We start from the raw sequence: 69,532 nt of genomic DNA, 5'->3' as shown, positions 1-69,532 counted from the left end.
CCTAACCCCAAAGGATGTAAAGCTGGACCCATCCCTTGACCGAAGGGAGCCGCCTGCTTTGGCTTAAGCAAGAGGGATAACGCCCACAGGAATTGAACCCCGACGAGGCCCGTTCCAACTACACTGTCTGTGTCAATATCAGGTTAGAAATGCTATATTTTCAAAACAGATGATATCACTAAAATAACCTTTCTTTTTTTAGACCGTATCATGTCATATGCACCTCTGACGAATTATGTGACTTGATGCCATTCATCTAAGAGATGAACGGCAACCCAAACACCATTATTTTTTCTTATTCTTCAGCCGTTCATTTTTTGTGCTTTAGATGCCTTTCATCTACGAGATGAATGGTTCTGAAAATTTTTGTGGGACACATACGAAAGGTAAATTAAGCAACCATGGATGAATGGCATCCAAAGCACCTCTGATCTGATCCTGTTTCCTTTTTTTTCTGCAATATTAGCATTTGTAAACATCACGATGAAATCATGATATCTTCAAAATATGGGCAACATTGGTGACTATGCTTTTCTTAGAATAGCATTTTTACTGACCCCATTCCTCGTCGTAAAAAAAAATGTAGATTTTTTAATACTTTCCATGTGCATGCACATACACAATCAATTAAAATGCTTTTGATCTGACATCTCACTCATTTAAGTTGAATATTATTTCCATTCGTTGAGGAACATGTTAAAGTTGTTACAATTTGGATCTTATAGTCGAAACATCTTTGCTACTACTTATGGTGTGAGCAGGCTCGTTCAAAATATATTTGTTGTTGATGAAAAAATGTCACCGGGGCACGCCATTTTAGCTGCGTGTCTCTATTGACATGATCGGACACACTGACACGTATGACATTATTTTAATATTTTTTTAAATTATATTATTATATATTATTATTTTTTTCAATAAAAATAATTTTTTAATGTCAAAGTATTCAAAAAATAGTTTTTTTTTATTGGTTAAAAATTAAAAACTCCTATTCGTGTCCCAATTTTGAAAAAAACAAATTGAAATTTTGAGTAGAATCTGAATCCGGGTCCTTGAGACCAATCATTGTGACATAGGTGAAAATTTACCAAATGATAAAGTGTGAGTGAATGGTTGGCCCGTCATTTTTAGAATTCTCATCATTTTCTAATATTCAGGGCTATAAGACACATCTCCTTGAGAAAAGTAAAAGATTAAGGGTGTTTTCATTCCTATTTAAAAATGAGGCATGCATTAATATTATATCCTGATTTTAAGGGATCGAAACTGGTGTAAAATTCTTATTTTCGACAGCTCATATCTAACTTACTACATGTAAAATAGTAACTTTTTTTTTGGATGAAAGGTGATTGCTTCCTTCTTTGATATGAACCCTCTATTTATTTAGGCAATTTTGGCTTAGTAATCAAGGTTTATATTTAATGGAAAATTGACTATATTGTATGCCAAAAATAATGTGTTTTTCAGAATGGCTTACAAATTTCAAAATTCCACATGTTTAAATTCACAAAATTCTGATTGTAAAAGGATCCTTTTACCTTCGCACGAGTAAATTTTCTTTAGATATGTGAACCTCCTCTCAAATATCCAAATATGTGAATTTTCTCTCAAATATAAGAAAATATGAATTTTCTTCTAAATATGTAAATTTTATTATAAAGACATTAGTGAAAGTGCCAAAGTAAAAAAAAACTTTAGCAACACTTTTGCAAATTCCAGGCTGGAGGGTTTTTGACTGACATTCACAAATACAGTATGACATTCACAACGTTGAAGAAGTGTGAAACTTGATTTCTACCTTGATATAAATTCTTAATTTTTGCAAAAATTTTGGAAGGTATTTATTTAAAAAAGATGCACTTATTTTAGGGACCTTTGGAACTCATGGTTGTGAAAGTCATCAAAATGCATGAGTCTTATTTTAAAAAAATCACATAAGAGGCATAGACATGAGGACATTCACAAACGTGTGAAAGAAAAATTATATATTTATGAGAAATTTCACATATTTGAGAAAAAAATCTCATATTTAGATATTTAGGAGAGAAAATCTACTTGTGTGAAGGGTAAAGATATCTTTTTATAACCGAAAATTTAAGAATTTGGACATCAAGTGGTTTTCAAAAAATTGAAGGCATTTTAAGAAATGCATCATTTTTGTCACACATTACAGTTATTTTTTGTATATTTAATACAGCTGATTGTAAGTAGAATCTAGTTAAAATCTCATGATACAAGTTCTTTTTTACTCAGCAAAATCGAAATCGACCTTTGAATCATGTTTTCTTTTATGAAAAAAAACATGTTTTTATGAATAAAAAAAATTCAGTACATTCATAGTGTTTCCTTGCAACTTATATTGTAAAGTTGCATCTAGCGTCTGTTTTGCTTTTGTTGAGTCTGATGTAAGCTACCCGGTTCAGGTGAATCAATACCTCAAAGGGGCAGTGTAACGCCCCAACTTTTTATAGTAAAAATTTGGAGTAATTTTTTTTTTAAATAGCGAAAGTGTGAAAACAAGAGTTTGGTGCATTGCAGGGTAAAACAGAGAAGTACTAAAAGCATACCATTCATTAATTAAAGCATTAATGTCATTAATTACATCTCATAACAGAAATGTAAATCTACTAATCAGAGTTCAAATATAAAAATACTGAATTAAATGAGATCTCTTGGCTATATCCATAACGACACCCTGATGCTCTGATTAGTTGCTACCTGAAAAACATTTAAAGCAGAAGGGTCAGACTCCCCTGTCTGCGTAAGAAGCATTATATTTATATGTGGTGCTCAGTGTCCTGTGTACAAATATGTGCAAATATCTAGAGTTACATCTAGCAGGTAATTTGCATTATTCTAAGAAAATAAACATGCTTTCTATTTCATGATACAGTATGAGCGATAACTGGATTGAACGTACATTTAGTCGTACAAGCATAAATTGTAGTTTTACAAGTTCTACAAATGTCATATCAATAATTCACAATTCTTAAAAAATAAGCTTACAGTCAACTTAAGTTATTTAATGTTTATCTTACTCTTACCATGTGGGTACACACATGCATAGACCTCGTAGCGGACCGAGACCATACGAGGGTCTATTATTTAATAACCCATATGACTAGCCGTACGGATATCCAAAGGGGACGGTTCATGACCGAGAGAAAACTCCCCAGTGGCTAAAACAAAAAAATAGGATGCACCCTTGACACTTCTGCAGAAGACTTTGATCTATCACCTAGGATACACTGGTAGTCCTGGTCCCCTAACTTCGTAGACCGGGGACTTTGTGAGACGCCTAGCTCTCACAAAAATACAAGAACGTCTACGAAACTTGTACCACCTACCCTCTCCAAAGTAGATCATGGGTCCAGTAACATATATTGTCTTTCAGGTATACCTAGAGCCCGAAGAATACGGTAACATATATTGTCTTTCAGCTATACCCAGAATCTCGAAGGTTTTATTTTTTTTGTTTATTTATCCATTTTTTTTATAATCACGTGAGAACTATCGCACGACTAGGGGTCCATTTTGTTTCATTCCGGATTTCATAAAAAAAATAATGTTTTTTCCACTTCTACGTAGGCGCTCCGGGGGTTTTAAACTTGGGTTGTGGTTCCACACAATCGTGCGTCCTACCACTACACCACACCATCACTTGGTGTTTACTTTTGCAAGAAAATGCTTTTTATGTCATATTGGAATGTTTTTCCTTGTTGATGGATTTCTTCCGTTTTCATGTGGATTTTTCTTCTGTTTGTTCTAAACTTGCACTCTCTTACCTTAAATGTGTTTCGGATCTCATGCTATTATCCCAAAACCTTTGGATTTTACCACTGGGTCTCATGAACCGGGTCAGATCATCAGATCTTGCCAAGATCCGGATCCAAATACCACTTTTGAGAGTTTGTTACCGGTTTCATTCTAGAAACCTCAAGACATCAAAATTGTATTGCATTATATAAAATCTTACTATTTCACATAAATGCTTCACTTTTATTCGTTTAGAATTCCATAAATTTCATGGGTTTTACAGGCAGCCTGTATACTTGAACTGTAAATGCCCTTAGGCAAAATTGTGAATAAATTAAATGCGTTGAGCTTTCTTTTGTTCACCCTCATTGTGATTGCTTCTGGTGATTGCAATTCTTCTTCCTTTATTCTCTCTTGCTCTCTTGCACTATGATTACAAGCTTTCGCGACTGGCAAGTGAGCTGACAAGTAGGCTTGTAGCGGTAAAGAAGAATCGTCGTGCCGCACCGGCCCATTGAAGGAAATAGGCTCGTGACAAGTGGTACCAGAGCCCGTTCTCGTATTGGGGAAGAAACTTCGGAGTCGTTGTTGACAGACACGTCGACAGGCTATGATTTGTGAACAAAACATCATGACGCCTTATCAAAACTTGCGTAACACCAAAGACAAGGCAGTTGCCGAAGCTAAGGAGATGAGTTCACCTCGGGGTCAAGAGGAGTTGGCTGCAACTGTCAACAGGCTGATGAAAGATGTGACTTCGCACAAGAAAGCAATTTCACGCGCAGTTGAATCATTCAGTGGATTGAATGATGTGTTGGCAAGTCTGCAAGAGCAGGTGAACTCACTAATGGGGTAGGTCACTTCGTTGACAACTACAATGACCAACTTTCAAACTAAAGTAGGGGAGCTTCAATTGAAGAACCACACATTATAGCGATCAGTAACCCTAAATGACAGAAATGGTGAGAGACCATCAATGATTGATGTGCCAAGACCCACAAAGTTCAATGATTCTCGAGACAGCAAGGCCATTGAGAATTTTTTGTTTCAAGTAGAAGACTACTTGGATATTCCAAATGTGACGCTTGACGATCTCTGGATTAAGGCTGCAACAACGTTATTGGATGAGAATGCTATCGCTTGGTGGAGGCGGAAGCGCAACGACATGGAGAGGGGTCAATGCATGATAGACACCTTTGACGACTTCAAAATAGAGCTGTGCAACTACTTTATGTCGAAAAATGCGCAAAGGTAGGCATACTGGATAGTTCGTGAGCTTAAACATACTGGTTTGTTACAAGACTATGTCAGAACGTTCTAGAAGCTTATGCTGGAGTTGCCTAACATGCTAGAAGAGGATAAGCTCAATTGATTCATTGTGAGACTTCAGTCATGGGCAAAAACTAAAGTGGAAAGCTGCAACCCTTGTATTTTTGAAGATGCATATGTGGCAGCCGAGCGCTTAGTTGACACTCAGCGCAAGCCTTTCACCCTATCAACCAAAGTCGGGAAGAAATCTGACTACGAAGGAAAGAAGGACAAGCGGTGTGACAACAAAGGTGAGACGTCAACACACCATTAATTCGATAAGAAACAAAACTATACAAAATATAACAACAACAACAACAAGGGTACAATTGTGATATGTTGATTCTATGGCGATAGGCATATCGCTAGACAGTGCTCCAAGCGCCTCGTAAAGGACAACGAGCAAGCCAATACAATGTAGAAAGAATGCAGTGACACTAAGACCATGCAACCAAGGATGGGGGCCATGCGATCGATTAATGCAGTTAAAAGTTACACAGCTAAAAACATGCAGGTAAGTAAGAAACTTATGTACTTGGAAGTCATTATGAATGAAAAGTCTACTTTAGCAATGATAGACTCCGGGGCCACACACAATCTTGTCTTGCAAAAAGAGGTAGAGCGGTTGGGCTTGAAGCTCGGGCCAAAGCAGAGGACCATCAAAACGGTAAACTCTGATGCCAAGCCCATCTTTGGTGAAGCGAGAGATGTAGCTATTCAAGTGGGGAGTTGGGCCGGTAAAGCCAATTTCTCTGTGGTGCCCCTGGACGATTTTAAGATGATTTTGGGTATGAAGTTTTTGTGGAGCCTGAATGTTATGCTGCTGCCAAGGTTTAACACGTTGATGATCATGGGGCTAGACCTGTCTCACACAGTGCAGTGCCTTACACAGAAAGGCAAGTCTTCAGTGTTATCGACGATACAACTGAAGAAGGGTATAAGCATGAAGAGCAGACATTCTTAGTTGTCGTGCACACAGAAGAAGGGAAGGTAGAAACAACAGTGCCGCCGACCCTAGCCCCACTGTTAGAAGAGTTTCAGGGGGTGATGCCTTAGGAATTGCTGAAACCTCTTCCGCCAAGATGCGAGATTGACCATAAGATTGAGTTGACTCTGGGAGCGAAGCCTCTAGCAATGGTTTCATACCGTATGTGGCCAGTTGAGCTAAAAGAACTACGCAGACAGCTAGACAAGATGTTGGACGCAAGTATCGTTTATCCATCGAAAGCCCCATTTGGCGCCCAGTCCTATTTCAGGTGAAACATGACAGCTTCAAATGGTTATGTATGAATTATCGTGCTTTGAACAAGGTCATAGTGAAGAACAAATATACATTGCCACTGATAGCGGACTTGTTCAATCAGCTAGGCAGTGCCTGTATCTTTTCCAAGCTAGATCTGCGATCGGGTTACTGACAGGTGAGGATTGCTGAAGGTAATGAGCTGAAGACAACTTGTGTCACCCGCTATGGTGTTTACGAATTCTTAGTAATGGCATTCGGGTTGACAAATGCTTCAGCCATATTCACGACTTTAATGAACTAGATCTTCTACCCTTACTTAGACAAGTTCATGGCAGTCTACCTGGATGATATCATGATCTACAACAATATGGAAAAACATGTCAGGCACTTGCGAACAGTGTTTCAGGTGCTGAAGAAGAATGACCTCTGTGTTAAACGAGAGAAGTATCTCTTCAGGTAAAAGGATATCAGCTTCATTGGCAACGTTGTGGAGCGTGGTGTGCTGCGTATGGATGGGCAAAAGATAAGGGTCATCTAGGAATGAGTTCCGCCAAGCAAAGTTTCAGAGTTGCGGTCATTCTTTAGTTTAGCAAACTACTATCGACATTTCATCAAAAGTTATTCTCTCATTGTTGCGCCCCTCACTGATTTATTAAAAAAGAATCGGATTATGACTCTATACAGAAGCATGCCAAGATGCCTTCGACGGCTTAAAGAAAGCCTTGGTGAGGGAGCCAGTGCTGCGACTGCCTGATCACTCAAAACCCTTTGAGGTTCACACAGACGCCTCAAACTTTGTCATCGATGGAGTTATTATGCATGAGGGTCATCCAATTGCATATGAGAGTCGCAAGTTAAAGGATGCAGAAAGACGTTATATGGTGCATGAATTAGAGATGACCGCCATTGTGTATTGCCTCAGGACCTGGCGACACTACCTTTTGGGTGCCCAGTTCGTCGTCAAGACGGACAATGTGACCACGAGTTATTTTCAGACACAGAAGAAACTGACGCCTAAGCAAGCTCAATGGCAAATGTTTTTGGCTGAGTTTGACTTTGCCTTAGAGTACAAGGCTGAAAAGACCAATGTTGTGGTGAATGCTCTGAGCCACAGGGCGCAACTGACAGCTGCGCGCATGAAGCCTTTTGAAGTGCATTTAGAAGGCGCATTGTTGAGCCGCATCCGCGAAGGGATGCAGCAGGATCTGACAACACAACACCTTGTTTCTCTGGTGTAGGCAGGAAAGACTCAACGATTTTAGCTACAAGACGACCTCCTCGTGACAAAAGGGGGACGCATATTCATATCGCGGTGGGGAAGCCTCCGCCGAGACCTGCTTAAGGAGTGTCGTGATACACTATGAGCCGACCATCCTAGTCAAGAGTGAACCTTAGCACTCCTTGAGTGCGGTTACTATTGGCCGCAAATGAGGGACAACGTGGAGGGGTATGTGCGAACATGCCTCATCTGCCAACAAGATAAGGGGACAAACCCGAAGACTGCCGGTCTCCTTGAGCCTCTACCAATTTCAGAACGTCCTTAGGATAGCATCTCTCTGGACTTCAATGTTAGTATGCTAAAGGTAGAGGGCCTCGGTTCCATCCTGGTTGTGGTGGATCGTTTCTCAAAGTATATCACATTCATCCCAGCTTCAAAGGAGTGCTCTGCAGAGTTGTTTGTAAAGCATGTGGTGAAGCACTGGGGCATACCAAATAGCATTGTGAGTAATCGCGATGCTCGCTTCATAGGAAAGTTTTGACGTGAAGTATTTTGGCTACTTGACTCCGATTTGTTGTTTTCAACAAGCTTCCATCTGCAGACAGATTGGCAAACATAGCACATCAATGAGATACTTGAGCAGTACCTTAGGCACTTTATTAGTGCCAATCAGAAAAAATTGGGTGAAACTCCTTGATGTGACACAATTATGTTATAATCTGCACAAGAGCGAGTCTTCAGGCCATAACCCGTTTGAGATAGTTACGGGACAACAACCACTGACCCTGCATACTATTGCCGCACAAGAAAATGGAAGGCCATCCTTCGCCTATCAGTTTGTTCGCGACTGACACGAGCAGAATGAGTTGGTAAAGGCATTCTTATACAAGACAACAAAGAGAATGAAGAAGTGAGCAGATAAGTATCGTCGATCCGCTGGGTTTCAAGTTGGGGACCAAGTGTTGGTGAAATTATATCCAGGTCGCACATGTATCTTCCGCGGGCGGCACTGCAGACTGCTTAGAAAGCATAAAGGACCCTTCACCATCACAAAGAAGATGTGCAAGCTGGCGTACAAGCTGGAGTTTCCCCCAACCTTCAAGGTGCACCCGATGTTTCACATATGCAACCGCAAGCAGTCCCATCCAGACGATGGAGATTCAGAACGTAGTGTGCCACAACGTGCTCTCATCATGCAGAGGGCCCCGACAGCACAACGGGCCGAGAAACACCTCAGTAAGATCCTTCGTCACAAGGTTAACTACTTGGGCAAAGCAAAGACCTGGTGCAGTGGGAGAAAACAATAGAACCTACGTGAGAGCCAGATTTCTGGATGAACAACCACTACACGACTGAAGTCAGGGCTTACCATGAAACAAATGGCGCCAAGGACGACACATGATTTGAAGGGGTGAGCATGTTCCCTTGCGACTTACATTGTAAAGTTGCATCTAGCGTCTGTTTTGCTTTTGTTGAGTCTGATGTAAGCTGCCCGGTTCAGGTGAATCAATACCTTGAAGGGGCAACCCATATACTTGAACTGTAAATGCCCTCGGGCAAAATTATGAATGAATTAAATGCGTTGAACTTTCTTTTGTTCACCCTCGTTGTGATTACTTCTTGTGATTGCAATTCTTCTTTCTCTATTCTCTCTTGCTTTCTTGCACTCTGATTACAAGCTTCCGCGACTGGCAAGCGAGTTGACAAGTAGGCTTGCGGCAGTAAGGAATGAACGCCTCGTTGACCTGGCCCATTGAACAAAATAGACCCGTAACACATAGCATCGATTGTTGAATCACCAGATGACCCGTATACCAATAATACGATCTGTTGATTTTTGAATGACCACATAGCCTGTATCAGTGATACAAAAGTCGATTCTTAAATATCACATTCATGGAGTCATTTGAAGGAAAAAAGTTTGTTATTGCACTTAAAAAAAAAAAGGATTGTACCAAACTTTAACCCTAGTAATCATATTAAAAAACTTACATCCATGCGTGCATGGTTGCAAAAGGACACAAGGACGAAAAGGTCACACCACCTTATTCGGTCATAGTACTGCTGGAAGTGACCACCATTGGTAATAAGATATTTTGAGGGATAGGTTAGATACTTCAAAGGCACAATAAAATGCCATGATCCACACAACAAACCAATTGTGTCTACTGAGGTCCAGTTGAGACACAAGCCCTTTTCTCCAAATGAACCAAATCTACTCCATCACATGGGCCACTCACCACTGACGACATTAACTTTTCATGTGAAAGTTGCCCCACTTTGTTGGGTGATCAGTGGAGCTAGTACACCACCACCCAGAGAATAAGCATATCAACCAATTGATCTGCCCCAATCTTATCTCTTTCACATACCAAGCTGGTAGAGGCTTTGATCGGGACTAGAGGTTGTTGAAGTTTTTTGCAATATTGGTGCGAATTTTCTTACCTTTTCTCAGCAGTAGATCCAAGTTGCAACATAGTTTGCCATTTTGCCCTCTTGCTTGCCAAACTATTTTTTTTTGTTTTGTTTTCTTAATGATATGTGGATTTACTAAAGCCTACATTATCACTGTTACATGGAGATATAAAAACCTTTGTTTACTAAATCAATCCCAACTTAGCCAACAAGGGCAGCGCTTTCTTGGCTAGGGATGACCAAAGCCCATGCGCAGTGTCCCTTGTCTCAAGGTCTAAGCTAGGTGCACTACCAGATGTGTAGGACCTCAAAGGTTTTTTTTTTTTTAAGGCAAGCTGGGGTTAGGCAGACCCCCACCAGTTATTATTCAAGATATCACTGGGTTTTGAACCTGCAATGTCCCACCACAAGGAGACGTGCACTGACAGCTCCTGCCAACCATGCGGAACACCTCTAAGATTTTACTCATAGCTAGCAGAAAACAAAATGATTATGAGAAGCAGTGCATGAAGAGGAAGTGAAGTAGCGAGGGCTAAAAGGTAGTATGAAACAGAAAGTGAGATATAGTTGTGGAGCAGTTGTGATGTAGGAGCAGAAGATAATAAAAGAAGGCATGAAAGCAAGTAGAAAGCGATATGAAGTCTACATTCAGACTTGTTATAAGAAATTATTATTTTTTAATATAAGATAATAGGAAGTGAGGAAAAAGTTAATAAGTGACAAAAAGCGGGAGGAAGACACTAAGAAAGTGAAGGAAAATCTATTTGGGTAGCTAGTTTCCTTCTAAAGAAAGCATGTTTTTCATATTTGAAAAGCCAATTTTATAAATCTTTCTCTTATTTTAAAGAACTGAGGGATTTTCCATTCTTGAAGCACACATTTAAGAAAACCAGTTTTTCTATGTAGCAAGAAGTTTTCAGTACCAATAATTTTACCAACCAGAGGCAAGCTAATATATGGCCAGTGATCTTTCAGGAGGTTACCTCAGCCTAGCCAAAAATACTTGTTTAGTGTCAAAATGTGCGGTTAAGAGAAGTGCAAAAAGTGTGGGATCAATAAATTAGGACTTGACTTATCGCCAAGCTCGTCCATGTCACACAAGTGTGGCATGCAATTCAACATAAAAGTTGAAGCAGAAAACGATATGTAGGTATAAAATAATGTGCTCCAAGTAGGGTTGGCGTAGTGGGGTGGGGTCTTTGCTGCTAGACGGGCAGTCAAGGTTCAATTCTCATGGGTGTCACCCCTCTGGTCAAGCCAATTAGTATGTCAGGCTGAGCCGGTGCTACCAGATATTCAGGTGTGGTTTCTTTGAGTAATAAATTCAAAAAAAATATAAAACAATGTACTGACATGTAAGGCCTAAGAATATATATATATATATATATATATATATATATATATATATATATATATATATATATATATATATATATATATATATATATATATATATATATATATATATTTTGAAAGGCAAGTTGGGGTTAGGCTGACCGGACCCCTACCAAAACCACAGCCGCCCCATGTGGCAGAGGGATTCGATCCTAAGCCTTCAGGACCCCGCTTACCACATGGGATACCACCTCGGTGGTAAGGCCTAATAATTATTTACTACCACCTGTGAAGTTTGACAGAGTTTTACCCTTAAAGTCTCTTATCACAAGCAACAGTACAACATTGTAGCTTGAATTTTAGGCTCTACCTTCAACCGCTTTGTTCAAGCACCATATAATTGTTTCATGCTTTCTTGACTCCATGAACTTGACCTAATTTCCCACCTAATCTACATGTACGATTGAATATCATAACGTGAATATTCTAAGCAATTCTGAGCTGAGTCGCAAGCTGTTCGGTATATTTATCAGCCCTAGGTGAATATGCACCTTATAATGATTTACTTATCATGCATTGGGATCTATGGTTAACAAGGTAAATGTGAATTATTAATGGAGTGAATTGTAAATTCATGTGACTGCATAAGAAGAGTAAAAAGTAATGAACAATGTAAGTTTCACCAATTATAATTACCATAACTACAGATGGTATTTTAAATTAGGGTTTGGTCTTTGGTTAGGATATGTGCACCACAAAGCTCACATCGAAAACTCATTACTCCATGCATTATTAAGCAATTCTGACAGTAAGCATTGATTTTATCATGGTTCATTTACTTTTATAAAGTGTGTTGATTAATAAACTTAAATAGTTAAGTACATTTAACTGAATTTTCAAAATATCGCGAGATATTTCCTGGTGGCTAAGTTTTTTGGAGGAGGTTTGTGACAGTCATCCCCAAACACCGGACTGCTAATCAACTGTGGCCATGTGCACCAGTCCGCTTACCCCGTTGATGCTTACGTGAGAATGTCCACGATGTGAACCGTCGTCTTCCGCGAAAGAAAGAAATTCCAGCTCAGTTCTCCATTTCCTTTATACACTGGCCGGTCGATCTCTAAATTCGACGATCCAGATTGATCTTCATCCCACGTGCTTCAAAAGGGTAATCTGGTAATTTTACTAGTCATTAGAGCCATCACGCGAACCCCCACAAAACGGAGTAATCACTCATCCCACTTCTTAGTCGAACTTTAATCAATTAAACCCTCAATTAGAACAGCTTTAATCTCTCTTCTCGTGTGAACCTTTTTTTATAAAAAGCATGCTGATGTTAGGCAGACCACTATCGAAACAACAGCCGCCCAATGTGACAGAAGGATTCGATCCTGGGCCTTCAGCTTGACACAGGACACCGCTTACCACATGGGATACCACCTCAGTGGTCTCGTGAACCTTTTTCGCCGCTGCGCACACTGACGCTCTTTTTCCCCTTGTACTATGTCATTAATCTATTTGGGATTAAATTAATATTGATTAACCCTTTACCTTCCTCAAAAAAATTAACCCTATACATTTTTTTAACCTTTTTGTTTTTTGTTTTTTTTCGGCCTGTAGCTCTTTTATGTTAGGCAAAGCTTGTACTGTGAAAACTGCTCGCGGTAGTACGATCTTTTTTTTTTCTTTTTCATTTGTACATATTCGGTCTTTTTGTTTGTTTGTTTTTTAATTTCATTTTCTTCTTGCGTTTCTCTCTTTTCTTTTTATTTGTTCTCTCTTTTTCGGTTTCTATTTCCATTTTTTTTTTGGGTTGTTGAAATTTATATGAGGGTGGTAGGGTAAGGGGGATGTGGGTGGTTCTACTGTGGATTCATGGGTTTGAGTGCGTCTTGTTCCTCCACTTTTGGGGTCGCAGCGACGCCGATTAGAGGGAATTAGGATTAGGGTTTTGTTTTGTTTTTTTTTTCAATTTCTGTATGGGTTTGGGGATCGGAGGAGGTAGGATTTGTTGTTTCAGTATTGATAGGCGTTAGGGGATTTTTTGGCGGGTTTCTGGTGGCGAATTTTACGGATGGAGGCCGAAATCGGTGGCGAGAGACGCCGGTTCTACGCCGGAATCGTTCCGGGGCTTTTGATGAAGGGGAAGGGTTTGATGCAGAGCCGAGAATGGGGGGTGGGCGATTGGAGGTGGGATGGGGATCTGTTCGTTGCTAGCCCTTTGAACGGAGCTCCGGCCAGTCGGCAATTTTTGCCGTTGGCGGGCGGGGAGGGCTCTTCGTCCGGTTCGGATGAGGGTAAGGGAGAGGCGGAGAAGCGGCGGCGAGTTCTGGCTGAGGAGGAGATGGAGGAGGCGGAGGGCGGTGGGCTTCTGGCATTGAAGCTCGGGGAGCATGTTTATCCGGTGGTGGAGGCGAATGGAGTGGAGGGAAGGAACTGCAAGAGGTCGAAGGTGCAGGGGCGGGGACCGGGGACGGGACCGTCTTCTTCGACGGGGCGGTCGATCTGTCAGGTGGAGGATTGCAGGGCGGATCTCAGCAACTCGAAGGACTACTATCGGCGTCATAAGGTCTGTGAGGCGCATTCCAAGGCGATCATGGTAATGGTTGACGGGATCATGCGGAGGTTTTGCCAGCAGTGTAGCAGGTGAGCTTGCTCAATTATTCTTTTTGGTTTTCATTGATTCGGGATTTTACTGAAACTGAGAAAGAAAAGAGCAAGGAAATTTTGTGTTATAGAATGCGTGCTTTTCTTTCTTTCTTTCTTTTTTTTCTCTTCCCCTCGTATTTCATGTTTGGTGCGGTGAATTTGTAGCATTGGCTTGTTCAATTCTGTAGAGAACAAACTTTGACTACCGGGCATGGGAGAAGTTTTGGAAACGATATTGATTTAACTATGAAGTATAACGTATCAGAGGACCATCAACGATTTAAATGTTGACATGTTATTAGAATTCATTGATATTTGTGCTTCAAAAAAGTGGTACTGCCCATATTTTGAGTTTTACTAACCGTGAATGTCAGAGATCAATTCTGGAATGGTGGGGTTTCGAAAATGCTATAGATTCATGTGTTTAATTAGGCAAACACTTGTATGAAAGTTTTAGATCTGAAGTTATTTTTCTCTAGTGCTTTTCACCTTATTTTCAGTGTTGGTGACCTGATTCAAATTTGGTCAAGTTGATAGGTTATCTAGATTTTGTATAGAAGGATGATTTGTATGCCGTTGTATTGGTATGATTGCCGGATTTCTATCATCCATTGTTGCTTTTTCTGTGACGCTCTAACCAAATTGGAGGTTGCAATCGTTGTTGGGTTTTGATTTTAGTTTCTTCTTGTAACTAACCTTTTTGTTTAAGATTTTATTTTTTATTTTTTTGTTCATGGCTCCTTTCATGGATTGGCTTCGTGCTTTTCTAAGAATGGTATAGAATAGTTCAGCGTGTTTTGTGGAGGTCTTAAAATGTTCTAAGATGAAAGGGTGTTAATATAGATCAAATGTGTGCTTCTCAGTCATAAGGAGGGATCTGGCGATATCATGCTGCAGACACATTGTGAGTGGTGCTTGGTGGATGATGTCCTTCCCCTACAGCTTGTTCTAGTGTTTCATAAGTGGATCTACGGTTCCTTACTAAACTATAGTGTGAAGAGAGGTAGAAGAGCTTAACACCCTTTCTTGATCCGGAAAGGGAGGTAAGGCGCTTGCGGCTGTTCAACAGCAAAGATAGTTCTTCCCTCATTCTGTTTTGGTCCAATCTTCCTATCAAACGTTTTCAGGACCTATTATGCGACATACAATGCATTACAGACATATGATCAATACACTTCAACTGGGTTATTCTATTCCACCTCTTATAGAGAAAAGAACTTAAATAAAAAAATGCTTAATAACATGGTGATACATTTATACAAAACTTCACCAAGCTTTGCTTGATGGTAGAGGCCTTCAAACCCCTTTTCAATGATGTTGGGACAAGACAAGCCAAAGGAAAGCCTAGGTTGGCTCCCAACTCCATCTCTGCTGGCATCCAGCTCTCGAGGGGGTGGGGTCTTGGAGCGAAATACTCATTTTCTGTGTTGCCCCAACCCAAGGGCATTTGGTGAGTAGGTCTGGTGGAAGCCACTTCGAGGAGGCAACTGGATTGGAGTGCTTTCTTTCATCAAATGAACGTATGGATTGAAAATCCAATGTGCAATTTGGGCGAGATAAAGAGATTGTTCCCTATGTCACATAGGTGCGGGTGTGGATACGGGTGTGAATGTGGTGATGCGGCACTTTAAAAAAACTTGGGTGGGAAGGGTTTATATTTTTTAACAGTTTAAAGTTAACACTACGTGTATGTGTGTTCCTTTATGTATTTATTTATATAATATAGATAAAACCAGACTTGGTTAGGGTTAACTCAATCTACTTTTAGACGGAAATGGACCTCAATGTGGTTGACTTCACCTGACAAAGGAAGCCATGTCCAAGTGTCGCACCCGCATGGGTGTGGGTGCGATGCGGGTGCGGTGCCCTGTTAGAAGAGTCCGTGTTACATAGATTGTCCCCATTCCTATTAGTAATTTAGCTTCCCTTGCCTGATGATAAATGTGAAATAAGAATCCTTCCACCGGGAATTAGATCCTGCTCCACTTATTTCGACACAACTTAGAGTAAAACAAGTCATACTCCAAACCTTTTTGAATTATCTTTACTAGATAATACACACAAAGAGGGTCATTGCATATTGTTTTGTAAATCTGAAAGAACTTCTGGTTAAGAACATCAACCATGTGCTTATTATTTTCTCAAACCATGTCATGTTTCCTCATATAGCCGAGAGGAGCCAAGGAAAGAGTGATCTTCCATAGATGTTGTTAGAGTGCCTCATGCCATCACCTAGCTCCGAATAACTATTGTTTACTACCTTTCTTTTTTTTCTTTGATTGATGCTATCATGCTAGATGAAGTGAAGGATGAACCTTTTGTGTTTTTTTTTCCTCATCTATCCTGAAGATTCTTTATGAGAGGCGGACTTGGTTTGCATTTTATGCAGCAGCCATGCATATCTTATATTCTTTTGAATTCTAGCCATCGTGATATTTGATATGCAAGCTGTCATGCATCAGATATAACTTAGGGTTTTTTTGCAAATTAGTCACTGCCTTATGACTGATTTGCAAAATGTTACCTGCCTTATGTAGTTTTGCAAATCCGTCCCTTTTACGTTAGCCTTGCAAAGTGGCCCTTAGGGTTAATAGTTGTCCTCATTCTCTTACTGCAGCCGTTAGATGCCGATGAAGTTACCATTCTACCTTCATTGAAGGATGTTTAGTGAGGGGCGATTTTGCAAATATAATTGACACCTCAGACTAATAAATGATGATTTTGTAAACAGATCGAGAACATAAGAATATGTGATGCCTGGGTCAATATGCAAGAACAAATCGCATAAAACACTCAATCAAGAAAAAAAGTGCATCAAACATTAAAAAAACACAAAAAATAGGATACAGTAACCAAAAAACAGAGGCAAAAAATTGATGCTTTCGTCTTCAATGAGGAGTTCGTAGACCTTAGAAGGATTATCTAGCAACTAAGGGTGAGATTCTTGCTTTCTTTTTTGGCACTTTTGACATATGAGAGAGAGAGAGTTGGTGGGGAGAGAGAGATGCTGGTGTGTCGTTGATAGGGATTTAAAGAGAATAGAGGTTACTGGTTAGTCATCGAGAAAAGAGGGGAGTTGGGTGACAGGGAAAGAAAGGGATATTTTGGTCATTTTCTTGACCAGCTAACTATGGTTAGCTTTTAACCATGGTTAAATTAACAGCCGTTTGACAGAAGGGACACTTTGCAATAACTGCAAAAAACGGAAGGACGAATTTGCAAAATGATATGAGGCAGGGACCATTTTGCAAATGAAACATAAGGCAGGGACTAATTTGCAAAAAAAAACTTATAACTTAATCACATTTAGCCAGGAAATCAGATATTAGTTTTACACTTTGTAGTTAAAAGCTAACTTTTTGACTTTTCTAATGCATTTTTTCCTGCTTTACAAAATTATTAACCATATCTGCTGAGTGCTGTTCACCATCCACAAGCTAACATGTGCCTGAATGTTGCATTCTCTGTGTGATCATGTAGATGGCAGTGACATTTGTTTGTTGTTGGCAATTGAAATTTCTAGTGACATCTTGCTTGATATTTGTGCCTTATTCCCTTGATGTTTTTTCTCCTTTTTCTCTTGTCAGTTGTTAGTTAAATAATTTTCATGACCCATGGATAGGTTTCATGTTCTTGAAGAATTTGATGAAGGGAAGCGAAGCTGTAGGAAGCGTTTGGCAGGTCATAATATACGGAGAAGGAAAACACAGCCTGAGACTGTGGTTGCTGGGAATTCATTGAATGATGATTGTGCCACAAGCTACGTCTTGATAAGTCTCTTCAAAATACTATCAAATTTACATTGTAAATTTCTAAGCCTTCTTATTATGACATTTTCTGTTTATCAATGTGTAATTATTCATTGACCTTTTTCTCTTCCTCTTTCTTCCTTTCCTTGAACGTGTCATAGTTTATTTGAGAATTTCTGAGCCATGCTTGTTTCATAAGAAAAATGCGTTAGAACTTTTTTTTTTATCAGTTCTTTTTCTTGAGAAAACAGTCATAATGTACTTGAAGCAGTGTTGTGAAAAGAGGCGTAGCGAGGCACTCCACCAAAAACTGAGGCGAGGCGTAAAGCGTAAGCCTCAAATTTTTTTGAAAACTTTAAAAAATTATAAAAAATATCTAAAAATATAAATCAATAAAGAAATGCTTTATTGATGAAGTAACAACCAATAAGAAATAGAAAATCTCAAATAAGTACTAAAAAATATGAGATTAACATATAAAAGTAACTAAGAAACTGATTACATAACTGGAAAACTAATTATATAATTGAAAAATATAATGTCGTATAAAGCAACAACCAATAAGCAATAGAAAATCTCAAATAAGTACTAAAAAATATGAGATTAACCTATAAAAGTTAAAACATATGAGATTAACATATAAAAAGTAAAGAAACTAGTTCAAAATCTTCTTCTTCTTCTATAAAAGTTAAAACATATGAGATTAACATATAAAAAGTAAAGTAAAGCTTTGTTCATTTGTTACCTACTAGGCTACTACTTTAGTGTTTGTTTATCTGTTTATCATGTGATTGGTTTGGATATAGATGATTTTTGGTGGTTGCTTTGTTGCTTTTAGTGGAAGGATGTTGAGCATGCACATGGTTCTGTCCTTTTCATGAACATGAATGCTTGCCATCTTCTTCTTCTTCTTCTTCTTTGGAGAATTTGTTCATTTGTTACCTACTAGGCTACTACTTTAGTGTTAGTTTATCTGTTTATCATGTGATTGGTTTGGATATAGATGATTTTGTGGTGGTTGCTTTGTTGCTTTTAGTGGAAGAATGTTGAGCATGCACATGGTTCTGTCCTTTTCATGAACATGAATGCTTGCCATCGAGAATGATTTCATCTCCCATGTTTGAAGTTATCTTTTTGGACAACTATTCTTGCAGTCGGTTAGTCCTACATTGTGGCTGATTCCCCTCAAGTACCTGTAGTAGAAATAAAGAAATAGAGAAGAGTCATGGAGAGAAGGGAGATCGAATCAGCTAATGGAGGGTTTGAGATAGGAATAGTTCAGTTGTGTCATTGACTTCCAAAATGAGAGCATATATTACCTATGAAGTGTTAATATATATATATATATATATATGTTTTTTGCATGTAATATAAAATACCATCAAGGGTATTTTAGTCCTTTTCTATTTGTAATAAGGTCAGCCTAGTAGGGGCTATTTCTGTAATGTTGTTTTTCTTTTCTGTTTTTAATTTTTTGTATTTTTTATATTATATGACTGTTGGGACAGTCCAACCAGTCGTTGGGCTAGTCCCAGCGGTCATATTTATAACCATTGGGGCTAGTCCATCGACTAGTTGGACTGGCCCCTTTTGCTCTCTTTTGGGTCTATATAGAGGGGACTTCCCCATTGTAAAATATATGCTTTCTTAAGCATTTTGTGAAGTAATACATATTATATTTTTACATTGTTGCTCTCTTGTGATTATATAGTTGTGTATCTCCTTTGTGAGATTGTATTTGGCCCATAAGTGCTCATGTGTAAGCTTTTTGGTGGAAACATCATCAACTTGGATCTTCTTCAACCTCTCTTTTTCATTCTTTTCTTTTTCTTTTTATCCCTCTCTTTCTCTTTTCCCTCTATGGCCGATAAAGAAGTTGTTACAGTTGTTCTCATCAAATTTGATGGGAGCAATTGTAATATGTAGGCCACAATGGTGAAAAGAATCCGTATGAGAAAGGAATTGTGCCAATACAATACTTTGATGGTTCCACTCCGGAGCCTCAACCTATTCTCACAAAGACCACTATTGGAGAAAGATGGACAATCCAAAGAAGAAACTCTTAAGGGAGTGAAAAGAGAAAAAACTTTGTTAGAATACAAAAAAGCTTATGAGTGGGAGGTGGGCCATGCCAAGGTCCTTTCACTTTTTATGGGAAGCATGCATGAAGAACCATGCTCCAATATTCTTTAGTTTGAAAGTGCGGATAAAGTTTGGGAGTTTGTTAGACAAACCTATACAAAAAAAGATGTCACTCATAAGTGGGATCTAAGAGATAGGATTCATAATTGCAAACAAGGTGACAAAACCATGAGAGAATATTATAGTGCTCTTAAGAGACTTTGGGATCAAATGGCTAAACTTGAGCCAATTTGGGAAACACCAAATGACGCTCTCCAAAGAAAGAAAGAAATTATGGAGGAGCAACTCTTTCAATTCATGAGAGACCTTAGACCCAAGTTGGGGTAAATATCATTTATAAGGAAAAATCCCTTCATTTACATGAAGGCCAAAGTTTGTATGGAAGAGACAAGGTTGAAATCTATGTCCGAATCCAAAGAATTCAAAGATAATGTGTTGGTCGTTTCTAGACCGGGAGCAACACTAATACTTATAAACTGTCTCATTTTTCCAAACCTTACTATAGAAAGACTCACAATGATGATACTAAAAAGAAGATCGTTTGTCACAATTGTGGAGAAGAGGGGCACATCAAACCCTATTACCCAAAATTCAAATGGAGAGAATAAAGAAAAAAAGGTGGCATTCGTGGGATCTTCACAAGATGATAAGAGTGGAACAACTGGGGACTCCAAATCCATTGGAACTAGGGATGGCAGTGGGGCGGGGCGGGGGACAAGGTTTCCACCCCCGCCTCGCCTCAAAATTTTATCCTCCACCCCCGCCCCGCCTCCGCGGCGGGGATGGATTTTATCCTCCACCCCCGCCTCCATCCCCGTTTCATACCCTTCATCCCCGTTTCATACCCTTCATCCCCGGTCCAAACGGGGATGAGGCGGGGCGGGGCGGGGCGGGGATATTGCGGGGAAAAGTGGTCGGGGCGGTGTTGGGGCGGGGATGAGGCGGGGATCGTGGCGGGGCGGGGAAAAGTGCACGTCCACCCCCGCCCCGCCTCCGCGGCGGGGATGGATTTTATCCTCCACCCCCGCCTCCATCCCCGTTTCATACCCTTCATCCCCGGTCCAAACGGGGCGAGGCGGGGCGGGACCCCGCTTTCCCCCGGTCCACTGCCATCCCTAATTGGAACCATGACCTTATCTCAACTCGTGGAGGCTCTTCAACAACTTCTCAAGACTTCTTCTTCCTCCATTTCAGGAGTTGCGTTCTCTACATCATCCCCTCTTGGTAAGGTTTCTTAGCTTTTAGATTCTGGAGCTTTATTTCATATTACCCCAAATAAATCTATACTTTTCGATTGTGGCAGTACTTCAACAAAAAACTCATGTTTTTACCGTCGATGGGTCCTCCCTTGATATAAAATATATTGAAAATTTCAAAAAGTTTTTTAAACTTTTTCATCCCAAAAATTAGATTTGTTTCAAAATTAAATTTAAACCTTCTTTCTGTTTCCCAAATTGTCGACCATGAGTGTAGTGTTGCCTTCTTATCAAATCAATGTTGGGTGTTGGATCTCCAGTCCGTGAAGCGGATTGGGGAAGGCCATAGAGAAGGGTGATCTCTACTACATGGATCAACTTGTCCTTTCAAAAAAAACTTTTTGTTATAATGTACAAAATGTGGACATTGTTTTGTGGCATCAAAGGCTAGGTCATCCTAACATATCCAAATTGTCTTATGCATTACATTTGAACAAATTTTGTAAAAAGAATTTCATTGTATTGGTTGCATTCTTGGCAAAATGAAAGCTCTCCATTTTCTTGATAAGACTTTTTTCTCTTTTAAGCCGTTTGAATTAGTGCACTCGGATGTATGGGTCACACTCCTATTCTTTCTAAAAGTGGTTATGCTTACTATGTGATATTTGTTGATGACTATTCTTAATTTACTTGAATTTATTTTCTTTGGCACAAATATGAAGTCTTTTAAATATTCAAAAAATCTCATAACATAGTCAATTTAAAACTATTATTTTAATCTTCCGTTCCAATTCAAGGGGGGAATTTATGTCAAATGATTTCAAAATTTATCTTGAAACAAATGATATTTTGCATAAAAGATCTTGTGCCTATACATCTCAACAAAATAGTTTGGCTGAAAGAAAACATAGGCACATAGTTGAGACAACTAGGATCCTTTTGATTTCAAAACATGTTCCAAAGGTGTTTTGGGCCTAAGCTTCTTTAACTGTCGTATATCTTATCAATAGACTCCCTTCCACAAAACTCCAAAACATTTCTCTCTATTAACAACTTTTTAAAATCTCTCCTGATTATTCTAGACTAAGGCCTTTTGAATGTAAATTTTTTGTCCTTACCGACAAAAATGACAAACTTTCTCTAAAAGCTATACCTTGCGTATTTCTTGAGTATGGTAAAAACCAAAAAAGTTTTAGATATGATTTTGAAAAATATAAACTTTATGTTTCTCGAAATGTCTATTTTGTAGAAAAAGAAAGTTTTTTTATCAAAGTGTGCCTAAGAAAAATAATAAATATTCTTTCTTGCTTGAGTTATTACCTAAGAGTAATGATTGCATGATTAGTGATGATGAAAATGAAGAATTTCAACCCAATATCCAGGATGGTGCAAATCTTGATCAAACTGAACCTATAGTAATTCAATATAGTAGACATGAAAATAACAAACAACCCACTGCCATGGAAAACTATTTCAACTTTGAAAGTCAACAATTAGGGGAAGTTAGAAGATCTAATAAGGTCTCCTAATTGATTTGTTTCATATGAATCATTCTCCTAAATATAGAGCCTGTCTGGCTAAAATCATGTTCTATTTTGAACAAGCAACCTACAACCAAGCTAAAAAGTATCTTGAATGGATATGAGCCATGAATGATGAATTAGAAGCACTTGAAAAATCCAATACTTGGAAAATAGCATACTTACCTAAAGGTAAGAAAACTATAGGTTGCAGGTGGGTCTATAAGTTTAAAGTAAAAGTGATGGGACCTTAGAAAGGTATAAGATTAGATTAGTTGCAAAGGGCTACTCTCAAGAGCATGGTATTGACTACGACATAGTTACCAAACTCGTGACCCAGATTCGGATCGCCCAAACCTTGACTCGCGAGTTAGCGGGTTGATTCAGTAACTCAGGCGAGTTAGGAATGCATTTCCTAGTGTTAAGATATATAAAAAATCAAAATTCGTATTCTATAATCACTAAATTTAGTATATGACATCAAAGACAGTTATATAAGTATTCAACAATACATAATTGTTAATATTTATGATTTAAAAACATATGATTCTTTATAACAAGTATTCTTTTATGGGCATTATGCATTAAAATCACAAAATGCATGAAAAAACACATAAGAGGCATGCGGATCAGTAGTCTTGAATTGCTGACCTAGTTGGGGTCCGATCTGGGTTGACTCTAGATGAATTATGTTAGGACTCTTATAACTGTAGTTGTTGTCAAGCGTTGGGAAATTTACCAAATGGATGTAAAAAGAATGCCTTCTTGAATGGGAATTTAAAAGAAGAAGTCTATATGGATTCATTCATCTCCTGGATATGAGGTTCCTCCTGGAAATGTACTTCTTTGAGAAAAGCTTTATATGGTTTAAAGCAGGCACCTAATGCTTGGTTAATGAATCTTGCTATTATGACACTGCTATGTTTATTAAGAAATTTGAAATAGGGATAGTCATTCTTCTGCTTTATGTTGATGATATGATCTTGATTGTCTATGGTGGTGCCTAGGCTTCCTAGGCCCAGCCCCACCGCCTGGGCTTTTGGGTTTGGGCAGTGGGACCCTTTTTTACTGTCTAGGTGTTGTCTAGCTCGACTAGGCACCGCCTAGGCTTTAAGCCTGTTTTTGTCTTTTTTTTTACTTGGAAGTGGTCAACCGTGGCAAAGGGGAAGGGCGGTGCCCTTCCCCCTTCTCTCTCTCTCTCTGTTTCGCGCTCTCTTTGTCACTCTCTGTTTCTTTCACTCTCTCTGTTTCTTGCTCTGTCTGTCTCTCGTTTTCTCTCTCAGTTTCTCTCTCGAGTTCTCACTCTCGCTTTCTGCCTCTCTCTCTCTCTCTGTTTTCTTCTTCTCTCTCTCCCCCCCCCCCCCCCCTTTCCTTCTCTTTTATTTTTTCTATTTTTTCTTCCTGTTTTTCGTTCCTTTTTTCTTTTTCTATAGTTTATGTTTTTCAGTTATATATATAACTGATAATCTTGTGTTTCAGGTATATTATATATAAATTATATATTCTGTATTTCAGTTATTATAATATGTATATTATATATATTCTGTGTTTGTGTGTTTCATATATATGTGTCTGTGTAATTCATATATAATCTGTTTGACTGTTTCTGAGTTATATTTCTGATTGACTGTTTTTGAGTTATATTGATTAACTTATTCCACCTTTCTTGATATACAGCTAATCGCTCTGACCAGGCAAAGGATCAGGATCTTTTGTCTCATCTATTAAAGAACCTAGCCAGCTGTGCTGGTAAATGCGATACACCAGGGCTGTTTGGACAACCCTCTCAGGCATTGCAAAATGGTGGATCTCCTCCTGGAGCATCATCAGAGAAGGCTTCTGCATCAGTTCCAACAGCTGTCCCCTGTGTCAAATTTCAAGGTTTTTCTGGGCCTCTAAACTCAATTGCTGGAGCAACTTATTCTAATGGTGTGCAAGATTCCAATGTGAGGGGCACACATCCTTTGACAACTGTGGCATTGTTTGCAAATGATGCGAGACAGAAAATATTTGCAAATAGAAATAATGTCGGTGATGCTCTACAACCAGTTCTGTCTCAGAAACATGAAGGTTTACAACCTGTTCAAGGCAGTACTAAAGGAAAATCGGAGTTTTCCTTCTTATCAATGTCGCAACCGGAGTCTGACATGGAAAGAATTGATTTAAATGATTTTGATTTGAACAGTGTCTATCATGAATCACAGGATTACATGGTAGGGTCTGGCTGTCGTGGGTTATCACCCTCTGCAAAGTGTGGAGCTAGTTCACCTGAATATCGTTCGTGGATGGTGCAGGACTCAAACCAGACAAGTCCACCTCAAATAAGCACTCATTCAGATTCTACATTTACTCAGTCCCCATCAAGTTCTAATGGGGAAGGTCAAGTAAGACTCCTATGTTATATCTTTACTATTTATTTTGTTTGTTTATTTTTTGCTCTGAGTGTTTTGGAAACCTGCATGGCGTTTTCAACTTATACTAGTCTCTATTATTGTGCACTTTCAGGGGACAAATTTTTTAAACTTGTTTGAGGCCTAAAAGGTCTCTTGTAATTATAATAAGTTTTTGGCCTTATAAAAGATAAGATTCGGAACGAGGAGATACGTAAGAAGGTAGGCGTTGCACCCATTGAAAATAAGATGAGAGAGAATCGTTTACGGTGGTTTGGACATATTCGGCGAAGGCCTAATGATGCTCCAGTTAAAATGATGGAGAAATGGGAAAATATATTAGTTAAAAGAGGTCGGGGTAGGCCTAGGAAGACATGGATGAAGGTGATAGGAAAGGATATGAATGCTTTGAACCTCACCGAGGACATGGCATTGGATAGAAATGATTGGAGGAGAAGGATTCATGTGGAAGACCCAGAATGATTTTCTTTTTTGGTTCATATCGCCGACCCCAATTGTTTTGGGATGAAGGCGTAGTTGTTGTTGTTGTAGAATTGCATTTGTGAAGGATCTGATTTCCATAGTTGCTAGACTTGTGAAAACAATGCAGGTATCAGAAGAAGGAATTGACATTTAAATTGTTTGAATAAAGAATTTAATAAAAAAAATCAGGATAAAGGAAAGTGATGTGGGGACCATTTCGGAAGCATTTATGTATCAGTGCCAGGAAGCAAAGGAATCACCAAACAAAAAAGGATATCATAATCTGTAACTGTAAGCTATATTAAGACTTCCCTCAACTGGATTGTCTTCAGGCTTTGTAAGAGATGGTTTAAAGCCTAGCAGTAAAGTCCTGTAGAGTAAAGTCCTGTAGTTTACAGGTCTCTCTTTTTTGTGGCTTTCCAACCATATGGTTTAGCAATGTTTTCATATTGGTGTCATGATGCAATTGTTAAAATATGTGTACTCTTACACATATATGTATGTTGAAATATAATCCTTAAATGTACATATATATATATATATATATAAAGATACGTATACATATATATATGTATACGTATCTCTATTTATATATATATATATATATAAATATATATATTTTCTCTTCCTAAAATACCCTCAAGGGTATTCTTGTAATTTGTCATTTTACGCATATTCCAATTGGAATATGCATTGTAATATTTCTTTTATTTTCTGTTTTTTTATTTTTGTTTTTCGTATTCGTACCATATTGGGGGCCTCCCAATAGAGACGTTGGGAGCCCCCAACGGTCACAAATGTGACCGTTGGGGGCTCTCCAACGTCTCCTTTGGGAGCCCCCAAGGTGGTCCCTTTTTGTGCTTATAAATAGGGTCTTTCTCCTTTGTATTCTTCACTCCAATAAGGAGCTTTTGCTCCATGTAATGGGTGTTACACCCTTATTTTCTTCAATGATATTAACTTATGCCTTATAGGCATTTTTGCCCCTTTGTGGGTTTATGTGTTAGCACATTATGTGCTTGTGTTTTCTCTTTAGTGGGTATATTCACACTTCATGTGCATGTGTATTGGTTCATTATTGAACCCAATATATTCAAAGCCGCTTCTTTACATGGTATCAGAGCAAGGTTACGATGGGGTTGTCTTTTGGTGCAACGGAAAGCGTGGTGCTCAGGAAATGGTGAAGTATTCATTGTTCCTCTCCTTTTTAGAAGTTTTCGGTATGTATCTCTTTTCTTAACATATTATGCATTATGAAACTATTTTTCTTGCACATTTAGTGTTTTTGATAGTTGAATCAGTTCCTTTCACATTTCGCGTGTTCGTATATTTTAAAATATCTCCTTTTAAATTTGGTAAATTTGTTTATTATAATTCTTGGTTATATATTTATCGATTCCTCATCACATATAATAGTAATTTAGGTTTTGCAAAATTGTTTTTCAATTATGTGAGATTTATGATTTTTTCATAAGAATTTCGTGATTAACCTATAAGTTAACTTTTTATATAATTTCTTGCTAAATTAATGATCTTTGCTTAAAAACTCTTGTGTATGGTTTTTAGTGCATTTTTTTGTGATAACTTATATAATTCTTGTATAAGTTAATGATCTTTGCTAAATTTTTTATATAATTCTTGTATGAGAATTTCTCACATCTAAATCTTTGTAGTTTACTTTTTTATGAACCCTAAGTAGTTCTTGTTAATGATAAATATTTATGAACTCCTAAAAGTCTCTCAATGGTTTTGGTTTATTTAAAGAATTTTGAAAAATTATTTATGATAAATATGTTGTATGAACCATTGTGTTCATTAGTAAAGATCTTTTAAAAATCTTATCACACTATATAGAATGCATAGTGTATCTATTGCATCCTTTGGTATAAAAGATTTCATTAATTTTTGATTTTTCTTCTAATGATGCAACTTTATAAACATGTTTGTTTGTATTTTTCACATAAGGTTTCAAAACCTCTTGATTGTATCTCTAAGGATGCCTACATTGGCCATAATATGGTCTTTTTTGTCTTAAATTGCATTTATCAAGCATATAATTGCATAATTAAAGCTTGAGAGACTCAAGCATTTGTTCCTTTTTATGAAATACATGCATTATTGCATGTTTGCCTTTATTACGCCTTTTGCGTATTTTGTTCAAGTGATTGTGAGAGTGTCTTCATACACTTCTTTTATAAAATATTTATGCTTATATGCGTATTGTCTATTCATAGACATTTTCACATGGTACTCTCTTTTCAATAAAGAGATGTTTTTATTGTCTTCTTTAGGGCTTGTGTTTGTTTTTATCCTTTAATGGACTTGTAAGATTGTTTCTTTTATCATTATAAATGCTTCCGCAATATCTTGGTACATGTTGTCCTAAATTTGCACATTTAAGATTATTGCCCTTTTACATCTTGGTATACATATAATTGCAAATTATAAAGGCTTGATTTGTTTCTTGGATTATTCCAATTCCTTTCTCACACATGACATAGCTTAAATATTTCATGTTGTGTTTATTAAGTCTTTTTATATTGATCATGATTGAACATAATTTCGTATATATGCAACATTATTGTTATATGGCATATTGTTGTGATTAATTATGTTGGACCTTTGAGTCGGCCCTCTTTGTAAAATCACATATTTGGAAAATGTTTTCCCTAAGAGTTCATTGCCCTTTTATGGCATTTATCTTCTATCCATCACAAGGTATATGATGCATCAATCCTTTTTTATGGCCCTATTGTTATATTAGAGATAATTGTTAAGGTGAGTTATGGACACCTTGTGTTATGTCATTTTAGATTGTCCACTTGCCATATTATAGATGGTGGTTGAGGTGAGTTATGGGCACCTTGGGACTCTAGAATGATTTGGTATATGATCTCTAATTATGAGTGTGTCACTCGTTTGATTTTGGCCATTGATCTTATGGATGCTCTTATTTATATATGTGATGGAAATATGGTGTTTTGAAACCTTAAATGTTTTAAGGTATATTAAAATCAAGGTTTTAGGGATTATTGCCCAACCTTTTATTGTTTATGAAACTTATGAGTGCATTTGCACATTTGTGATTTCGTGCTTTTGTGCTTTTGTGCACAAGTGTTCTTGGTGTGCGTATGTTCACATATTTATTCTCAAGAATATTGTTCTATCGGTTGTAGTATCTTGTTGAAGATACTTTTACATGGTTTATTCCAAAATATGGGTATTCTTTTTTGAAAAATATTGTTCTATTGATTCAAGGTTTTATTTTTATGTTTGTCATTACAAGTTTTATTGCCTCAAAAGTCTTCTCCTTTTATAACTCATATCTAAGTGTCATCATATATAGACAAGAATTTTAGTACACCTTTGTGTGTTGGTAACCCTTTGTTGGCTTTTGTTCTCTTGGTCTAGTAGCTGAACACACTTGTCTTGAGTGTTATTATATGTAGACAAGGCACGTTGATTCACACCATGGTGTGTGATTTTAGTCCATGTTGGCATTTGTGTCCTTGTTCTAGTCGCTGAGATGTATGCCCATGGTTGACTTCTTTCACTCAATTCAAGTGCCATTTTATGTAGACAAGAGATATATTGTGTTTTTAGCCCATGGTTGGCTTGATACTCTTGTTCTAATAGCTGAACATACTTGGTCTTGAGTGTATTTTTACGTAAACAAGAGATGCTTTTGGTACATGTTGGCGTGTATTCTCTTGTTCTTATCGTTGATGCACTCATTTCAAGTATTATTACATGTAGACAAGAGATTCTTTTGCACACCTTTGTGTGTGTCATTTGGCCTTTAATGACATTATATTTATATTCTTGATCTAGTAGCTTATACACTTGATTTATGGGATTTTGAGGACTAATGAGGTAGTTGCTTGTAGTGGATGAACTATTGTTGAAAGTTATGAAATTACATTCATTTTTTGCTTTCTTTTTACAAGTGAATCATATCTTTGATATGCATATTTTAAAATCAAATCAATATTTTGGCATTTAATCTATATATTAAGTGCTTATGGTTTTTTGGCCACTTTTTGATATGCAAAATGAGTTTTTTTGTCATTTGAGTGAGATTTTTCTAAAAGGGTGAGGTTCTCTACTCAAATAACACATTATTTTGCCTCTTAAATGGATTTAAAATCTTTTTGAAATCTTGTGCTTCATACACTCTTTTTATGCTCTTGAAGCATTTCCCTCTTGAAATCGCTTTCAAAGGAATTGCTAAAATCAATAACCCTTGTCTTTCTATATGTTTGGAGCATGTGATTAATGTTTTTTTTAAGTGTTGATTCATTTCATGATAGTATATGCATATGCTCATTTTGGCCTTTTAGGCCCTCATTCATTGAAGTTTATATAACTTATGCCTCTTCGTAGGCTTCTTGTGGTGTCACTTAGTGGACCATTGTGTTATTCCCCCATTATGGGGTTGTGTTTGTCCAATGTTGGACCTTATGAATGCGTTATGCATTTTTGCAATTTGTTTTCGCCCACTATTTAACATGATATATGATTTTGAAACCTTGGTTTTCTAAATTTTCTTTTCATGCTAAAGTATATATCCTATCCTGTGCTTCAAATTTCTATGCATAAGTTATAATTTTGTACCTTGTTAGGAATGTTCCATTTGAGTAAAGTGCAAAGATATTTTTTACTTGTTCTTTGTTGTTATTCCACAGGATCTTGGAGATAGGATAAAAAGAAGTACCCTGGATGGATCGGGAAATGTGTTCACCATTAGAAGGCAATTGGAGGAAGACATTTTCAAGTTTCAATAGCATCCTTACCAAAGCCTCTTGGAGTCTTGCCCTTTTTTCAATCTTTTCGTTTCCCCGCAAAGATTAAGGGGGGGGGGTGTTAAAATATGTGTACTCGTACACATATATGTATGTTGAAATATAATCCTTAAATGTACATATATATATATATATATATATATATAAAGATACGTATACATATATATATGTATACGTATCTCTATTTATATATATATATATATAAATATATATATTTTCTCTTCCTAAAATACCCTCAAGGGTATTCTTGTAATTTGTCATTTTACGCATATTCCAATTGGAATATGCATTGTAATATTTCTTTTATTTTCTGTTTTTTTATTTTTGTTTTTCGTATTCGTACCATATTGGGGGCCTCCCAATAGAGACGTTGGGAGCCCCCAACGGTCACAAATGTGACCGTTGGGGGCTCTCCAACATCTCCTTTGGGAGCCCCCAAGGTGGTCCCTTTTTGTGCTTATAAATAGGGTCTTTCTCCTTTGTATTCTTCACTCCAATAAGGAGCTTTTGCTTCATGTAATGGGTGTTACACCCTTATTTTCTTCAATGATATTAACTTATGCCTTATAGGCATTTTTGCCCCTTTGTGGGTTTATGTGTTAGCACATTATGTGCTTGTGTTTTCCCTTTAGTGGGTATATTCACACTTCATGTGCATGTGTATTGGTTCATTATTGAACCCAATATATTCAAAGCCGCTTCTTTACAGCAATATAGGTCCCAATTTCTTGTTTATACAATTGTGCTGCATTTGAGAAGACCTAATATCGTAGATCCGTATGTGTTTGTGTATGGTGGACCAAGTCCTAAACCCAGTCCAAGCAAGATAAATAGATTAAATGTACTTGTCGTAAGACCTGGATGTGTGTTGTGCACTGCTTCTCATTGGGAATAACATGTTCCAGAATATTTTGTTATCGTAGCCAAGGTTCTTGCCTTCGTCGGCCTAGCTTGGATCAACCGAGACCCTTGGGAGAGAGCTTTAAATATTATGAACCACACGGGCTTGGTGAGATTGCAGTGATGGACCTTAGATCACGTCTGAGTGGAATTACATGTTTTGACCATTTATTTATTTGGTTTGAACCTCTCAATCTCCTTTCTGGTCATGGTTTCATTAGAGTTTTAATTAAAAAATATATATGTTTTGCCAGGTTTTCAATAACTTTATTATGAATAGTTTTTTAGGTGCGAGTTACATGCAATTATTTTGTTAATATGACTTTTCTCATAAATTCTTTGTTGGCTTTTAATGATAATTACAAATTCAGTTTCACGTCTGGTTGAATCTGTTTTGCATCTTAAAAACTAGTATCTGTATTTCTTGGATCACGAAATAAGCAATCTTACATAATGAGTCTTGCAAGTTATAGCTATTTTGTGTATTCCTCTCACTTTGGTTGTTTTTTAGTTGGTCCCATGAATCTGAAAAGCCAATTCTTTAATGCAACCTTCCTTCTGTCTTTTTGGTGTGCCATCGGTGCTGCATTATTCATGATGGCCTTGCTCTTTCCTGTTGATACCAGAGCTGGACTGATCGCATCATTTTCAAGCTGTTTGATAAAGATCCAAATGATTTGCCTCTTGCTCTAAGAGGGCAGGTATTTGATGACTTTGTCTCTGTTATGAAATACTATTTGTTTCATAAGATCTGGGTACTGCAGACTTTCTCCATATAACATTTCTTCTTGTTCTCTCTATTGACATAACTATCTTCAGATTCTGGAATGGCTGTCACGTAGCCCAACAGACATGGAAAGCTACATAAGGCCTGGTTGCATTGTTTTGACTATATACGTACGGTTAGAGAAATGCATGTGGGAAGAGGTACTTTTGGGTTTTGTTTGCAGCTGTGGAACTTTTCTAGCCACAATTGTTTCCTAAATAACTTATTTCTTTGCTTCCAGCTGTGTAGTAGTTTGAGTTTCTATTTGAAGAGACTTGTGGATGCTTCTGATGGTTCATTTTGGAGAACTGGATGGCTATATGCCAGGGTGCAAAATCGGATAGCATTAATCAACAATGGTATGCTGTAAGTTCATTTGGAATGTTGGTTTTAATTCGTGCAAGTTGCATTGGCCTTTTATTTTGGAGAACATAGTCCAGTACTGCTGAAGCCTTTATTATTTTGTCTTCTTTGTTGCTACAGGTCAAGTATTGCTTGATTTACCCTTTCCTGTGAAAATTTTGAATCGTTCTAAGATCATAACTATTTCCCCTTTTGCTGTTACGGCATCTGACAAAGCAACCTTCACAGTCAAAGGCTTTAATCTGTTGCAACAAACCACAAGGTACTCTCTCTCTCTTCTGTGCCTGCACACAAAAGTGTGCAGGCAAATATACACAGACATAACATGCTTAAAATTGTTATCATTTTGTTTTAGGCTATTTTGTGCATTTGAAGGGAGGTACTTAGTCAAAGAAGCTGCGTGTTTCTCTGCTGATAGCAGTGACAGTTCCAATGGTCAGGAAGGTATCCAGAGCCTCAGCTTCTCCTGCTATCTTCCTGATGCATGTGGGAGAGGCTTTCTTGAGGTACTATCATATACTGGGCTTCTGATTGCTATCGTCTGATGACTAGGTGTTTTATTGAGTAAGCTGACTGATGCTGCATGTTTATCTAGGTTGAAGAGAATGGCCTTAGCAGTTGTTTTTTCCCATTCGTAGTTGCAGAGCAAGATATTTGCTCTGAAATATGTATGTTGGAGGATATATTTAAGGTCACTGATTTTGATGACCAGAAAAGAACTGGCAATTTGAATGACAAGACCGAAGCCATGGAGTTCTTGCATGAAATGGGTTGGCTTCTCAGAAGGCATCAGTTGATTTCTAGACTAGATGATTGCGATTTACATATACATATTTTCACCCATTTACGCTTCAAGTGGCTTTTGGAATTCTCCATAAACCATGACTGGTGTGCTGTAGTCAAGAAGCTTCTGGACATCTTATTTGACGGAAGGGTGGTTGCCGAAGAACAAAGTTCGAAATTTGTGTTGTCTGAATTGTGTCTACTCCATATCGCTGTGAGTCGAAAATGTCGGCCCATGGTTGAGCTTTTATTAAGATATGTTCCACAAAGAACTTCACCTAGAACGGAAGCTCAACATGATCAATATGTCAGCGATGGTCTCAACAGATTTTTATTTAGACCTGACATGGTTGGCCCTGCTGATGTGACTCCCCTTCACAGTGCAGCCTGCACAGATGGTGCAGGGACTATTGTGGATGCATTAACTGATGATCCGGGAATGGTATTTTCTTCACAATCCTCATTTTTTTTAGCATCATCTTTTCCCAGAAAAACAAGATGTTGGTAAAATGTTCCAGTACACTCCTAGGGGTATTAGATTCATTCATTTATAAGAAAAGTCAGAAAAGTTGGAAAATTGCACCAGAGAATGACGAGTTTCCAATTTATGCTGCATTTCTGGATAAGTGGGTTCATGGCTTTTGCTTCTGTTTTAGTTGAAACCTTTGAAAGGTTTCCAACTTCACTCAAAGTTTTATTATGCAAAATATAGAAATAAAAAAAATATATAAAAGGGGAATTTGATTGTTCATTCTAAGCTCTTTATTGATATCCTTCTTTGCATATAAACAGGTGGGGCGTGAAGCTTGGAAGCGCGTTAAAGACAAAGCTGGGCTTACCCCTGAAGATTATGCTTTGTTGAGAGGCTACAATGCTTACAATCAGCTGGTGCAGAAGAAAATTGATAAGAATGGCAAGGCTGCACATGTGGTTCTTGATATTACAAGTGGTTCGTTAGGTCCCAACAAGTCGTTCAAACAAACAGTCTGTCCTGGTGAAGTTTCTTCTGGATCATGTCAAAACCTTGGGAAATTATCAGGAATGCATATTGATAATAACAAGAACAGTCAGTATTGTAAGCTCTGTGCTCAGCAATTTGCATACAGGAACACCAGAATATCGCTAGCATACAGGCCAGTAATGCTTTCGATGGTTGCCATTGCTGCAGTCTGTGTTTGTGTTGCGTTGATATTCAAAGGTCCACCGATTGTATTGGGCTTTCCACCCTTTAGGTGGGAACTGCTGGGTTATGGACCTATCTGAGCAGCTGGGTTGGTTCTTTAGTTTGTTGTAAATTATGAGGCTTGACTTGGGTGATTACACTATCTGCCTGTAGCATATTAATCACTTATTTTATGAATAATGTAATCGTATCCTTTTTTACCCTTCAATTTTTTAGGGTTCTATTTAGTGAACGATTCCGATCACCTAATGGTCATGATATTCAATGCTTGCTGAACTGTTGGTGCTTCCCACCTACAGGTCTAATGGATGTGCAGAGCTCATGAGAAACTGGTGGGAAGTACCCTCGTGTTAATTCGACTCCAGGGTGTGTAGGTGGTTTTCTGCAGAAAGTTTTGGTGCTAATCTAAAGTCTGGTTGACGAGAATTTGATGCTTAGTCCGGAAAAGCAGCAACAAATATTTATGGGTCAGATCAGGAACCAACGTCAGTAATGTTCTTGGTGGAATCACAGATGCCACATTTATCTCGGAATGTAGATGCCCAAAGTGAGCCTTCTGTAATTAGTGGAAGCAGTGGAGAATATGAGAAACAAAGAGAACAGAAACTATAATAAGCCTGTTAAGGTGGTCTTGGCATTAAGGCTAATTCCTTTTGGGTGCCTCCACAAGTGTCCTGAAATTAAACTTCTAAAAAGCGAAGCGCAAGGAGAACATCGAGGAGCTGAGAGCTTTGTTAAGTCACTGCCATGTCATGCGGGTCTTTGTTCCATAACTGGGTTCTTTGCAAAGGATAGAAGATTTAGCATTGAAGGGCAATGCGATCAATGATTTTGGGTCGTGCTATCAACTTGTTATTCTATTATCGCTGCTCCCGATAAATATTTAAAATTCTGGTTTTAGTGTAGCAATTAAACCATGAGAAAAGTGATGCAAGCTCTGTAATAAAAGCATAAGATCCAGATAAAGGTGTGTGAAGGAAAATGACAGGAATCGTGGCAGTGCAGGCCTTGATGGAATTGCTGATCCCAATCCATCATACCCACCCTGTTATTGTCCCATAACTTATTTATGATATGAGAGCTAGATGGTTCTATGACATCCTCGAACTCCTATTATTCCACCATTTTCTCGATTTAACAACCCATCATTTTATTCAAGACTACCCCCATGAACTGCCTCTTTGTTCTCACAATTATGACTTGGGTACGCTGATGGCCCTTTCCATGCCCATCTTCTACCCTCCCTACAGATGCTAGTAGTGAGTGCAAGTCAACCAGACCTAGCAGTGTCTTTAGCATCGATAGAAGACGTACATGCTCAAATTGTGAGATTGCAATCCTCCATGCTATTTGGAGCGGCCAATCCTTTGTGTATCGATTCCTTGCACATCATGTATGCACATTCTTAAGAAGAGCAACTAATATATTTCTATACAGGTTTTTCCAGCAAGCCAAATCCATTGGTGACAGCCTTGCAGCTGCCATCCACCCCCCCCCCCCCCCACCCGAATGCAACGGTGAGGTACATAACAACGCTGATTTTATGTGCGTTCTAGCCCACAAGAATGTGATGCCATGCGTACAGGCTTGTGTGGCACAATGGGCCTTGTGGCCGTGTAGGTGCGCAAACAATTTTAGCATGTTTTGTTGCAAAACTCTTTCTGACTTAATCATAACTTTCGGGTGTCCTTTAGGCTCTGTTTGGGAGCCAGAGATGGGATGGGGGATGGGGATTTAGTAATGGAAAATGACTGTACTGTCCTTTTATAATGATGCGTTCTTTGAAATGTCTCACAAGCTGAAATCCTCCCCATATTCAAAATGTCGGATTCTCAACTTTCTTAGGATATTTTTGCCCCTCGGCAAATATGGTAAGACTGTCGCAAATCATTTTTGCGAATGTCACACAAAAGGTGTTAACCTCCTTTAACTAAACACTCCCAATGTAAGTCCGCAAATATAGTATGACCTTCTTCAATCATTTTTTCAAATGTTACCCAAAATGTGTGAACCTCCCTTAACTATATTTTCCAAAGTACGTTCCTAAATATAGTACGACCTTCACAAATAATTTATGTGAATATCCTCAAACTATACTAACCTCTTTTAACTATATTTTTTGATGTATATCTACAAATATAGTATGATCTTCGCAAATAATTTATGTGAATGTCCCAAAATAGTGTGAACTTCATTTAACTATATTTTCTGAAATATGTTCGCAAATACAATATGACTTTCACAAATCATTTTTGTGAATGTCCCCAAGCTGAGTAAATACTCACATGGTACATCTGCAAATACAATACGACATTCACAAATAATTTAAGCAAATGTCCCAAAAATCTATGAACCTTCTTTAACTAAATACTTATGTCCGCAAATATAGTACGACCTTCGCAAATAATTTATGCAAATGTCTCCAAAACCTGCAAACTTCCTTTAACTAAATACTTACGTCTACAAATATTCTACAACCTTCGCAAATCATTTTTGTGAATGTCCCCAAAATGTGCCAACATTTGTACGCTCAGTAAATGTAATGCTTCGTATGTTTGAAAGGTTTACTTCGTATTTGAGTGTTATTTTTGCATAAAATTAGGGTTTTTTGTGGTTCCCAACTTGTTTCCCCCAACATTATTTTTTGGTGAGTTTTTCAATGATTATTTTCGATGAATCTCTAGCATTATTGCTTTATCTCAGTCACGCAGTGGTGCATCATTGGCAACTTTTTTAGCATCTGGCATATCATCGACGATAAGATATTTTAATAAGTATATGTTTTGCTCCATGTAACAGTTGAATCAATTATTTTTTGAAACATCAGCATGAATAAGTTATTTTATGAAACCATTGCATATGATTCTCAAATTATGTTTACATGTTCAATAGCTTATTTCACTTGCATGATTTTCAAGTTATTTTTGTATTTTCAATAACCTATGTCGTTTATTTCTTGTAATTCGATTTCATGTGAAATAGTATATTTCAATAGCCCATTTTGTTTCTCCTTTGCCCGCTTGTTTACCTCTATCCTCAAATATGTTTTCGTAGAAAAATGTTCATTCATTTATTAGAAAGAGATTGCCACGGAGGCTACAACCCATACACCAACACCTACTAAAGGAACATAACAACAAATAAATTACATACTAGGTGATTCGTCCTTCTATGGAGTACGAAAAAGGTTTGACACATAGAAAGGAAACCCACTATGTGGCCAAGAGTATGAGTGACTGACATATTTCATGAAAAATATAACATTAATATGTAGAGGCTGAGAATGTAGCATTCAAATAAGAAACAACAAACATATTCAATGACAATAAGAAAAGTTGCTTTATGAAAGGTTGAAGTGTGTGTCACAAAATCTTGTCTCCCACCCAGAAAGCATCTAAGGAGAGGAAGCAATCGGGGCGAAGAAGTGTAAGGAGCCATTGACATATGAGTATTCAACAGTTGCTAACCTGCGTGCCCAACTGAAAGAAACAGGAGACAACCATCTATAGTGGTGAGATAGAAAGGGAGAATGTAGACACTGTGAGGGTATAAATAGCGGAGAAACCTCAGTAAGGAAAGGATGCTAAGGTTGAGGTAGAGGAGATTGTGGAGAATATAGAAGAATTGCCTCTAGCAAATAAATAGGTTAATAAGAGGAAAGAGAAGGGACCTCATCAAATGGAGGAGTCGAAGGGTGAGGTGGAGAGTGAGGGTGTGGACGATCAGAAGGTAGAGGAGGATCTTCAACAAAATGAGGAGATTGAGGTGGACAGGGTGAAGGATCTTGAGGGGGCTAAGGTAGTGTAACACCCTAAATTTTAAGTCCCAAAAATGGTGATTTTTTTTAAATGCTTTTAAATTCTTTTATGAAATTACAACAGAAAATCAATGAGTCTAAAACTTGGCACGTTACTTTTCTTTTACATTCACCCAAGCATTTGAACTTAAAATTTAAATGAAATAAACGTTCTCACATGTCCATTAATAATAAAAATTATCAATTTATATATCAAAGTTCTGAGCAACTAATATGCTCTTATTCCAGAACTTCGAAGGTTTGAAATGTATGACTTGGTCCCTGTCGCAATCTACTGCCATCACATGTGAGTTTACACACTTCTTAAAAAATATTATAAATTCATAGGGTCAGACAAAACATGTCTCAGTAAGTTAGAACTATACTAAACATGTAATCTAGAATTCATAAGCAGGAATCTCTTCAGACTTTCATGCATATACCAATTCAAATATGATAAGGTTCAACAAGTATAACAAATATCTCAAGTAAACATGTAATTATCAAAAGTTAACATTTATTCATCAATCATTCAACTTAATCAAGTAAAGATGCATGAACAGTTTAAAAATGTATGAACTTACCAATGCAGAAGCCCTTTATGTGCATGCATCGATCATTATCTTCAATTAACTTTTCTTTCTTATATGATGCATGCGATGCTTATTCAATGCTCATACATTTAGGTTTCACTTCTTAGCCCAGTGGGTACGAACACAAGCATATACTTGGTGAAGGACCATGACACAAAAGTGTTTTCATACAAGAGTGACTTTGGCCTGGTCGAACACCCTTCACCAGTCTGAGTGCAGAACAACAAGAGTGAGAAAAACTCCCAACACTACTAACTCGATGCATCAGATTTCCCTCATGAGTTACATACCTTCTATGTTGCAGTCTTTGCAGAGGTTTCATCCTATCTTCGTGGGTGGAGAAGGAACAACCTTTTATGCTCAAAACATATTTCCACGAAGCCATTAGTACCGCTTCATCCCTCTTTGTATGTCATTGCTTTAGTGTTATGATTTCACTTATATGCATTAATTTCTTACATGCAATACCATAATAGATTTCATGGAAGCTGATTTGGCCACTTTGGGACCAATGAATGCAAGTTTTAAATAAGGCATTTAATCACCTACTCATGCCTCTTATTTAGTAAACATGTTCACATATACATAATTATCATGATAAACTTTCATAGCTTTGCTGGCATAGCATCAATTACAATGAAGAAATCATATATATCACATTGCGCGGTTTCAGAATTTTGCTAACCCAAATTTGAAAAATCCATTGGGAATTTCAAAAACCAAATTGTACTTTATCAATTTTACTGTGAATACACATATGCCTCAGAAAAACAATCCAAGAAATAGAACTTAAAAAGTCATTATAATAAAACCAGAAAAATTCTGGGACTAAACCTTGTTTAAGAAAGATATAAGACAAAATCTATCATCTATAATTTTTTTTTTTAGTGTGGGGAATTTTTCCAGACCTACAGATAAATCTTTTCATAAATTTCTTTTTAAAGGATCATCTTGTATATATAATCCTTCACCCAAATTTTTCCTGATTTATTTTGATCAGTCTTGGTTGGGTCTTTACGACCATCAAAATCGTGGGTTGGAACAGTCCTACAGACGGGGTTAAAAATTTATTCTCTGTTGTAAAGGATGTTTCGACCTCAATACTGATCCAAATAAACTAAAATAAGACTATGAATTCATGCCCTGAATGTATAGAATACTTTAATATTTTTATTTGAATTTATTGGTGTCGTTATTACTAAGATATCGATTTGTTTCTGAAATAGGCCAGGATAAAAAATGAGGACAAAAAAAGCAAGATTCAAGTACATACAAGATTCATCAAGAAAGAACATGATTCAAGGTAAAAACTCATACTATCATGATTTTTGATGCTCTAAACAAGATAACATTATCATATAATGTATACTTGAATAGATTCTTGCTAATTTTTGCTAAAACAAAAGAATACACCATTCAAAAATCACAAATTCATCAAAAATATATCATACATGCTTGCATCTATGCAAGAATCTTACAAAATCCTAAATAATCATGAAACATGAAATTCTTATGCAATGACATGCTATTTGAATCATGCTAAATATGAAATAATCTACCCTGGGTGCTCAGATAATCTTTTTTTAGTAAGAACATTTAAAACTTTACATTCGATGATCGGATCTTAAACCAGTTCCGAATTTACAAAAAGTTCCTCTCTATCCGATTGTTACAGAGGTTGTAAATTTTTTTTTGTTCTATGGATAAAAGTAAAATTTTCTTAGTTTATAGAAAATTTTGTCAGATTTTTAAAGCCACAAACCGTTCGTAAAAACTCATCCGTACGAGGGGGTTATGAACGTTTTGGTACATACCTATACTTTCTCTTTCGACTGTCACAGATCCGTGCTCAATCTATAAAGAGAGCCCAAAATTTCACAGTAAATGAAATTTTTTGTTAGCTTTACAACATAATAAATTGCTCATTAAAACTCCTCTAGATAAGGGAGATATGAGTGATTTACCGATCAAGTGTCATGCCAAAAATACGATACCAAAAAAAATTCTGATAAACTCGAATTTCAAAACATATGATTTCTCATGAAAACAACCATAAAAATTCTTTAAATTTTTATGGAACATTAATATAATCACAATCTACCAATGCAAATCAAAATATTAAGAAAAACAATCAAGTAACACATATATTTTATAGTTTTTATGATTTTATTTTCTAAAGAAATTGGTTTGATAGGAAATAATTTTTAGAAGGGTTTTCTTTTGAAAACCCCTTCTAACCACATGATTCGACAACCCTAAACCAAACCCACGTGTGGGAGGCATGATTTAGGGATTGTATATATGAAAAATCAAAGGAATTCATACCCATGAATTCTGAATTACGTATAGAGTGTAGAACTCCTTACCTTATTGACGAAAATTGATTCTACGACCATAGATGGTTCTCCTTATGCAAACTGACCGTTCCACATGAACATTGGTCTCACTCACAACCTTCCTATGCTTCCTTCGCGTACATGGAAGCCTCCCTTGCTGAGCCAAGGTGAGAAAATCCAACATTTTTGGTGTAGGAAAGAGAGAAAGGGAAGAGAGGTTCTTTGCAGAAGAGAGAGACTTTTGAGAAAAATAAAAAAGGAGAATAGGGGGGGGGGGGGTGAACCCCTCCTCTATTTATCGATTGAGGTTTTTAGATCAAGAGCTGGAATTAATCTTAACCCGTGATCTTGGGTCTATAATTGAGTTTCAAATGCCCTCTCCTTATCTTGTTTGCCAAGTAAGCAAATTGACTAGTCAAATTAGAGTTTTGATTTTTTTTTAGAGTCCTTCCTTCTTGGTCCAACCCATACACTCAAATGGGACTCTCTAGATGGACGTCCCCCCTTTATGGGGTTGTTTTAAAAAAATAAACTTTGAATTTTTTTGGTAACTAATTTTCTAACTTGATTTTAAAGTTTCATATTTTATTTTTGTATCATGTTTTTTTTTAACGTTTATTTTGGAGTGCCACATAGGATGGGACGACCCACCTATGAACTCCTATCAATTTATTAAATCTAATTAATTTATGAGTTTTATTCTATTAAATAAAATTCTTAATTAATTCAAACTAAATGTAAATTTAATTCTTCTCAAATTCAAATATAGAATTACATGAAGTGACAATAAATGAACTTGAATTTAGGCCTTAACTTAATTACATATCACTTACTAAAGTTCAAAAACCCATATATTTATTTAAGTATTCTCTCAGAGGATACTTCAAAAATAATTTTTGCGAAATTCAAATTCAATAGAGTCGACTAGACCCTAGGGCGTGCAATGTATTTTTCTCACACTTAAATCTTTTCTCTAAATCCTACAACTCTATAACACAGTGCCTATCAAATTTTTTTTTAAATTTTGATTGACCAATCCATAGAGAAAATACAAAAAATCAAGAAAATTCTTCAAAAAATTATGGTTATTATAGGTAGAGAGCGCATAGATGGATCCTCAGAAGGCTGAGGTGGAGAAGACCTCCAAGGATCAAGTAGAAAATCATCCCTTGGACGAGAAAGTGCATGCTCCGTCGAAGAGGCCGCAACGACAAACAAGGTCTAGTGCTTGCAAATAAATATTTTTTTAATTTGTTAGTGTATGCAATATGTTTGTAAGATGTTTGCAATCAATTTTAATTTCACATTCAATTATTGATTAAATTATCATATATGTGTGTGTGAAGCATGTTTGTCAGATAACTAGTTTGAATATTGTAATTCAATGATTAAATTATGATATATGTGTGTGAAACATATTTATAAGATAATCATTATGAATATTGCAATTCAATCATTAAATTGTGATATGTGTATGCATGTTTATAAGATAACTAGTTTGAATATTACAATTCAATGATTAAATTATAATATATGTGTGTGTATTTGTGAAGCATGTTTGTAAGATAACTAATTTGAATATTATAATTTAATGATTAAATTAGGATATGTATGTGTTTGTGAAGCATATTTGTAAGATAACCAATTTGAATATTACAAATCAATGATTAAATTATGATATGTATGTATGTAAAACATTTTATAAGATAACCAGTTTGGATGCAATTCATGATCATATATTCAATGCAATAGTGGATTAGTTATCTATTATTGTGTGTAGTCATATGTAGTCTACTAAAATGAATTAATTTGAGTATTATATTCAATAATTAAATTATAATATGTGATTGGATCCACGCAAATTTCACTGTGATTGCAGAATATGCAGCCATAAAGAGCAGAAGATCAAAAAAGCCTTTGTTTCGGTTCAATTGGTTTCAAGCACAAGAGTGATTCTTAACACTATTGGAGGATGTGAGGGTCTAGCTGGATCAAATGCATTTTTGATAATTCTTAGATGTTATACCATGAAACATTCGCCATAATCTCATAAATTTCATGGTGCATTTATGGAATCTGACGCTAAATGTGTTTCAATTATCTGATTTAGAGATGACTATCATCTTGAAAGACGTTGCACACATCACAGGATTGAAGTGCCATAGAGAGCCAGTGAATGCACCTCGCTCTAGAGATTTTAAGTATCAATGCGAAGTTTTATTGGGAGCATCTGGTGATGAATTCAAAGGTGAAAAGTTGAAGTTATCATGGTGGAAAAAAACATATGACAACAATGTGAGGAGAATGAAGGAGAAGATACTATGTGTGGGAGAGAATGCCAGTCATAGGGTAGACAAGGAGTTGAAGGCATTCTTACTCTACTTTTTTGGCACATGTGTATTCATCGATACTGGTAGATTCATACATCATATGTGCAACTGGTGCAAAACCTGAGTCATATTGATGAATATGCATGGGGATCAGCTTCACTTGCGCACCTATATACAAGTTTAAGTCAAGTGAAGCATGAAAGAAAAAAATTCATTAGCATATTGATTTTGTTGGAGGTGCTAATATTGATTGATTAATTTGATTTGACTCATGTGAAAACATGGTTTGGTTATCTTTATATACTAATTTGTGTATTGATCCTTGCAGGTTTGGATATGTGAGCATATATCCATTAGAATGCCCCTTAGATATGACTAAGTCCCTAGGTTTCTACGTATTGTTATGTGGAGTAGGTCACATATGAGAGAAAACTTAATCGAAGACGAAGGAGAAGAGGAGAATGATGAAAGAGGGATGGGTCCTTAATTGGGAATGACTCTTTACACTATAAAGTTGTGTGTGTTATCAAAGCACATGTAAGTAAATGAAAAAAAAGTGATTATATTTTTATAAATAATGCAATATACAACTCTGACCATGAATGAAACTTTATTATGTAGGTAATGTAGTGCCCAATTTACAAACCTTCCTAATTATTCTAAACTCTCCAGCCCAATTTTTTCTAAATATATTTTATATTTTTTTCTAAATTACTTCTCTTTTATTTTTTTATTTCTACTTACTATATATTAAACTTTATATAGTCACATTAGGTAACTATATAATGTATGTCATAAAGTCCATGTAAGGACATGGGGTCCACAAGCATGGGATGTCCCTCTCTAGTGCTTTCTACTTACCAAATTCCAACCCCTTTAGCCTTTAGCCTAAGTGCTAATACACTAACTTATTTTGGTAAGTTTTTTACTTCTAACATTTTTCTTTTTGTTCTTGCTATATTTGTATTACCTCTTAGTCTAGTCTTGAGAGCCATCTAGGATGGGACATCCCGCTCTAGAAGATGTCTTCTCTAAGTCAAAAGTCCACACAAGTTTTCTTGTGTTGGTTTTTGGCAAGTTTTAAAATTTTAATTTCTTTATTTTCTTCTTTACTTATTTGGTTTTTGGGAAACTTTTGAAATACCATTTAATTAAGGGTTTTATCTTACAACTTTTCAAACCTAATTCCAGCATGAGATGCCACATAGGATGGGCCCACATAGGGGCCGCACCCTATGGACTTCTACTATTTTATAAAACTTAGTTAATTTAAGTTTTTCATTTCATGAATTTCTTATCTAATATTTTATATTATTTTAGAATTTGGATTTCAAATCCATACAAACCAAATTCTAATTTACTACTATTACATTACATACATATCAAATTAAACCTAAATTCATTTGAAATCATATTCAACTTTATTTCAATAAATTTTATCAATTATTCTATTAAAATTCTATTTTTTCATAAATTTGATTTTGAATGCGAATTTGACTAAAATCAACTTTAATTCTTTAAAAAATAACTATTAAAATTCAACACAGACTATTTTATATTTTTTCACGTAAAAATCCTTATTAATATTATTTTCATTAAAAATGCCGTGAAAAATCGTTGGTGTTACATCTAAATTTAATTTAAAATTTCAAATTCAATTTCTTCAATAAGGATTCAAATGATTATATAATTCAAATTCTGAGTTGACATTGAATTTTCTTACCTCCAAGATCTCAAAGATCTCGGTCAACTGTCGGATCCAACTCAACAGTGTTTGGATCCTCCTTGCTCGTGAATGATGGAGGGTTCGTGTCCATGAACCGTTTAAAGTTCAGCCGTTCACCAGGGTTCCCGTTCCCCTCATTATGACCACGTCTATTGCCATTCTCTCCATTATTGGCGAGGTTCTGGCACGTCTTTGTCAGTTTGTTGAGAGCTCCCATCATGAAGTCTCTCTATGCGGTAATGACCTTGATCTATAACTCGATTTTTCTCGTATTTTTTTAAAACAACAGAATATACAAATCGAGATTGTCACAGTTATCGTATCAAACCATACACTAACTAAAATGTAGAAATTAGAGTACATCAATATCAATTGAATTGAATTAAAATAACATTCACATTATCCAATTATCCATTTATGAAATCATTCCTAAAATCCAATGTCAAAGCCAACCAAACCTTCAAAACATAAGAAACCGAAACCATCAACTCACATAATATGACCAAAAGTAATTTCATTCCAAATTCATCATATAGTTTAGAAAGTGAAAGTACAAGTTTATGCAAGATAATTAAAAATATCCCAAATAAATTGAGACATCCCAAAAGTAATATTTAGGATCGCCCCGGCCTTGCCACCACATCGCGCCATAGCAATGCTTCCTCATTCATCACCTACCCCCCATGATGAATTCCTCAATAACAATCTCTTCGTTATTGAATAAATTCTAAAAGAACTCCTTTGCCTTCAAGGAAATAATTTGTTTCATCATGCCAGGTCCTACCATCTTCATTTTCTATATGAGAGAGAGCCAATTGTTGCATGATCCTTTTGAATCTGACTTGAAAGAAACTGGTGTTCCTATCACGTTCTTTTATTCATTTAGGACAAAGATCTTTTTCCATAAGCGTTCTTCTATGTCACAGGTTAACCCATGCAGCTCCTCTTTAAGAGAAAGAGCTGTTTCAATAAGCCACAGGTTACCTATATTGTTAAAACATATACATTTTCATTAGTAAAAAAAACAAACAAACTAGGTTTTACCTATATTGAAGTTGCCATTTGTATTATTTTATTGTCACCAAAACTTTACGTGTGCTTTTGAAAATTTTGCTCCAAAGAAAGTAATTGTTTTGAGGGTAAATCCCTATTAACTCAACTTGGGCCAATGATTGCGCAAGTTAAATGACTAGAAGTGTGTATTTTTTTTTATTGATGTAACATAAATTTAGGTGTCGTTTTAACAATATCAAAAACTTAGTTGAATTTTCTGTTATTACCGGAACTTTAGGTGTGGTTTTGAAATTTTTTCAAAACAAAAATAATTCAAAATTATGAAGAAAAGGCTCACAAGGAATCAGATTGGTCAGCGGCTGGAACCTGTGCTGGCCTCCAGTGGGTCTGGACCTATGTCTGGCCTGACCTAGTATATGCATTACTTGATCCCAGTCCGAATATAGATAGCAATCATAGCATATACAAAAGATAGTAAACTACTAAATTATATATCTTCTATTTTAAGAAATAACGGACCAAATTAACAGAGCCGGTTTAAATTTTCATAAACCAGTCCTGGATCTATATATACTTATCGGATCCTATGGGTCTAACCTGAATAACGTATCAGGCCTATTTCTTTTGCTTTGAAGGTGGGTCACATCAGATCCAGTCCGGGTCAGGATGGGGTCGATCCCAACCCTTTGACAGGCCTACAGAAACTCTCACGATAGAAAACTGGGGAGGATATGCTTTGTGGTTATGTGATTTTGGACTTGGGGCATTTTCTCCGTTCCATATCAACGGTGAGCATAGTCAGTCAGTTTTACAATGTCAAGAAACGGATCAAAACTCAGGTCCGGATCTCCTTACCTACCAAATCTAAGAGACTAATCCTAAGCCCAACGGTAAGCGAGTAATTATCAGATTTCGGGTTCGGACCCTCCCAGACCCTGCCAGAATCCGACTGGTTCAATTCAACCACCTTGATCAATCGTTCCGGTTCGTCCGCTTCCCGACTGGAACCGGTTTCTTTTCAAATTTCCCTCCAGAAAACTCCTCCTTGGCTTCTCCATTCTTGTATTCCGAACTCGACTCCAATTTCAGTTTGCTCTTTCCGACCCTCTTCTCTTCTGCCCACCACCTTCACTCCCCTCACCTTCAATGGCTACCCGTACAGGTACATCCCTCCCTCCCTGATATCTTTTCGAAGATCCCATCGTCTTTTCTCTGTACCAATTTCCCAAACACTCTCTTTTTCTTCTGTATCGTTTTCCTTGAAGGTGGCGTTGATTCATGGACTCAAATCCACGAAGACGACGAAGGAGGAGGAGAACGAGATGCGGCGAAGATTGGCGTCGTCTACAGAAGAAAACCGCCCAAGCAAACAACCAAAGATGTTCAAGTGTGAGTTGTTTTCTTGATGGGTCCTTTGATTCGGTGCGTTTTCTTTACTGGGTATTGCCTAACATGTTTGATTCTTTCGTTTTGTGAAGGCTCGAGGATGCGGGTCGGAGAAAGGGAATGGGTGGAAGGAGGTTTAGCTTGATGCACCGTTCCCTCTCTACAAGGTCACCTGTCTCCGCCATTCCTTTTTTTTCCTTTTCTAGATGACATTTGTTTCAAGACTGCCATTTTTTTTCTTTTTCTTGTTTTTGAATTCATAAAATTTAGGTATTAAATGGGTTCCCTTTTATCTGTTATGCTGTTCATGTTGATTTTTAGTTTTTTTGAACCGACTGTTCGTGTTGATTCAATCATTCTACTGTTTGATATTTGATACTGACTATTAGTTTAGCTTTTACCTTTGGCTTAGATTCATTATGTGAAACACTGTGTTTGAAATCCTTATATCCAGGTTAAGTTTCCCTTGTACGAAATGTTGAAAGGGGAATTTAGTAATTCCATCTGTTGTTTTTGTTGATACGACACCTTTGTCATTGTAAAATATTTGATGGGCTTTCTTCTTTCATGTCATTGTGATATGCGGTCCAAAAAAAATTCATGTTTAGTATGAGGGGTCAATGATATTGTTCTATTTCGTAGCTACATATTTTCATCCTTTTTTCGTTGTTAGCCTATATTTGCTTGGTAAGTTCTACTTTAACTTCACAATGTTTTTTGAGAAAAAAAATGACAATTTTGTATGGAAGTAGTATCCCAGCTTAAATATATTATATAATTGGCGTTTTTCTGTTTTTTTTTTTTGTTGCAGAGGGAGGACAAGTATTACAGTTTATGAGAATGAAAATTATAATGCAAAATTCAGGAGACAGGATCCTAAGAGGAGACCGAAGCAAACTGCCAATGTAAGGCCTTAACTAATTTTCATCTGGTGCTTTTGGTTCAAAACTGCTACCATGATACTATGGTCATACATTCACATAATTGCAGGTGTATTTATCAAAGAATTGATGTATGCATTGTTTACTATTTTGCTTTCAGAAGTTATGTTAAAATACATGAAAATTGGGGATTTTTGTTGATAAAATTCAAATATGAAACCAACGGTGTTTTCTCCATGTTTGTGACAAGCAATTGCAGCTAATCTGAATTTGCAACTTTGATTGCAGAAGAAAAATATTCAACCCCCACAGGATTTCGTGAGAGAGCGGGCTGCATATTTTCAAGAGATTGATTCTTTTGATTTAGTGGAAGAGAGCCCCTCCCCAAAAAATATTGGCCGCTGGGTTCAGGATCCTGGGAAAAAGAAAATGTGCTTACAGGACCTGAAATCAGTCATGCATCCAGCATTAAGAAAATGGCTTCTCTTACAACCAATTGAATACGGCTCAGCATCTCTGACAGATATACTGGAAACTGTTCCAAGTTCTAAACGTGATCCTGGAGATGCAGAAATATCTGAAATAAGTGGTTCCTCTCTAAATGTATCTTTGTCACAGCTGAGAAGCAACTCAACCTCTCTGCAGTATCAAATAAATACTCCTTTGCTAGATAGTATGATCAGAGGCAGCAGTGGTGGTGTTCAAATCAATGATGAAAGAAGTGTCAGGCAGGTTCAAGATGATACAAAAAGCAGGGAGAGTGATATTGGTGGTAACAAACTACTACCAGACATCAAACGCTTGTCCTTAACGGATTCGACATCATCAACCAGTGAATGTGTGAATGCATTCACCAAACTTTTAAAATTATGTGGGCAGTCATCTCCTTCAACATTATCAGAAGTGTTTTCTGAGTGCTGGTTGGTTCTGTTGTCATGACTGCCTTTCAAACTTTTCAGTTGAATTTAATCCTTTCTCTTTTGCTGTTCTATTCCAAGATTTATACTCCATTTGAAATCAATTATTAAATAATTTTCAAGGACTGTTTGTCAATGCTATGTTGAACTTAAGTACAATTATCTAAATCCACTGATTTGATCTATTTCATACTGATCGCCCCTTATCCTTGCTATCATTGGTTTAACTTTTTCATCAGAAAGTTGGTCATATTGACCTAAATTCATATAATTGATTTAAAAAACTGTCAGAATTATGAAAATTTCACTAAATGATAGACTTGTAAATGAAATTAATTTTACATGCCATATATCAAGGTATCATCCTCAAATTTGACAATCATCCTGTTTCTAGTATAAATATCTTGGTTAGAATTATGATCTACTTATTTATTTAGCTACTCATAAGAGTTTATTTCAATCACAGTGACATATCCAGCATAGTCAAAATTGGAGAAGGTACATATGGAGAAGCTTTCAAGGGTGGTGGTTGTGTTTTCAAGATAGTGCCTATTGATGGAGACTTCCTGGTAAATGGGGAAGTTCAAAAGGTATGTGTAACATCATTCAATTACCCAAATATATTTCACATTTACCGAATTGTACAAATTTCTTCATTTTCTGTAGAGGTCTTCAGAACTGTTTGAAGAGGTTTTACTTTCCCTTGCTTTAAATGCTCTAAGGGAACATGGAGGGGAGGATGACAATAAAAACACATGCAAAAGTTTCATAGAAACAAAAGGGTATGTTTCTGACTTTATTTGAGTCTGTTTTATACTAAAAAACTTTTGCCTTCAGTTTCTGATTTCTAATACTCATTTGTTATACTTTGTAGAATACGGGTATGCCAGGGTACTTATGATGAGTTTTTAATCAATGCATGGGAAGATTGGGATAAAAAGCATGGCTCAGAAAATGACCACCCAAAATCTTTTCCTAAGCAACAGGTTCCTATATGTTTCCATCAAATCCTCTTATGGACATGTTGCATGACATGGAAAACTGTTTACTGCATACTAAAAGTTGGTACGCTTGGTATCAGTGCTATGTTGTGTTCATTCTAGAAGATGGAGGTAAAGATCTTGAAAGTTTTGTGCTTGCAAACTTCAATGAAGCACAAAGTCTGTTGATACAAGTAAGTTTTTGCCAATCTTTTCCTTTTCCAATTTACTGGTGCATCACCAATTAATAATTATTCATGTGTGCCAGGTTACAGCCGCCTTAGCTGTTGCAGAAGTGGCTTGCGAGTTTGAACATCGTGATCTGCACTGGTCTGGTTGCATAAGTTTTGTGTTTGTCATGAATGAACTATTTTTGTCATTGTTAAGTTTTTATTGTAGATGCACAAAGCGAATTTTCACTTCCATTACTTTCAAATTCGTGACTATGAAAGTTTCGTGTAGGGGCAACATACTCTTATCTCGTACTTCAGCAGAAACAGCAGAATTCATTCTCCAAGGAAAGAAACTGCATGCCAAAACGTTTGGGTTATCTATATCTATAATCGATTTCACTCTTTCTAGGATCAACAATGGTACTTGCACATATTCTGCTTATGTTCAAATTAACTTTCAATATTTTTCTTTCCATTATCTCCTTGAGGTCCTGTTAATGGTGGCATTCTGTTTTCGTCCACACTTGTTTTGTAGTTCTGTTGCCTGATATTTGTGCTCAGATGAAAGAGATTGATTTGGAATTTATAGAAGTAATCACATGTAAATTGGCATCCACCTCCACTGCAATTGGAGTGGGAAATCATTAGACAGCAAATAGATTTGGTCAAAGCTAATGTACTTTTCATGTTTAAGTTTGCCAACTTATGAAAATTATACCGGTCAGACATTATTGAATTCAGAAGAATAACATGCTCATGTTTATTAGCAGCCTATGTCACATCGACACTCCGTTTTGCTCTCCGTACCTGTGTTGACATGTCGACACCTGGACATGTCATTTTACCCTCCGTACATACAAGTTTGTATTCAATTTATATTTTGAGTTTATAACTTTATAGACATGTCATTTTACCCTCCCTACATACAAGTTTGTATTCAATTTATATTTTATAATTATATTTTAATTTCTAACTTTATATTTTCAGTATATAATATATATTGTAGATATAGCACATATATTTAGATTATATTCAATTTATTTTGATATTATTTGTATTTATGTGATATTTAATATATATGTAACTAATGTAGATCATAGTACCATTCAGATCAATCAAAACATCATTAAATTTCTAAACTTTGTCTACCTGTGGTTTCATTTCTGGAGTAACTAGACAAATGAATAAAATACAACGTAAGAAAGTCTACCAATGTCTACCAGGAAAGATATGGTAGAAATATAAATCATGATAAAGGAAAGACAATGAAAATCAAAATGTAAAAGAGGAAAGCAATGCTGCGAGGATTCATGACCAACCAGATAATAAAATTGCTGCAAGATAATTAGGGGATTCTAAGTCTTCTCCCTTTCCATGTTTGATGCAGGGAATACTATACTATTTATGGATCTGTCTGGTGATCCAGCACTTTTTGAGGGTCCAAAAGGAGACAGACAGGTAAAGATAAAACAAATAAAGAACTCTTGATTCCAGGCTGCTGTCTTGTGCATTTGCTCATGTGGGTTTTGCATTGCAGTCAGAAACATACAGAAAGATGTTGGAAGCAACTGATGGATGTTGGGAAGAGAGGTGCGTCATTCAGCATATTCACTTGATTAGAAATTTAGAATACGGAATTGTGGGTTTGAGCTCATGAAATCAACTCTCTGTCACACGGATACTCTATTTTGGCCCCCATATGTTTCTTTTTTATGACGAGGAACCCTCACTGAAGCATGGAAAACCCTGGGTGGGGCCCCACGACCACCCTGCCTTACGTGGTCCACCTCTGAAAGCTACAGACACACCCATGCACCAGTGGGGTTTGATCCGGGGTCTTCAACTCAACACCTTCACAACAACAGAATAACGGTTTATAAAGACGGGCCTTTTCTACTATATGTAACAAGATCAGAGTTTTAGTGATGTGGTATTCCTATACAATATTCTTTTTCATTCATACATTATACGTGCATCTAGGAAACCTGTTCTCCAACTAAGTAAAGCATGTGCTTGCGCGCACTCTCAATTGCATAGAAGCTTAAGAACTAGGATTCAATTCACTTTATGGAGCTTGGTTGAACCTGTAAAAACTTGATTCTGATATGCTGATGGTCAGCACTGCTTAGATTGGATCTTATGGTTGTGTTCTACTCTGTTGGACATAGTTTGGGGTCTTGCTGCGTTACTTAGGACTGGTTGCCTCTTGACTCAGGATTTAAATAACAATTGCATGATTATTTGCTATTTGGCAGTGACTAGCCCAGTTCAGCTTGAGTCTTCAGTACATGTAATCCGTGAGGAAGAGAAGTTTCTGCTGCTCAAAAGTGTGCCAAAGACTCAGGCTGAATATAATTCCAAACCAATGATGACTATGAGCAAGAACTGTTTGAATCTTCAGAAGGTTGCTGACCACTGGTTGTTTCTACTTCGGCTATAGCTGACTTCTTGCTTGTCTCAGGAATTTCTTTTTACTTGGCGAAGGTTGTAAAGACTCTGCAAGGGTCCCTAATGATCCACGGTCTATGACAAGCCCACTTTGGACCTAGTAGCATGGCTAGTGTTTGGTTAGGTTTTAGGCCATTTGGATTAATTCTATGTAAACACCAAAGTCTGAAACATGAATCTGATTCTCTTTGACAGTTTTCCCAAGACGAACGTGCTGTGGTTGCAGTATTTGGTAGACATTTTGCTCTCCAAGAAAACCTTTGTAAGTATCTCCTCTTCATCATTGTACTTTATTGAAGGAGTTGTGAATCAAGAAGAATAGAGTTGACTAGTGACTTGGATGACTAGGGGTGGTAGACCTTGGTTTGGCTCTAATATTATTAGAGCTGGCTGGAGGTCTGTGAACAATATAGTTGAGTGCAATCTAATTGCAACCGAGTGTCATTCTGCTAGTTTCTGACATGACGCTGCGTTTGGACAAAAATGGGAAACGGGAGTTCCCCTTCCCCTTCCCCTTCCTGACATGTCAAATTATTTGAATAATGCTGATTTGCAGGAATATTGATTATTAAAAAACCACAATATTGGCCATATATATATGTATGTATATATGGGGTAATGTTTGCTACTTTGTGGGTAAGAAACCACTTGGTGAAAAAATGCAATAATTTTTTTTATTTATTTTTAAGTATTATGTACATCCGCACGCTTCAGATGTGATCTACTGACCTTTGGATAATGTCTCTGATGTATATAGCAGATTTTACAAGAGTTGAAAAATCAAAGTCTTACAATACACCAAATTTCCTAACCTCAAAAATTTAAGTCGAAAAATTATGATTTTTGCAGAATTTTACTAGGGCTTGAAAATCAATGGCTTACAACAATACACCAAGGGTCGATTCCTACTGTTTTAACTATGCTGAACACATCCATGAGGTCAGTTTTGGTCAAAACAACCTCTCCCTATGAGTTCTGACTAGGGAGAGAGAGAAACATGTATCTTCAACAAAAAAGTGTTTGAAGATTGTTTGGACAAAGCGTCGCCGTTGATCGTGCCTGATCAAACGGCGATGCTGTCATCTAATTTTTTTCACGCTACAGACAGCGGTCTTGACCACCACTAAAAGTCTGAGCGGAAAACACACATGGCTCAAAAACCGCCTCTCTAAATCATTTTTTTTTTCTGAAAAAAAGAGGCGGCATTACACCGTGTGCGTGTGTATGCATTAGGATGAATCTCTGGCTATTAATGGTCATCTCTCTGTCTAAAGGCTAGTGTTTAATGGCAACAGGGTCGAACAGCTAAGGATGAAAGAGAACTGAGGTCGTTGAAAAAACGGTTGCTCTCTTGCAATTCAGCGCAAGACGCCCTCACTGACCACTTCTTCGCTCCTTTGTTGGTTGGAGACTGCCCTGCTACCTGAAACAGAGGGGAGAGAGAAGGGTTGGAATTTTGCAAGTAACTAACACCCTGCCCCTTCGCATTTGCTCCTGGAAAAGCCATCCAAACGCAGGAAAAGAAAGAAAATTCCCAGCATCAACTCGTATTATATGTTGGTTTAAGTAATCTTCACAGCCGCTGGCAGTGCAACAAATCGGTTTGGGCAGTGTATGCAAATGTCTTTCTTTTGTATCATTGGCCCCTCTATGATTAGTGTGAAGCATATATCGGAAATATCACTGATATTTGTAAAATATCACAAATTTAAGGCAACAAGCTATTTTTACCACCAAACCTATTTTTTGCAAACCAAATAGTTCGATCATATGTTTTGCCTAGTATACTATATGATCTAAAATATAATTTTTTCCAAATCAATGAGCTTACACAAGTCTCGCCGAGCCGAATACCTATTGTCTATGTTGAGATTGTCGAGCCCATTTTACGACTTTGCACAAGCTCATTACGAGCTGAACATGTGCTGAATGATGAGCGGCTCGTCTTGTTTCCCACTCTTACCTGCATGGACATGCATGCAATTCCTCTTATATTTGATCAATAGACGTGGTGCATTTGGAATACTGCTTTTAGCCTTATCAATTACCATCTTTTTCTTCCTTTTCTTAACTCCATTGTTCTCAGACTTTAAACATCATCATCCTCTATATCATCATTCTCAACTTTCATCTGGGTCATTATCCACCTCATCAACATCATTATCATCTTTTAATAAAAAAAATAATGAACACCACCTTTCCGCCATTCTCTCTAGATGGTCAAAAGAAAAAGAAAAGAATAAAAAATTCCAACCACACCACAGCTAAAGGTGGCTTAGGAACACAAGAGCCAAAGGCCAGCCGTATCTGAGTCAGACAAGTGAGACCCAGCTTGTACGGTAGCCTATATGATATCCAATTACCCCTTAGCTGAAGGGTATGGCCATTGGCCAGGGATACGGGGGCGGTGTGTGTGTGTGTGTAATCGAATTAGGTGCAATCCAATTAAGTGCAATGTGCCGCTACACCTGATCGCCATCCATTTCTGTTGGGCCCCACTCTGACAGGCTGCACAACAGAAGATGGAGGGTGATCAGGTGCAGCGGCACATTACATTTGTGCAATGTGATTGCACCTGATCGTGTCTCATGTGTGAGTGTGCGTGCACTTGTTAAACTTGGTTAGGATGTGAGAACAGGCATTCTCTTTTTCCCACAATCTGGCTAGAATGAGGTTAGGACCAGTAATCAAAGGGCGCTCCGCTTGTCTGGCTGTTTCAGTTAGTGCAAGTTAGAATCCCAATGGTATGGTTGTATAACTGGTAGGGGTCTGCCTAACCCCAGCTTTCTTTGTCAAAAAAACAAAACAAAACAAAACAGGTTAAGACCAAGGACACATTTGGAAGCTTGAATTTTTTCATAAGAAAAGAAAAATATTGCCTATGAGAAGTTTTCCTATAAGATTTCTTCTTTGTGAAAAAATATTCTCTTGGTTGTGTGATATGAGAAAAATCAGGCTGAAAAACGTCAGAATGTTTTGATTAGAGCGAGCGCCGTCTTCAAAACTCTTAAATTTTTGACAGAATTTCTCAATGTCCGGAAATAGAGAAATGTCCTATTAAAATCTGGGCAAAATAGAATTTTTATTTAATTTTTTTTTTTCAATTGCTTGGAACTAATGGAATAGTTGCCACTTTTTCTTTTCTACTTTCATTTTTCCTGCCATTTTCTCGCTCAGTCACAAGCGCAGCAATGTAATTGCACAAAATAATTGCATGACGCATGTTGCTGGATCTCTAAAACACGCTAAGAAACGGTTACCTTTTGAGAGGCTCAGAGCCCGAAGCAGACAGACGTCGCACTGCCAGGCAGGCCACATTTTTTGTGTGCAATACCATCTTACCTGGTTGGTTGGTTAAAGATTTAGCATGAGTCATGAACTTCTTAGACCTAGTCATTTAGGCACCATTGATCCCACGAGCCATAACCTGGGTTAGCACAAACCCTGGTTTTGCTTAAAATCTAGGTTTTGGTAGACCAAGTTCACCCAAACCTGGCTTAAAAATCTGTTTAGATAATCAAACCCCAGTAGCTAGTTTTTTTTTTTTTGCCATTTTCCCGCCACTAACAGTCAGAAGTGACTGCACTAGTGTAGTGCTGTTCATATTTAACGTCACCACCCTATCCCTTTTCTGGCAGCAAGAAAATGATGAGACATAAAAAGAACTCGATAAATATTTGGCTGTTTTTCGAAAACCACCAACCGGAAAAAAACAGGTTTGTGCCATCGACATCAGATGTCAAAAACTGACCATTTTCTGGATGGTGGATAGCCCAAATATAGTTATTTTGCAGCCATTCGACGGCAAATCGTCGACATCAGACGACCGAAATATGGTTCTCAACTTCTCATACATGTATTGCTGGCTATTTTGCAGCCATTCAACTGCCAAAAAATGCTTTCAATGGTGCTGTCTGTCTGTGCAGGACAGCACTATCCAGCCTTTGTGGTCGGATGGTAGCTGGTTTGTATAGAATGCGGGGAGAGGGTGTGGGGGATTAAGAGGTGAAGTCGAGTTGGGGGGGTGTGAGAGAACACCGAAACCAAGTTTCACAAATGAAAAACCTGCTCCGAGCAAAATCCAATTTCTATTACTATCTGAAACTTTTTTTTTTTGGAATGACGAGGAACCCGAAGCCTCGCTGAGAACCAGGTCACTTAGAGTAGGCAGAACTTTTTTGTTTTGGATAGTCCAAGGGACCATCACGGACCGCACATTGGCTGAACTCGGGTTGGTAAAACCCTTGAAGTCCCCCTCTGCCCACCACGGAGTACACCCAGTTTCGACCTTATTATGGCAAGGGATTTCACCGGCAGGTTTTAAACTCGTGACGACCCGTCAACTTTATGACATTCACAAGTCACCCCTACCAAATGAGTGGAGCCCTTGTGGGCAAACTTCACTACTGAAAAACTGTCCAATAAGGCAAATAGCTAACTCTGTCTGGGTTTGGTATAAGGCTTGGTATAAAGTGTTCTTCCATATCCAATTCCGATTTGGCGACATCTGAATATATGGGATTCAGCATCGGTTGCATCCAATCTATGTGCATCCCTAAGAAGTAAGATGATATATGCTTAAACATTGGTACTTAAAAGGGTTAAGCCAAATTTCACCAAGTGGGTGAATCTGGGCCAACCTGCGCTTTGGGTTTTTACTTAATCGCTAAGGGAAGGCCTTGGAGAATATGCATACCACTGAAGTTGTCGAATTCATCCTTTGAAGATTCAGATCTCATCTCTGTCCTGCAACCTTTTTATTTTATTAGCATAGGTGCCCCTTTTTATCCTCAATAACACATCATCATCTTTTTGCTCGTTTTGGTGTTCATGCCTTTCTTCCTTTTTCATCTTTTCTTTTCCTAAACAGCCCATCTTAAGCATATGAAGCAGAACCATTAGAGACTGTTGGGGCAGACATTGTAGCTACTGTTTTATCTGAAGGGCTATTTTGGTCATGATGAGCTTCAACTTGGTCATCACCCTTTTGCTTTTTCACTCTGCTTCTTTTTAAAAGAAAAACAAACTTACAGAACTTTGCTAGATTCTTCTCTCTCACCCTCTCAAGTCAGAAATGAAAAGCCAATGGGATTTTGCTCATGGACAACAGTTCAGCTTCCTTTATCTCTCCTTTTCCACCCTTGCTTACGCTTTAAGTTCAAGCTTTACCCTGCTTTACTTTCTTCTTGGATTCCTCTGATTTCTGACTGTAGATGGACTGTGCAAACACCATGCCCGAAGAACATACACAGAAAAATCAGTTGGGTATCCTCAAAACAAGAAATCTCAACCAAATGATTCTAATGGCCAAACTCATAGTTTGGTACTACATGCTGCTTTCTGCTCTTGGAATCTGTTGTTCAGGTCAGTACTGCTCAGCTGGAAGCTTATTATTACTTGATCATAGTTGTTTGTTTATGCAGGTTCTGTAACTAGTGTTAGCTTTGATTAGTAGATTTTATGTATTGTTTTCACTAGGTTGAGACAGTATAGTCTGAAACTTGACAGACTACAGTAGGATTGTAGGAAACAGAAGCTTCTGCTTAGGCATATCACCAGATCATCTTGATACCACAAAGCTCTGAGCAAGTCGCCTGAGGAACCCCCAACTGGCATCTGTGTTACTGGATGGTGGCTGCCTTAGCTTATAATCATCTAGTTTTCTTCATTCCTGATGGCTATTCGTGAATGGTGGTTACCAAGGTTCGAACTTATGCACAGTATGCAGGATATTATGATGTACCTGGTCCTACACTCATTCAAGTAAACTGTGTTCCATTCCGCCAGGTTGACCAACCAAAATCCAATTGTCTCAGCACCAAAGGGCACGCCAGCTTGGGTGGATTTTGCTCCATGCAAGAATCTCTGTTGGAACCTAAGAAACCACTCATGGATTGGCGTCTGACCAACACAAAGTTGTAGTGTTCTTTCAAGTTGGCAAATATTAGTAAATTATGAATTGACGAACGCTTTAGAAGAAACTATCTTATTAGAGTCCACAAGCCATCATCATCATTCACTTGTTTACTATTCAGAGTGATAAACTGTAGCTTTCTGAGAAACACCTCTAGACTTGTAACATTTCTTTCATAGCTAATCATTGGTCTTTTGAATTTCAGGAACTCAGGTGGGCTTCTCATATGATGCTACAAGTATGTCTTCATCACCCAGCAAAATCATAGACTTATTGAGTAGAAGTGCAATAATCCCCTCCCAAGTTGGTATATTTGTCGCAAACCAAAGTGTTCTGAGTTCACCATGTGGAAGGGATACAACTGTGATATATATAGCAGCAGATAAGGAAATGGAAACGCTTCAAAAGTCAAAAGCTTCAACCATTTCATGGGTTAAAAGCCAAGTATTCAGTTCTTCCTCATGCACAAACAGGAGTTTCATAGTGTTGAATGGAGCTGTAGCATCTAAAGGACACCTTTCCATTCTTTTATCCTCCCTAAATTCGCTCCAGTCAGCCCTAGCTGTTCTCAAACTTGATAACCATGTGAAGGTCTCTGTTTCATTTACGTTGCCCTTCTGGAAAAGTGCATTTGAAGAACCACAGACTAGTTTCACAAGGAAACTGCATTTATTAATTGATCATATTAGAAGATCAGGTTCATTCATCCTAATTAATGCTCATATTGATGGGGAACTGAGTTTGGGAGACCGATTTATTCCATCCTTTGTTGAAATCATCAACAATATCACATGTGCCCTTCCCTATGATGATCTCTCTCTGCTGATTAATGTTCAAAGTGATGCTTCCCCAAGCACCATAGAACTTTCTCAATTCTCCAGAAAAGTGATGCAGTCCCTGGAGAATCAGCACCAGACTATGCCAAAGGTTCTTGAATTGTTTGCAGAAATTTCCTTGATGGAAGATTTTGAACAGAAAGAATTGAACAGTGAGCATGAACAGATATTCCCCTCCGCACGCAGGGAACTGAATCATAAACTAGACCTTCCCAACACCACAACTCAGCTAGATGTGACCAATATTCCTCCTGTCTTCAATCCTGCAGCACCAATAACCAATCCAGTGACAACACCCGTCACAGTTCCTGCAACCAATCCTGTAACCGTCCCTGCAACAAATCCTGTAACTAACCCTGTCACTGTGCCCTCTACAATCCCAATAACCAATCCTGTGACTACGCCCAGCACCGTCCCTGTGACAGCACCAATAACAAATCCAGTCACTACACCAGCTACCATGCCCATCACAAATCCAGTCACTACACCAGCTACCATGCCCATCACAAATCCAGTTACTAACCCAGTGACGACGCCTGCAACAACTCCATTGACAACACCTATAACAACTCCAGTAACCAGTCCTGCCACAATGCCAATTACTATTCCAGTTGTAACACCAACCACTCCTTCAACGACTCCAGTAACAATATCACCAACAATTTCAGGGCAGACTTGGTGCATAGCAAGGAAAGGCTCCTTGAACACAGCCCTGCAAGTTGCGTTGGATTATGCATGTGGTATTGGAGGTGCAGATTGCTTGACGATCCAACAAAATGGTGTTTGCTATAATCCAAACACACTCGAGAGTCATGCATCATATGCATTCAACAGCTATTACCAAAAAAACCCCATTCCAACCAGCTGCAATTTTGGAGGAACTGCTGTAATTGTCAATAGTGATCCAAGTAAGTTGCAAGAATTCATGCTTCATCTTATGCCATTATGGATAACATACATATCATACTGCTTCCTGCAATGATACAAAATGCTACAAAGTTTCTTCTCCTCAATTAGTAGGAGATACTTGAAATTTCATTTCTAAGGTTGAATTAATATCAGAAAATCCTTCCATGAATTATGATCCGTTCAAATATGAACCTTGATCCAAATCAACTCAAAACACGTGCAGTTTTCCCAAATACAAAGTGGACTGATACCAAACAAAAGCTTTTCTTGAAGATACAATTATTTACCAATTTAATAGTAATCTTTTTATGTGATGCATATCACTTGGCAGAAAACCTCTAAGGATTTTGTACTGGTTTCTTTGTGAGTTGTACTTTCTCTGATGGTCATTGTTTCTTTAAATTCATCAGGTTCAGGATCATGTATTTATCTATCTGCAAGGTAACGTACTCATGACAAACCATAAATATTACACTTAGTTCGAAGCTACTTCTTTCTAATTACTCGACTGTAATCGTGCTTGCAGCTCCAGATCCAGCTCCAGCTCCGGCTCCGGCTCCAGCTCCAGCTCCACTATGCTGAACACGAGCAACCCAATCGGTTCTACAGTCTTTGGCGCACAACCTCCTATTCCAAGCATGGCTATGTCCAAGCTGGTGTGCATGTCCCCATGTAGCTCGCTTTTGCTAATAGTATTCTTCACCATCAGTAAGCACCTTTAAGCATTATCTCACGTCAGGACGGTGCAAACCGACAAAGATGATGGTCAGGTTCCATGCAGTACAGTTGTTCATATAATTATGTAGAAGAAATACTGCTTGCTACAAGTTTATAGTTGGTCAGTCAACAACCCTTCTCTGTTTTATGTCTTCTCAAGAGAACTATGCACATCAGTCATCAGCAGCTGACACAAACTTTATTCTAACCTGTTGCTACACAGCAATTGAAAACATGGAAGCTCATTATAATGCCAAGAGAATGTCAACCTGATGAAACTTTCAAAGATCACTTGTAGGTATGAGGTGGAAAGTGTCCAGAGGAAACTTCAGAATGTGTTGATAGCAGTTTCTGAGCTTGAATTGCTTAGAATATCTGTATCAACTGTAGCTCCTTAAAATCACACCCGTATGGACTAATAGAAGGCAGATTAAAAATCACATTAAAAGTTCAAGAATTGAAACTAGCAAGCACAAAAGTGAAACTGAAGCTGTCAAAAAAATCAAGCTTCACTGAGATGCTAGCATGATAATGCATAATATATGTGCTTTCATCACCATTGTTCCTTTGAAATGATAGGGCTAGCTATGAAAGGTTGCTGCTAGTACATGGTTGATTTCTTTACAGGCAAAAGAAGCGAGGAATTTGTGTATTAGTATCTACTAACTCAGCTGAATAACTTAATCATCTTTGGCATTGAGAAAAAGAAAAAAGTACCAAGACATGGAATCCTATCGTTTTGCAAAGACCACCAAAACTACCATTGTCATGGAGACAATGATCTTGAACCCAGAGCTTTCCCAGAAGTTCTGCTTATCATCACCCCCAGCTCCATGTTGCTTTGTAACCAAGTGCTCCTTCAGTTCCTTCAAAGTTTTGTCTCTTCTTTCTTCCATCTGACATGCAGATAATACCAATTTAACATTGACAAGAAGCATAAGTAAAAGAACTTGATAAACATAATTAAAATCATAAACCAAGACAAATTTTAAAGAATATTACTGAAAGGCAGTTAATGGTTTGCAATGATTGACAGAGTAGTCCAGCAGTCACTTTCCAAGCATTCAGGAGCATATGACTTTTATGTTATGATTACCATTCACCTATGTTACACTGGCACTTCACTTAGCACATGCCTTGTTAACATGAACTCAAGTGCTAATATATCATGTTACTTCGTAGACATGGTTTAACATATGCGAGACGTCTACCACACATACTAACTTCACCTCTGTCATTGTTATTGTTTCTTTGTTTTGTTGTTGTTTGATGTTTTCCATCTATAATTTGCAACTTACCTACATTTTCACTACTTAATAAACCTCGAGTCTTACCTGGTAACTTGTAGGAATTTGGAACCTTGAACCAAGGATGTAATTAGCTTGCTTGTATTGGTCGGGCTCAAAGTTAGATATGTATCATAGGGTATTGTAAAAATTATAATTTTTTAATAAAAAAATTTCAAACATTTTAAAAAACTCAAGAAAAATCAGAAAAATAGCAAGAATTCTAAAACAATCATAACACATAAAACAATGATGAATTGCACAAAATATAACCATAAAATCACGTATGAAGCATTTATGTCTCTATGAGCTGCCATAAGACATCATCAAACATCAACTAATATTAAATAATATTGCATGCATATTGTAATAAAACAAGTGAAAAACAAAAGTACTATGTGCTCAAACACAAATATAAATTCACTAAGGGATAATACAAAGACACTAAGGCATTAAACAAGCACAAAGTGCATAAAATGGCTACAAATAGCCTAAACGTGCACAAACACAAGTCTTCATAGGGACAACACAATCAAATCAATGGCAAATACATAAGATCACAAGAAGCACTAATAAATGCATACAAAAGAATACAAAAACATAAAATAATAATCTTTTATTGATGTAAAATGCATAAGAAAAGCATTAAATGACAAGAGGAGAACATACCCCTTTATATACACTCTCAGAGGGCTCAAAGAGCCGTTGGGATCTTCCCAACGACTAGAAATAGAGACGTTGGGAAGATCTGAACGACTCTTTGAACATTTTACCAAACAACCCATAATAAAATTCAAAAACAAAAAGACAGAAAAAAGAAGAATAAAATATAAAAGACTATCGTGCCCTTAATGGGCACAACCTATTATAATACTATAAAAAGACAAAAATACCCCTAATGGGTATTACCTATTACAACATATATAGGTAATACCCATTATATATATATATATATATATATATATATATATATATATATATATATATATATATATATATATATATATATATATATATGAAGAGAGGATGATTAAGTTTCCCAGAAAAGCATAGAGATATTATAAACAAAACAATTTTTAGAAGCGAGCCTGATATGCACCTTTAGCAACAATTTTTAAGATTTTAGAAACATTAGCAACAATTCAAGCAAGGTACAATAGTTATTAAGATAAACACAAGGAATATACTTCAAAAACAATTTTTAAGAATTTCTTATTTAGACAATCACATAAAAGCATCATATTTTTCAAGGAAACAAATTCTGAACATAGTAAAGTTTTGATCCCTAAAGTCCAAAAGACAAGCATATATTAGACAAAATAAACAATTTTGCAATAATGTCCCAAAGGCTTAGTTAAACATTTCAAATAAAGATACAACTCATAAAAAACTTGACATGTACGTCAAATGTAAGAACTCAAAGGAGCTCACAATAAAAGGGGAATTAATTAAATTTATACAAAAAATGCAAGATAACCAACATCCAACAAATCCAAATACCCTCAACATATATATCCAATATGCAATTAAAGCATATCTAATACACATAATAATGCATGAAAAATCTTCAATGAATAACCATTTTCTATACAAGGGAAACATAAAACACATGGAGAGATTTTAAAAGTCCCACGTACAACAAATCATAACAAAGAAAAAATATTTGCAAATCTAACAATAGTTTGCTCACCACAAGCAATCACTTCTTTGACCTTCAACTCAATACCTTCAAAATTCAAGTGTGTCAATGCATAGGACAAGAAATCAAATACAAATGTAAGCAATAACCATACCAGTAACCATGCACCAACAATACCGGTTGTCTAAACTAACAATAAATACCAATTATAACCACAAGAGGTGCACATTTCTCACCTCATAAAGGGTTATAAAACTGCAATCAACATCATCATCTACAATGAGTGCACATAATTCACCACAACCATGGTTGTAAAACTGATAAAACAAAATCTCTTATCCGTAAAAAAGGTCACTCAAATAAGAGGTAAGAGGGGAGAAAAACAAGATGGGCAAAAACATTGTAATAAAGACAAACTAATGTCAATAAGCAAGAAGATTTGAAAACAATATTTAAATCAAAACAATAAATTTTACAATAATATGAGATTTAATCCATAAGGACCAATATGGTCACAAGCAAATAACAATAGAGCTATCATTAATAAAAATCGATATGAGCATCCAATAAACAAAACCAGCCAAATAAGCAACCGAGTGATACAATTCACTTAAAGAACCAGAGGTAAAATGATCGTCAGTTAGAGCCAAAACAAGCACCAAAACAAGGGCCAAAATGATATTCATAAACCAATAATCTAAACTGGCAAAAAAAAGAGGTGCACACATAACTCACCCCAACAATCATCTCTGATTCCACAACATCGATGTGCACATAATTCACCTTAAAAAGGCCAAATAATAATAATGGATGTATCAAATAGAAAAGTGATGGACTAACCAAACAAATAGGCAAAACCTTGAAAGACACATTCCAAAGAAAAAAAATTGATTTTGACAATAGTTTTAATTCAAGAGAAGTAACAAGAGCTTGAATCCTTAAATAAGTTTTATAAAAACATGCACTACAAGCAATCATATGACAAGATAAAATGTCCATCAATGAGTCTTCAATTGCAAACAAGCATGTCCACCAATAGATACAAAATGAACAAGTACAAAAGTGAACCACAAAAAGAACACTTACAGCACCCACAAAGGGCATACACAAAAAAGCCTCTCATAGTTCACAAATTAATATTTTATTAATACCAAGTATGCAAAAACATAATACTTAAATCCCATGCAAAAACATGTAAAATAATGTTCTTAAAGAGCCATGACACTAAGAAATAACACAATCACAAGGCACCAATGCTACTAAGGTCTTCAAAGAGAGCCCTCACAAAAAAAGACTTTTTAATAAATCTTTTTATTAATGATTATGATCCACTAAGCATGTAAGAAGCAAATCATTCAAGTGCAATGAGTGCACTCACAATAAACACCCCACAAGAGACAATGACACAAGCCACAAAGGGGCACAACCACAAAGACCACTAAAGGACCAAGAGAACAAAACATGTATAAAGAAAAGCATTATAATATCCAAAGAGCAATATGATCATATGGATCTAATGTATGTCAAGATACAATACAAGAGCATGTATTACAAATCTAACCAAGGTAAGAATATAAACATGCCATGTATAATGAGAGCATATCGAAATCTTGTAAAGTGCTCATGCATTAAAATATTCTCATGCATATATAAAAACTTATAATAATAATATCAATTAATTTTTTAAATATAAAAAAATGAGTATTTTTCTCATTCATAATGCATGAAATAGACAACTCAAGTAAAAATAACTAAAAGATTTAAGATACATTCCAAGACAAGATCTCCTTTGAATCCAAGTCATACATCGATCATGATTTCTTCACGAGGCACGAATCTGAACCAAGGAGTCCCAAATCCCAAAGAGGCAAAATAAAAAAAAATCTTGGCTCTGATACCATGTAATAAAACAAGCAAAAAGCAAAAGCAAAAGTACAACATGCATAATCACAAATATAAATCCACTAAAGAAAAATACAAAGACACTAAGGCACTACACAAGCACAAAGTGCATACAATAGCTATAAAGAGCCTAAATGTGCACAAGCATACGTTCTGAAAAGAACAACAGACAATCCAGTCAATGGCAAATACATAAGATCACAAGAGGCACTAATGAACACATACAAAAGAACACAAAAACATAAAAATAATAATCTTTTATTGATATAGAATGCTTAGGAAAAGCATTAAAAGACGAGGGGAAAGTACCCATTTATATACACTCTTAGAGGGCTCAAAGAGCTGTTGGGAAGATCCCAATGACTCTTTGAACCAAGGTTGCAAGCATCATATCGTTACTTGTATCGATCAAGTCTAAAATAAGATACGTATCATATTATATCATATCATAAAAATCAATAATTTTTTAATAATTTTTTTAAAAAATAAAAAAAAATTAGCAATTTTTGTATAAAAAATCATAAAACATGAAACAATGATGAATTGCATAAAATACAACCATAAAATCACATATGAAGCATTTGTGTCTTTATGAGTTGCATAAGACATCATAACCAAGTTTTTTAAAAATAACACATGAAACAATAACCAAGTTTTTTAAAAGTATACCATCAATCATCATCATTATCTTCTTCTTCTTTGTCTCCTTCAACATTCACATTATCTCCAATGTACACAAGCTCTTCATCATCTGCGTCTTGAGCTCCTTTCACGTTTATCTACTGAATGTCCTCTTTATTCAGAATGTTTGTTTCTTCTTGAATCCATACATCTAATACATCAAAAATTTTCAAACTAAAGAGATCAAATTGCTCTTTGTGCCTCTTTAATGATATCTTTCTAGTTGCCTAAAAAGATGACATGAAAAAATTAAAATTAGCTAGGTTTTGTATGATATAAAAAAACTTTAAATAAACATATAAAAATAACAAATAAACTTTATAAAGTTATATACCTTTGCCTCAATAGTAAGTTGTAGCAAACATAGATGATGTTATTGAGCCTTTTGTGCTCTAATATATTTTTTCGTTTTGTATGTATTTGCTAAAAAAATCTCTAATTTCTTTCGCATCCACTTACACGATATGTTTGGCTAAGAATGTAAATACCAAAAGCTCTCAAGTTTGGAACATCACTTTTAAACCTAGCCCACCACATGTTTGAAAAAAATAAGAAAATAAAAAATCAACAAGATAATAACATATACAATCATACAAAACATCATAACTAAATAACAATATGAAATTAAAATTGAAATAGACAAAATAAATTATCAGGACGCATCGTGGCACTATTTTGCACTGTTGCAGGTCTGTAACGCCCCAAAATCCTAAACTTATAAATTTTATAAAAATTTTGAAACTATAATCAGTCCTTTCTCAAAGTTAAAAATGATAATTCAACGAAAATAATATTTGAAAAAAATAAGTTGACGGACCTTGGGTGGATTACAGGCAAACTTTTCTTTCAAAAATTTAGGTTTGTATCTCTATACATTCATTCAAAACCATGTAGATTAAAAATAATATTTTATATAGAAAGAGTTATTACAAAAGAACTCTTATACAAAGTTACAAAAGTATACTCAAGAGCGAATAACAGAAAATGTAGATTCTTGATATTATCGCATCATCGCCTGCAACATCATTCTAATCGTCAGCTATATCCCATAAAATAGGCCAGACTCGTGAATGACTGGTAGGTGCATCAACGCAGACCTTAGAACAAAACTAACATATGCAATAACATATTTTTACAACATTCGGTTTCAAGAGAAGCAAAGTGAACATCATAATTTTGTTTCGATAATTATGATCTGCGGGTATTCACGAGATAATACATAGAAATAACTGAGACCGTTCAGGGGTTTATTATTTCATGTATTTTGATACCTCGGATGACTAGCTGAATCTGCTCCAGAGGGAACAATCTAGTGACTTTGAGAGAATTCTCCAGAAGCCACTTGTAACCGGAAGATGCATCCGAACTTCTACATAAGTCAATGAAACTACTATGTAGGATAATATTTCGTAGCGCAATCCCCTAACTCCGATGACTGAGAACACCGAGCCATTGCCACTCGATGAGCATAGTTGTTAACAACTTATCCATAGAGTTTTACCTCCTATCATCTCTCTTGACAGAACCAAAGGATGATTGGGTACATTAGATCTTATTTTATCTGACAATCCATTCAATATGCTTTGGTCTATTAAACCAAACTGAACTTCTTGCCTATGAAGGTGATCCTCTTTGTTGATGTGATTTCCTTTAATATGGTGCATTGTTGCACTACGAAGTTATCATAAACCTCCAGTCTATTCATCATCGTACTAGCATGTCGTGCATGTCTGATAGTACTATAATAATGAGAAATATATTGGTTTCTTAGAAAGAAACCCAAACACAACATTGAAAATTACGATATCCTACACCTTAGGTTAGGGAATATCTGAGTCATTCCGGATACAGAAAGGAAGGACCTGACGTACGTACCACTGAAGGCTACGTAATCGAAGCCTTTTCGTTATATTTGTTCAAAGAGAAAACTCAGTTACGAATTTTTGAGTCATGCCAATCTCAACTTATTTTAAGGTTCGAACTAGGTTAGAAAGGTGTTTCGAAGAACACCCCAATGCTAGGAAGTTGCTCGATAAGTACATACGCAACAACATTGATGCATGATAGCATGGGAGCCTTGTTTTATATGTAAGATAAGCGATGCATGTGAATGCTGAATATCACGAATATGTGAAAATAAAACACTTATTTTATTTTAAGAAACATCGGAGCATGCGAGCGTCAAATATTGCATAAAGATTCATTTGAAATTGAGTTACAACAAGGATGCACAAATTTGCGTCTTTATATACATATCGGTGTAATTTAAAATAAGCAAGAGTATGCAAAACTATGTATTCAAAATAAATGTGCGTGTAATTTGAAAATAGAACAAGAGTATGCAAAATTGCATTCCCTATATAATTATATATGTATATAGGATACATATATATTAAAGCAGAAGTCTGAGAACATTACAACACGACAACAAAGTAAATAACGTAAAGCATAGCTCGGTATGTAAAATCATAAATCAGGTTAAATAAATTGTGTAAAGCAGAAGCATGTTACAATTGAGTTGAAAGAGTATATATATATATATATATATATATATATATATATATATATATATATATATATATATATATATATATATATATATATTTATATGTATATAATGCATATACATTAGAAATGTTTTGTTGTCATCATCTAAAGCACCTTTTCTCTACCTTGAAGTATGTGCAATTTTGAAGTGAATTAAAATATAGGCGGAGGGAGGTTCAAGAGTGCCTCATAAAGCATGCTACTCATGCATATAAGCATTCATTTTTGCACCATACTGCACATCCATTAGGGACAGATGGTGAAGGTGAAGGCAACATTGGCATGGTTCCCCAAGCAAATGAGACTGTAGGGTGGTGCA

General features: G+C 36.7%; 3 protein-coding genes across 4 annotated transcripts; all 3 read left to right on the top strand.

Moving 5' to 3' along the window:
* Positions 1 to 12,908: 12,908 nt before the first annotated feature.
* Positions 12,909 to 34,410, top strand: LOC149839515 (squamosa promoter-binding-like protein 1). Of its 2 annotated transcripts, XM_090002588.1 has the most exons (11): positions 12,969 to 13,922; positions 17,548 to 17,729; positions 24,210 to 24,745; positions 24,827 to 24,916; positions 31,734 to 31,808; positions 31,927 to 32,034; positions 32,115 to 32,232; positions 32,357 to 32,498; positions 32,592 to 32,742; positions 32,832 to 33,461; positions 33,812 to 34,410. In XM_090002588.1, the coding sequence occupies exons 1-11, from the start codon at positions 13,351 to 13,353 to the stop codon at positions 34,280 to 34,282; spliced, it is 3,075 nt and encodes a 1,024-aa protein (XP_089858714.1). In that variant the 5' UTR covers positions 12,969 to 13,350; the 3' UTR covers positions 34,283 to 34,410. The 2 variants fall into 2 exon arrangements, with proteins under 2 accessions (XP_089858713.1, XP_089858714.1); XM_090002587.1 differs by having other exon boundaries at positions 12,909 to 13,922; positions 24,210 to 24,916.
* A 3,470-nt stretch (positions 34,411 to 37,880) lies between these two features.
* LOC149839514 (serine/threonine-protein kinase haspin homolog) lies at positions 37,881 to 54,209 on the top strand. Its single transcript, XM_090004884.1, has 15 exons — positions 37,881 to 38,000; positions 47,087 to 47,159; positions 47,263 to 47,386; positions 48,195 to 48,288; positions 48,553 to 49,184; positions 49,648 to 49,771; positions 49,848 to 49,963; positions 50,056 to 50,167; positions 50,263 to 50,355; positions 50,430 to 50,491; positions 50,624 to 50,754; positions 51,722 to 51,792; positions 51,872 to 51,924; positions 52,978 to 53,044; positions 54,078 to 54,209. The coding sequence occupies exons 1-15, from the start codon at positions 37,881 to 37,883 to the stop codon at positions 54,207 to 54,209; spliced, it is 2,004 nt and encodes a 667-aa protein (XP_089861010.1).
* Positions 54,210 to 57,970: 3,761 nt separating this feature from the next.
* Positions 57,971 to 61,711, top strand: LOC149839513 (uncharacterized). Its single transcript, XM_090004154.1, has 4 exons — positions 57,971 to 58,146; positions 58,902 to 60,440; positions 60,852 to 60,882; positions 60,968 to 61,711. The coding sequence occupies exons 1-4, from the start codon at positions 57,996 to 57,998 to the stop codon at positions 61,161 to 61,163; spliced, it is 1,917 nt and encodes a 638-aa protein (XP_089860280.1). The 5' UTR covers positions 57,971 to 57,995; the 3' UTR covers positions 61,164 to 61,711.
* Positions 61,712 to 69,532: the final 7,821 nt, after the last annotated feature.

This window comes from Nuphar pumila, chromosome 4 (assembly GCF_984573655.1).
Source record: "Nuphar pumila chromosome 4, dmNupPumi1.hap1.1, whole genome shotgun sequence".
Classification (NCBI taxonomy): domain Eukaryota; kingdom Viridiplantae; phylum Streptophyta; class Magnoliopsida; order Nymphaeales; family Nymphaeaceae; genus Nuphar; species Nuphar pumila.
This window is presented reverse-complemented; position numbering and strand designations above follow the sequence as displayed.

Coding starts and splice junctions, on each gene's coding strand:
- LOC149839513 (XM_090004154.1), top strand. CDS start 57,996: ATGGACTGTGCAAACACCATGCCCGAAGAACATACACAGAAAAATCAG. Junction 60,441..60,851: donor AATTGTCAATAGTGATCCAA/GTAAGTTGCAAG, acceptor TAAATTCATCAG/GTTCAGGATCATGTATTTAT. Junction 60,883..60,967: donor TGTATTTATCTATCTGCAAG/GTAACGTACTCA, acceptor TCGTGCTTGCAG/CTCCAGATCCAGCTCCAGCT.
- LOC149839514 (XM_090004884.1), top strand. CDS start 37,881: ATGGAGGAGTCGAAGGGTGAGGTGGAGAGTGAGGGTGTGGACGATCAG. Junction 50,168..50,262: donor AATCTTTTCCTAAGCAACAG/GTTCCTATATGT, acceptor GCTTGGTATCAG/TGCTATGTTGTGTTCATTCT. Junction 50,492..50,623: donor GAACATCGTGATCTGCACTG/GTCTGGTTGCAT, acceptor AGTTTCGTGTAG/GGGCAACATACTCTTATCTC.
- LOC149839515 (XM_090002587.1), top strand. CDS start 13,351: ATGGAGGCCGAAATCGGTGGCGAGAGACGCCGGTTCTACGCCGGAATC. Junction 13,923..17,547: donor TTTTGCCAGCAGTGTAGCAG/GTGAGCTTGCTC, acceptor ACCCATGGATAG/GTTTCATGTTCTTGAAGAAT. Junction 32,035..32,114: donor AGAAATGCATGTGGGAAGAG/GTACTTTTGGGT, acceptor CTTTGCTTCCAG/CTGTGTAGTAGTTTGAGTTT.